The sequence below is a fragment of the Lepidochelys olivacea genome, assembly GCF_965140295.1.
Source record: "Lepidochelys olivacea isolate rLepOli2 genome assembly, chromosome: 2".
Classification (NCBI taxonomy): Eukaryota; Metazoa; Chordata; order Testudines; family Cheloniidae; genus Lepidochelys; species Lepidochelys olivacea.
This window is the reverse complement of record NC_140412.1, coordinates 48,565,317-48,637,405: the sequence shown is the minus strand read 5'-3', so window position 1 is coordinate 48,637,405 and position 72,089 is coordinate 48,565,317.

Sequence of the window (72,089 nt, the reverse complement as noted above, 5' to 3'; positions counted from 1 at the left end):
GGAGGTGCAAGTGTTGGGAGGATTGTTCATTGTTCTTAAGATCCAAGGGTCTGGGTCTGTAGTCACCTAGGCAAATTGGTGAGGCTTTTTACCAAACCTTGTCCAGGAAGTGGGGTGCAAGGTTTTGGGAAGTATTTTGGGGGGAAGGACGCATCCAAACAGCTCTTCCCCAGTAACCAGTATTAGTTTGGTGGTGGTAGCGGTTAGTCCAAGGATAACGGGTGTAATATTTTGTACCTTGGGGCAGTTTTGACCTAAGCTGGTAAAGATAAGCTTAGGAGGTTTTTCATGCAGGTCCCCACATCTGTACCCTAGAGTTCAGAGTGGGGGAGGAACCTTGACAGGGCCTCTAGATACATTATTTAAATTCTAAAGTAATTGTCTTTAGTCAGACAGGTTGCATAAATAGAGGATCGATTGACAATATATTGAACAAGTTAGCTCTTTCCCCTACCTGAATACCTGGTTCTCACAGAATGGTTTGTGGGATAAGCACATTCGGGTAACAAAAGACAAGGCCTCAGATTCTGTGCAAGCTGTGTTACGTTTTATTTCAACTCATGGGAGCAACTTAATTGCATCATCCTATAGTGTTTGAGGCTCAGACTCAAATCTTGTTTGGTGCAGAAATTTGGGGATGGAATGAACCCATGGAATTCAAAATGATTCAAAACAAATTTCTTAGGAAGATTCTTGGTCTCCCAATAATACTCCAATTGCTCTTCTTAAAGCAAAGACAGGAATTAATTCTGTTTTGTCCAAAGTGCAATATTGCAATATTTTTGGCTTCGTATTACTGGTATGTACCCACAGCATTTGCCAAGGCTATGCTTAGAGCAGTGGTTCCCAAACTTGTTCCGCCGCTTGTGCAGGGAAAGTCCCTGGCAGGCCACTGCCCCAGGCCACTGGGAGCTGCGCTCGGCTGAACCTGTGGACACAGCAGGTAAACAAACCGGCGCGGCCCGCCAGTGGCTTTCCCCGCACAAGCAGCGGAACAAGTTTGGGAACCACTGGCTTAGAGGAACAGCTCAGTGGGAATGTCTCACATAAATTTCCTTGGTTAGAGTATTCAAATTCTTTGCATTCGCTATGTTTCTCAAAAATGAAAATTATTAGATTTAAATTTAAAAATATGAAATCCCTAATTAAGTTGAGGGCAGGGGATATTAATAAGCAATTGGATATGGCAGTTGTTTCTATTACAAAGATATCACCTTGTTTCCTCCTTGTTAAAAAGATTCATGGATATGCCAGATATTTAGACAGTTTGTACAATAATACATTCAGGAGGGCCTTGACAGGGCTCAGCTTTCAATCCATGCAGACAGGTTATTCAGAATGCTGATATATTGGCATGAACAAATGTAACTATGAGTGTCCATGTGGCTCCAGGCAGGTGAAAAACCTAACCCATTATTTAATATATTGTGATCTGCATTCACTGATAAGCTGCCAAAATCTTAACAACCTGTTCCCTCCTCACCCCATGAGGGGTTTGTAGCCTCCCCTCAGGACTCCTGCCCCATCCACCCCTGTCCTCTGACTGCCCCCAGAACTGGGCAGGAGGGTCTCGTGGGCCACCATAGTGGGTGTCCACTCTGCCCCACCCCTAAGAGCCAGAGGGACCTGCCAGGGGGGCGAAGTGGAGAGTCCCGGTGGTGCTTACCTGGGGCGGCTCCCGGGAAGCATCTTGGCAGGTCCCTCTGGCTTCTAGGAACAGGGTAGCAAAACTAGGGGTTTCCCCCTGTTCCCGCCACTGATCACATCAAAAGTGGCGCCTTAGGCACCGATTCCATGGAACACCAGCCCCGGAGCACCCATGGGAAAATTTGGTGGGTGCAGAGCACCCACCGGCAGCTCCCAGCCCTAGCTCACCTCCGCTCTGCCTCCACCTCTGCCCCTGAATGCATCGCCCCGCTCTGCAAATCAGCTGTTCGTGCGGGAAGCCTGGGAGGGCTGAGAAACAAGCGGCTGCTTCATGCTCAGGCCCAGGAAGGAGGAGGCGAGCTGGGGCAGGAAACGGTTCCCCTGTGCACTCCCCCGGGTTACATGCTGTGGGGGGGGGCGGCCCTCCTCACACCTCCCCACCCCAGCTCACCTCCGCTCTGCCTCCTTGGGCCTAAGCACAAAGCCGCTGCTTGCTTCTCAGCCCCTGCTCCCCCCCCGACCCGGCTTTCCGCATGAACAGCTGATTCTCAGGAAGCCGGGGGGGCGGAGAAGCAGAGCGGGGCTGAGTATAACTCAGAGGCAGAGCAGAGGTGAGTCAGGGAGGGGAGAGCACCCACAGATTTTCCCTGTGGGTGTCCCTCATGGGACAACTGGTTCTAAAAGGGCTTCTAAGTTTAACAACCGGTTCTTGCAAACCGGCTCCAGCTCACCACTGTCTGTATTGCCATTTGAGGTAAAAGTGGCTTTCTGTGGTTTTGGTTTTTTTGTCCTTGTCATAAATATAAAGGGAAGGGTAAACCCCTTTGAAATCCCTTCTGGCCAGGGGAAAGCTCCTCTCACCTGTAAAGGGTTAAGAAGCTAAAGGTAACCTCGCTGGCACCTGACCAAAATGACCAATGAGGAGACAAGATACTTTCAAAAGCTGGGAGGAGGGAGAGAAACAAAGGGTCTGTGTCTGTCTGTATGCTGCTCTTGCCAGGGACAGAACAGGAATGGAGTCTTAGAACTTTTAGTAAGTAATCTAGCTAGGTATGTGTTAGATTATGATTTCTTTAAATGGCTGAGAAAAGAATTGTGCTGAATAGAATAACTATTTCTGTCTGTGTATCTTTTTTGTAACTTAAGGTTTTGCCTAGAGGGGTTCTCTGTTTTTGAATCTAATTACCCTGTAAGATATCTACCATCCTGATTTTACAGGGGGGATTTCTTTATTTCTATTTACTTCTATTTTTATTAAAAGTCTTCTTGTAAGAAAACTGAATGCCTTTTCATTGTTCTCAGATCCAAGGGTTTGGGTCTGTGGTCACCTATGCAAATTGGTGAGGCTTTTATTCCAACATTTCCCAGGAAAGGGGAGGTGCAAGTGTTGGGAGGATTGTTCATTGTTCTTAAGATCCAAGGGTCTGGGTCTGTAGTCACCTAGGCAAATTGGTGAGGCTTTTTACCAAACCTTGTCCAGGAAGTGAGGTGCAAGGTTTTGGGAAGTATTTTGGGGGGAAAGACGCGTCCAAACAGCTCTTCCCCAGTAACCAGTATTTGTTTGGTGGTGGTAGCGGCCAGTCCAAGGACAACGGGTGTAATATTTTGTACCTAGGGGAAGTTTTGACCTAAGCTGGTAAAGATAAGCTTAGGAGGTTTTTTCATGCAGGTCCCCACATCTGTACCCTAGAGTTCAGAGTGGGGGAGGAACCTTGACAGTCCTTGATGCCTTTTTCTGTGACCTCTCAGAAAATAATTCCTAAGTAATATTTTGACAATGTATCTGTGATCCAAGCAGTTTCCCTATATGCATGGTCAGCCACTAAAGCAAGGAAAAGGCAAGTGGCCTGGTGATGTCTGGTATAATGGTTTATGTCCCTTTTTACTTTTTATTTATAAAATACTGAAATGTATATAACTTTGGATTTAGTTTAAAGTTCTGTTGCAATACTTTCTTGTGCCTTGGCCTATGGCTAAGTTGCTATTAATACATTCTTATTACTATTTAAACCCTCCAATAAAATGAGTCTCTACCATTAAAGACTGTGGGTGAATTCTTGCTCACCTTACTCACATGAGCAGGCCTACTGAAGTCATTGGGGCTGTCACATGTGCAAGGTGAGTAGGATTTGGCTCTTGTGAATAAATAAATGTTTTGACTCTTCAAAGTAACATGCAGTCATGTTCACATCTGTGCAAAGAGAAACCTTCATAAGTGTTTGCAGCGTTGTTGAACAAGAGTAATCAGGAACCTTTGGAGCAGGTTTTCCCTCCAAATCTGGATTGGAGAGAGAACATTGTCTCTATACTGAGGCAAAACCATTTGTCTTACTCAGATGGGTCATTCAGGTCAGTGGGTTTGAATGTGTGAGTTAGGCAAACAGGAAGTTATGCCCTCTTTAAGAGTCTAATCAAAAACCCTGTGAAGTGAATAGAAAGATTCCCATTGGCTTCGGATTAGCCCCTAACTAGTAACACCATTCACTGTAGCTATAATCAATTAAGAATATTTCACCCACTCACTCTTCTGCTTCTGTCGTTTGTATTAACTTTTAAAATTGAGTAATTTCTTTTTTTGTGTGTTAGGTTTGGATATGGTGATTCAAATGCTTCTCCTCCAAACAGCTGAGCCAACATTTGATAATATCATGCAAGTAAGTTTAAAAGCTCAAGGTGTGATATGTTTAGAATGAAGGGGCAGATCCGCAGTTCAAGTCAATAGAGCTATGACAGTTTACATCAGTTGATGTCCCGGACTGTTCAAAAGGAATCACCTGAACAAGACTGTGATGAAAGAAGTAGTAATTTTTCCCCTTGGCTCACTGCATGCTAGCAAGTTAACTAGGACTACCAGGTATGATACGAATGTCTGTAGGAATCAGCATTTTTACATTTGTCTGGGGGAAAAAAAATGCAAAGTGAAGCAAAAAGTGAGTGAAAGCTGTTGTCAGTTCATCCACCAGCTAATGTATGTTGCTTTCAGCTGTATTTTGTGACAGCACAAGAATTTACAATAGTCTCCCAGTCACAACTAAGAGTTTAGGTTGAATTTAGCAGCATTAGATTGATTTAACCCTGCACCTATCCACATGATGAAGCCATTTTTGTCGACTTAAAGGGCTCTTAAAATAGATTTCTGTAATCCTCCCCAAGGAGGGGATTTGCACTGAAATCAACATTGCTGGGTCGAATTTGGGGTAGTGTGGACACAATTTGACAGTATTGGCCTCCGGGAGCTATCCCAGAGTGCTCCATTATGACTGCTCTGGACGGCACTTTGAACTCCGATGCACTAGCCAGGTACACAGGAAAAGCCCAGGGAACTTTTGAATTTCATTTCCTATTTGGCCAGCGTGGCAAGCTCATTAGCACAGGTGACGATGTAGTCCCAGAATCGCAAAAGAACTCCTGCATGGACCGAACAGGAGGTACTGGATCTGATCGCTGTATGGGGAACGAATCCGTGCTATCAGATCTCCATTCCAAAAGACAAAATGCCAAAATATTTGCAAAACTCTCCAAGGGCATGATGGACAGAGGCTACAACAGGGACCCGCAGCAGTGCCACATGGAAAATTAAGGAGCTCAGGCAAGCCTACCAAAGAGGCAAATGGCCACTCTGGGTCAGAGCCCCAGACATGCCACTTCTATGATAAGGTGCATGGAATTCTAGGGGGGGCCCTACCACTACCCCACCCCTCTCCGTGGACACCTACAAGGGGGGAGTCTCATGCAACAGGGAAGAGAATTCTGGGGACGAGGAGGAGGAGGAGGATAGCGCACAGCAGGCAAGCGGAGAAACCGTTCTCCCCGACAGCCAGGAATTGTTTATCACCCTGGAGCCAATACCCTCCCAAGGGCAGGCTCCTGGACCATGAAGCCAGAAAAGGCACCTCTGGTGAGTGTACCTTTATAAATATAATACATGCTTTAAAAGCAAGCGTGTTTAATGATTGATTTGCCCTGAAGTCTTGGGATGCATTCGTGGCCAGTACAGCTACTGGAAAAGTCTGTTAACGTGGCTGGAGATGGAGCAGAAATCCTCCAGAGACATCTCCATGAAGCTCTCCTTGAGGTACTCCCAAAGCCTTTGCCAAAGGTTTCTGGGGAGGGCAGCTTCTTCCGTCCTCCATGGTAAGACACTTTACCATGCCAGGCCAGTAGCATGTAGTCTGGAATCATTGCATGACCAAGCATGGCAGCGTATGGTCCCAGTGTTTGCTGGCATTCAAGCAACATCTGTTTTTTATCACTCTGTTATCCTCAAGAGAGTGATCATCCCAGATAATTTGGGGGCGGTGGCGGGTTTAGTTGGGTTTGTGCTGCATGTTAACCCAAAAACCACAGCCCCTCCTTTTTAAATGGCCAACCCAACGGGTGCTTGGTATGGGAAATGAGGGTGCTGCTGTTTGAAACCATTCCCACATGTTATGAAGGTTGAAGAAGCCGAAAGACTCTGGCTTACCATGGCTGCCCGCAAGCTGAATTCTGTTGCCCGGTCCTGCATGTGTGATCTCTCTCACCAAATCGGCAGGCCCTCAATATAAGAGGCAAAATGTGACCTTGTACTGAAAGCACATGTACTATGTAATGTTAACAGCTTGGTTCACCATGAAAGAGTCTACCCATTGTTCTCTAAAATGTGTCTTTTAAAATACTAGTCTCCCTTTTTATCCTCCTGCAGCTGCAAATGTTTCAACGCTCGCACTAGCCTCTCCGTCCCAGAGGCCAGCGCAGATAAGAAGGCAAAAAAAAAAAACACACTTGAGATGAAAAGTTCTCTGAGCTCATGCAGTCCTCCTGCACTGAAAGAGCTCAGCAGAATGAGTGGAGGCAAACAATGGCAGAGTCCAGGAAAGCAGAAAATGAACACAAAGACAGGAGGGATGAGTGAAATGACAGGTGGTGGGAGCAAGATGAGAGGAGGCAGGATGCAATGCTGAGGCTACTGGGGGATCAAACTGATATGCTCCAGCATCTGGTGGAGCCGCAGGAAAGCCAACAAGAGCACAGACCCCCGCTGCAGCCCCTGGGTAACCGCCCGCCCTCCTCCCCAAGTTCCATAGCCTCTTCACACAGACACCCAAGAACGCAGGGCCAGGGGACTCCGGGCACCCATCCACTCCACCCCAGAGGACTGCCTGAGGAACAGAAGGCTGGCATTCAATAAGTTTTGAAGTGCAGTGTGGCCTTGTCCTTCCCTCATCCATCACCCCACCCAGTGTTTCCCTCCTCCCCCACACCTCTGAGGCTACCTTGACAGTTATCCCCCTATTTGTACGATGAATTAATAAAGAATGCATGATTTTGAAACAACAATGACTTTATTGCCTCTGCAAGCGGTGATCGAAAACAGGAGGGTGGTTGGCTTACAGGGAACTAGGTGGGTTTTCATCAAGGAGAAACAAATAGAACTGTCACACCATAGCCTGGCCAGTCATGAAACTGGTTTTCAAAGCTTCTCTGATGTGCAGCAGGCCCTGCTGTCTGGTTGCGCGTGGCCAGGTGATTTGCCTCAACCTTCCACCCCGCCAAGGGTGACCAGATGACAAAAACAAAATATCAGGACACATGGGGGGTGGGGGGGAAGCCACAGGCTCATCCCCCTGATCAGGGCCGGCTCTAGGTTTTTTCCCACCCCAAGGGGGGGGGGGGAACCAGAGTGCCACCAAAGCAAAATATCGGGACAAATGGTGTCCCGACCATACATCATTCGGGACGTGTGACAAAAAAACATATCGGGACAGTCATAGAATCATAGAATATCAGTGTTGGAAGGGACCCCAGAAGGTCATCTAGTCCAACCCCCTGCTCGAAGCAGGACCAATTCCCAGTTAAATCATCCCAGCCAGGGCTTTGTCGAGCCTGACCTTAAAAACCTCTAAGGAAGGAGATTCTACCACCTCCCTAGGCAACGCATTCCAGTGTTTCACCACCCTCTTAGTGAAAAAGTTTTTCCTAATATCCAATCTAAACCTCCCCCACTGCAACTTGAGACCATTACTCCTCGTTCTGTCATCTGCTACCCTTGAGAACAGTCTACAGCCATCCTCTTTGGAACCCCCTTTCAGGTAGTTGAAAGCAGCTATCAAATCCCCCCTCATTCTTCTCTTCTGCAGGCTAAACAATCCCAGCTCCCTCAGCCTCTCCTCATAAGTCATGTGTTCCAGACCCCTAATCATTTTTGTTGCCCTTCGCTGGACTCTCTCCAATTTATCCACATAAATTTTATGTCCAGATTTTATCGGGATGTCTGGTCACCCTAACCCCGCCATAAACATCTCCCCCTTACTCTCTCAGATATTGTGGTGCACACAACAAGCAGCAATAGCAGTGGGAACATTGTTTTTTCTGAGGTCTATAACTGAGTCAGTAAACTGCGCCAGCGCACTTTTAAACATCCAAATGCACATACTACCACCATTCTGCACTTGCTCGGCCTATAGTTGAACAGCTCCTGACTACTGTCCAGGATGCCTGTGTATGGCTTCATGAGCCATGGCATTAAGGGGTAGGCTGGGTCCCCAGGGATAACTGTAGGTATCTCAACATCCCCAACAGTTATTTTCTGGTCTGGGAAGAAAGTTCCTTCCTGCAGCTGTTCAGAGACCAGAGTTCCTGAAGATGTGAGCGTCATGTACCTTTCCCGGCCATCCCACGCTGATGTTGGTGAAACATCCCTTGTGATCCACCAGTGCTTGCAGCACCATTGAAAAGTACCCCTTGCGGTTTACGTACTGGCTGCCAAGGTGGTCCAGTCCCAAGATAGGGATATGCGTTCCGTCTATCGCCCTCCCACAGTTAGGAAATCTCATTGCAGCAAAGCCATCCACTATGACCTGCACGTTTCTCAGTCACTACCCTTGATAGCAGCAGCTCAGTGATTGCCTTGGCTACTTAGATCACAGCAGCCCCCACAGTAGATTTGCCCACACCAAATTGATTCCCGACTGACTGGTAGCTGTCTGGCGTTGCAAGCTTCTAGGGGGCTATCGCCACTCGCTTGTGAAGTGTGAGGGCTGCTCTCATCTTGGTAGTCTTGTGCTTCAGGGCAGGGGAAAGCAAGTCACAATGTTCCAGGAAAATGCCTTTATCCATGCGAAAGTTTCGCAGCCACTGTGAATCATCCCAGACCCGCAACACTATGAAGCCCCACCAGTCTGTGCTTGTTTCCAGGGCCCAGAATCGGTATTCCATGGCATGAGCCTGCCCCATTGCCACCAGGATGTCCAAATTGCTGGGGCCCATGCTTTGAGAGAAGTCTGTGTCCATGTTCTCATCACCGCGCTGCCGTCGCCTCCTCACCTGCTTTTGCAGATTCTGGTTCTGCACATACTGCAGGATAATGCTCATAACTGCTGCGGTGATCTGAGTGAGCTCCATGCTTGCCATGGTATGGCATCTTCAGGAGAGCAGCGTGGCAGCAGAAGTGGTGGCTGACAGGGACCACGAGAATAGATATTTATGGAAAACGACGAGAGGACCTGCGAGGTGGATTAATGAGAGCGGGAGAGCAGAGTTGCAGCAGAAGCAGTGGAGGATGACTGTTAGCACGGCGCACGTTTCCCTGAGGAAGAACACACGTACCTGGGAGCTCATGACAGAGAAATTGGAGAAATTCGCTATTGAGACAATAGCAGCAGAGCAGAGCTGCAGCGGCAGCAGTGTATGACGACAATTAGCAGTTCTACTGCACTGTCTGCTGCCAGCAGCACCCAGGACACAACAGCGGCGGTGTCGCTGAGCTGAGCAGGCTGCACGCTTGGCGTGATATGGCGTCTGCATGGAAAAATGGCTTGAAACGATTGTCTGCCATTGCTTTCACAGAGGGAAGTGTGACTGACAACATGTACCCAAAACCAGCTGCAACAATGTTTTTGCCCCATCAGGCATTGGGCGCTTAACCCAGAATTCCAATGGGCAGCAGAGACTGCAGGAACTGTGGGATAGCTACCCACAGTGCACCGCTCCGTAAATTGGTGCTAGCCACGGTAGTGAGGACGCAGTCCTCTGACTTAACGCGCTTAGTGTGGACATACGCAATCGACTGTATAAAATCGATTTCTAAAAATCGACTTCTAGAATATCGACCTAATTTCATAGTATAGACATAGCCAAAGATACTTGCTTTCACTTTTTATGGCATGCAAACACATTGTTAGAAGAGGCCTGTTTAAAAAGCTGCACAGAGTCCTTTTAAAATACATTTTCCTGAATCGCTCAGACAGTATACATGCTCTTTTTTTAGCGTCATGGAGATCTGCGTAGGCTGCATATAAGGGGCCAAATTCTATGCTGCAACTTTCAGGAGTTACAGCTCAGAAGACACTGCCCAGGCAGAGTGAGGTCTAAGGCGACTTTAAGCTCCATTTGTGGCATTCAGATTCTGGGTTGTACTAGGGACCAATGCACTCTTGTCTACTTTCAAATAGGCTGTTCCACAATCTGTAACAGCCAGAGAGCAGTCTTTATTCCTCCAGCCATGGCCCAAGCATGCCTCTATACTGGGGCTGAAAGCAAATTGGACTCCAAGCTTAACTTTGCTTCTGTCCTGGGGGAATACCCCAGAGAGACATTATGGACCATTTACACCAGTCTTGTGGTGTAAATGAGCTACAGGAGGGGTTAGTATCTGGCACTAGATACTGTTGGAGTTCAAGCAGGATTTAAAATAAAGCTTGGACAAAGCGAAATATTTCAGCAAATGAATAAATCAGTTGGGCTTACCTCCCTGGAAATTAATGCTGTATTCAATATAAAGCCCTAAAAGGAATTTGATTATTTGTCTTGCCAATGAACAACAGCGGTGTGTGTGTGTGTGTGTGTGAGGCACACACAGAACCAAAGCCAATACTGTGATATCATAGCAGAGCAGATCTTCAGTTGATGAATATACACCTCTTAAGCCAGTGATGTATGCACATCTCAGAAGGGAGCAAGTGTTATTAACAGTAAAATGGCAGGAAGCTTGACCCTGGCCAAACTTTGCTTAGCAAAAAAGAGAGAACTTAACATTCAAGTTCTGATTATCTATTAGTCTGCACAGGAACAATGATTTGTTCAGCAAACCTAAAATAAAATTGCTACAAGTAATCTTGGTGTGTATAGAGGGGGAAGCAGACATACTAGGAGGAATTATTTCCTATTTTCTTGTCTCCAAACATGCAACTGACTCAGTGCAGTGATGCTGTATTTATACTAGCTTCACAGAGAACAGGATCTAGCTCGTTCTTTTAAAATTGAATCAATTACAACACAAGGGCTCTGATTCAGCGAGGTTTTTCAGCCTGGAGTGGCTAGAGGCATTCTATACGCACTGTCACACCAAATCCTCAGCATAAAGTCGTCTAACATTGTGCAAAACGTCACCATCTCACAAAGATCTGGCCTTCCTTTAGTCGCTCATTATACTCAAAAGGGGCATTGTATGCTTTACAGCCATGTCGCCAGGATGGACAAAAATGCCCCAGCCTACCAACCTCTCAAATTCTCCATCAATAAGCAAAAGGGAGTACATGGTACCCCATCTGGAATGGTCTCTGGGGCTGCCCCAGAAATTTATGGATTTTCGGGACTGAGCCAGATTTGAGAACTTTACTACACGATTCATGGAGCTATCAACTGTGGTCACTTTGGGTAGAGCAATTGTCCTCATTAGACTGTGCATATTTTTAAAGCCCTTAAGTCAGTATTTCTCAAACTGGCGGTCGCAAGGATATTGCGCGGGGGTAGGGGGTATTGCCAACCTTACTTTGGCACTGCCTTCACGGTTGGCTGGCTGGAGAGTGGTGGCTGCTGGCCAGGTGCCCAGTTCTGAAGGCAGTGCCCCTGCCAGAAGCAGCATAGAAGTAAGGGTGGGGAAAGACCAGATTTGATTCCATGACACGTATTTCATGGCTCTGAATTTGGTAGGGCCCTAAAGATAACCTAACAGCTAAAACTAGAATTGTGTGCTTGAAAGTGAGAACCATGTGGGGCACTGGGAAACTGAGTCAAGTAGAGAGAAAAATGGCTCAGCTTAATATTCATATCCTTAGAGTGAGCAAAATGAGATGGACTGGATGTGGAAGATTTCATTCAGACAGTATAACAGTATTTTATTCAGGAAGACAAGATGATACTCACTCAGAGGGAGCTGGACTACACCTTAACAAAAAGGCAACACGAGTGCTACAGGAATGGAAACCAGTTGACTCACAAAATTATAAGAGCACATTTTGTTACAAATCATGCTAAAATAACTGTTAACCAGTGTTACACACCTAACCAGATCATGATAAATAGGTAAAAGACAATTTCCACAATAAGTTGAAAGATGTACTAAACCAGGTTCATGCTTATATCATTCTGGTTATGGGTGATATGAAAGTCCAAGTTGGTAATGATAACCCTAGATGTGAACGTTGCATGGGTAATCATAAAACTGATGGATAAATAGTCAATGGTGATAGATTCATTAAGCTGTGCAGTATGTATAACCTGTGTATTGGGGGTGGGGGAAACTCCTCAGTATTAGGAATCAAAAACTAATATGGGAGTCAAATGATGGTATTACTGAGGAACAATTGGATCACAGACCGAAAAGAGCAGGACAAGAGATAACATAAGAAAACCATTGAGAAAGATGTTGCTGTCATGGAAACAGACTATAACAGAGCAAGAACAGGCATTTGACAGCTGGAGGTTGGAAGACTTAGGTTCCCAAGTGTCACAAAACACAAGAACATCTAATAATAATAAAAGTGAAGCACATTCTTGATTACCTTGCTGGGTCGGGGGTCATAAACCCTAAATCTGCTAATGAGTTGAACTTCAAGACCCTTTTTTCCCATTAGTGTGAAATACCCATTTCCCACAGATAGTAAACAACATTTGGGGAGAGCTCCCTCCCCAATGTACACTGTGAAAGGTTCCCCCTGGGGTGCCACCTGGAAGTGAGGTACCACTGAGCCCTCTGATGCACCAGCCTGGGCTCCCTCTCAGCACTGTGCTGCTGTGATAAGTTATAGACTGCTCCTGGACCAACACTTCCACCAGAATTCACACAGGCAGGGACACACCCAGCTGCAGTTACATGCAGGTTTTGGCCAGCCACTGCATGAACTAACAATAGAGAGGCTACAGCCAAAATATCCCCCAATCCAGGTCCTAAGAGCTGAACCATCCTGCCCTGATCGAAACCCCGACCACTATGAATGTATTACCCAGTTCACCTCTCCTTCAGTGTGGAGAGGAATATGCACAATACGCATGTGTTAAACCAAGCTGAGATTTTACCCAGACACTTCAGTCAAAGGCACACTGGTTTAGATTAAAACATAAAACAGGTTTATTAACTAAAACAAGATAGATTTTAAGTGATTTATAAGTGAAAGCAAACAGATCAAAGCAGATTACCTAGCAAACAAACAAAAAACTGCAAACTAAGCCTAAAATATTAGATATGAATTAGCAAGCTGTCACCCTGGCTGATGATACAAGCAGTTCATCAGGTTTCTGTACATAGGCTAGAAATCCTCTTAGCCTGGGACCAACCCTTTTCCAAGTCCAGTCTTTGTTCCCCAGGTGTTTTCAGGAGTTCTCATGCCTGAGCAGTGAGGCCCCTTGATGATGCCACACCCCACCTTATACAGCTTTAACATATGGCAGGAACCCCTTGTTTCAAAATCAGTTCCCAGCACAGTTTGTGGAAAAATACAGGTACCCAAAATGGAGATCAGTGTTATGTGATCTGGTCACATGCCCTTGCATATCCTGCTGAGTCATAGCAGTCATTACTCATAGGCTGTCTGGAGCGTTCTCAGAAAGGCTCACCTGGTGGGGGATAAGCTTTTCCTAAGGCCTGTTGTTTTTCCTAATGGTCCATTACCCTGAATAGGCCCTTCACAACCAGCTGTCTAGGCTGGAAGCATTTTGCCTAGTGGGTGTCACCCAAGTGTAACCACATATGAAATACAGATACATCATCAATATTTATAACTTCAGATACAAAAATGATACATGCATACAAATAGGATAAGCATATTAATCAAATGATAACTTTTCCAATGACACCTTACATGACTCATCTTGTACAAATTCCATCCTAACTATGTCATAATTATATCATAATCAGACAACCATAAGGAATATGGGGTGCAGTCTCACAATGAAACCTAAATCTGCGTATGAGTTGAACTTCAAGACCCTTTTTCCCATTAGTGTGAAATACCCATTTCCCACAGACAGTTAAAAAAATGGGGGCACCCGCACCCCACTGTACACAATTTAAAAAGTTATTTAAGATGAAATCACAAAGTAGTTCCTACTCAGATAGTAAAAACAGTTTCAATCAATTTTAGACTGATTACACAACTGTCATGCCATCAAATATTCATAGTACATTTTATAATTCAGCCTGGTTAATATGTAATATTTAAGTAACCACATTTGTTTTACTCTAATAAATATCGTTCAACCTTAGCTTTACTAACAAAAACAGTAGTTCTACTCTAACATTTTATCCTTTTCTAAAGTCACTTTATTTGGTCCTCACGGTCCATAGAGGGGAATACTCTGGGGTCAGTGAACTCAACTTCTGGGATAGGGAAGCATTTTCTCTTTGGTTGCTCCATTGGCACTGGTAGTGGGTTGAGGGAGTGCACTCATGTCCAACGTGTTGGATATCTATTGGGTCATGTGGTTATAGCACTACACCACAATTGAGGATATCTGAGTTGTGTCCCTTGCTCTGCCGCAGACTGGTAGGGTGACTTTTGGCAAACTATTTAACTTTTTTGTGCCTCAGTTTCCTCACCTGTAAATTAGGGATAATAATACAATCCATATGAACCTCACAGAGGTGTTGTGAGTCTTAATCAAGTAAGGCTAGATTATTATGAGCTCTAATACTGCCACAAAGGGCAGTTGAGGGGCATAAGGCCCACCCTCAGCAGCCCATGCTATCTGGAATGTCGTTCAGGGATCCCTGCTACTGCTTCCTTCTGTGGCACAGAGAGGGACAGGGCATGAACACAGCTATTGCTCTGCTCATCCAACACACCAGCCAATGAAGCTGGATGGGTGCAAAGGAAGAAGTAAACTATGCTCTTGTAATGATTGCAGTCCACTTTTTTCTGCCATCAGAGCAAGAGGGGAACAGAAAAGGAATTGTGAATAAGTCACAATTGCATTCTTGGTGCTCCTTCTGCAGCAATGCAGCTGTACACCTCAACATATTTAGGGCAGAGCCTAAAGGCTCAGTCTGGTCTTTTGTTCATGAAGGGCTTTAACATTCACGGATGAAAAAAGCTAGATGAGGACTACATTGTGCAATCTTTATGCTGGGTGAGCACTTACTTACTCCAATGGTTCAGTTGACTTCAACAGGACTGCTTATGTGAGTAAGCGTGCCCACTAATGTCAGTAAAGGTTGCACAATCAAGCCCTATGTAATAAGTGCTTTCCTCTCTCTATTCATCCTAGGCCCGATTCTAAAATTCTTTCTCAAACTGAGTAGTTCCTTACTGCACTGACTTCAGTGAAATACTCATGAAGTAAATTACTACTCAACATAAATAAGAGTGGTGGAACATTGCCATCTGTTAGCTGCAGGGGCTGGGACTAGAGAAGTCAGCTTAGTCAGCTGCTAGAGGAAGGGAGTGTTTCCTATTCTTATTTCCCAATGCAGGAGCCAGAAGTGGGAGGTGGAAGGGAGGAAAAATGTGTCATTCAGATAACTCACCCTCCCAACTGGCACTCTGAAGTGCTGACAGGGACCTATATCAAGATCTCCCTGGATAAAGAGGGGTACTACAGTGTGTGTGTCCTTCATACTGTAGTCATGCCCCCAGGAATATTGTTCCTTAAAAATATAATTTTCTCTTAGTAAACACTAAAACTTCTGTCTGTAGTATTAGAGCATTTGCTTAAAAATATTAAGAATTCATCCTCTGAACTTGGAGTGTAATACTGCCAGTTGGCTTTCATTTTCCCTGATGTTTTATATTAGTGTTGATGAGGCAAACTCACTGTGGGAAAATAATATCACGTCTTTGTTTTCCATTTGAAACTTTGGAAGTACTACAGCAATCTGATATTATTTTGACTACTGCAATGCCAACACTGAAAAAATATGATTGTTGTTGATCCATACATTTTACTCCTTGCTTGGTCTAAAACTTGTAGTGTTACTTTCCAGTAACAAATTTGTAGAGGGCAGGAATTTAACAGAGTTGAAGGAGAATTTTCAGGGACATAAAAGGGAAAATGTCTCATTAAAAGGCATCATGGTCTAGTGGTTTAAGCTATTGGGAGTGGGGAGACCTGATTCCTAGCTCAGATTGTGTGGCCTCAAGAGAGTCACTTCATCTTTGCCTTGGTTTCCCTATTTATAAAGCAAGGCCCTTACATTCCCTCCCTTCATCACCAGGATGTTGTGAGGATCAGTTAGTTAATGTTTACAAAGCACTTGGAGCAGGAAGGCACTATTTCAGTGACCAGAATTATTAATGAAAGGTGGAGGGGACTGATGGTAGGATTCTGTCTCGGTGTGAAGGAAGTTGGAAGGGTGCTGATGGGTAATGTGATGATATGTGAAAATTGCCAGCGAGGTAATATAGGTAAGAGGATGAGATTTTGCCTTGCATTTGTGTATGTGCTCACCTGCTCGGCAAATCAGACTGTATGAGAGTTTTTGGATGAGGAAATGGAACAGAGCCCTGGTGACTGTGGGTACAGTGGGACATAAAGTGCGTTAATGATTGCTGGCAGATGGGGGTGAGGGGAGATGGGGGTGAGGGAAGAGGAGGTTGACGTGTGTATGCTTGTAGGGAGGGGCAAATGGTTAATTTAAATACTGGAAAGAATAAAAACTAAAAAATGCATACTAAAGGCTTTTTAAAAGAAGTCTTATTAATGCTCAAATGATACATGACAGTACATAACTCAGCTACTCATTTTCACATTTCAGAAGTTTTGCCACACCTGCTTCTGGCTTTGCAAAAATGAAACCTGCTCATGAGGCTTTACAAAACCGAAATCAATCCCTTTGCACCATGGAGTAACAGAATATCAACAATGCTGTCTTATAATATTGGGTAATGCAAAATCTTATAATGCAAACTGGTGAAAGAGAAACCTATGCCATGTTTGTCCCTGGAATCAATTAGGTTGTCCCACAGCTGAAGTTACTCCATATTTTTTCTATATTAATCTTTCCAAGTATATAATATTGTGTCTTTTTAGTCAAGGCATTTAGTATTGTCTTGTTTTGGAAAATAGGGTGAATATTTTACTGGGCATAATGAGAGAGCATTTGTGGAGACATAAAGCATAGAATATGGTGCATGGTTTGGTAGAATGGAGAAGAAAAGGTCTTCATTTGTTTTTGCCCAGTGGAAATGTACAATCCTGTTTTTCAGTTTCCCCCCTACTATGCCAACTCACCCATACTTAATGATACTTTGGCTGATGAAGGTGAATGATAATTGTTGCTGCATTTACAGCAATATAATAAGACTAATAAATCCACTTGTCAGCTAAATATTGAAATACAGTGCACTCCACTTAATTGGGATATATTCATTTGGATATCTGCTTGTCAAGGTTCCTTCCCCACTCTGAACTCTAGGGTACAGATGTGGGGACCCTACACCCCCTTTCCTGGGGAAGGCTTGATAAAAATCCTCACCAATTTGCATAGGTGAACACAGACCCAAACCCTTGGATCTTAAGAACAATGAAAAAGCAATCAGGTTCTTAAAAGAACAATTTTAATAGAAGAAAAAAGAAAAGAATCACCTCTGTAAAATCAGGATGGTAAATACCTTACAGGGTAATCAGATTCAAAACACAGAGAATCCCTCTAGGCAAAACCTTAAATTACAAAAAGACACAAAAACAGGAATATACATTCCATTCAGCACAGCTATTTTATCAGCCATTTAAACAAAACAGAATCTAACGCATATCTAGCTAGATTACTTAGTAAATTCTAAGACTCCATTCCTGTTCTGTTCCCAGCAAAAGCATCACACAGACAGACAGAGCCTTTGTTTCTCCCTCCTCCAGCTTTGAAAGTATCTTGTCTCCTCATTGGCCATTTTGGTCAGGTGCCAGCGAGGTTATCCTAGCTTCTTAACCCTTTACAGCTGAAAGGGTTTTTCCTCTGGCCAGGAGGGATTTTAAAGGTATTTAGCCTTCCCTTTATATTTATGACACTGCTTAACTGGGATATTTCCCAGGGATGACTGCTCCTTAATTAGGATAGTAATTCTCCTTCTTGTGAATTCTTTTGGGTAGAGAAAGTGGTGCTAATTTATTATGGCCTAGATTCCATCACACATGCTGAATAGTTCCTCGCTCTGCAAGTAGCCATGCTGAAACCATTGGGACTACTTGTAGACTGTGGTACCACTCAACATGAGTAATATTGGCAGGATCCAGCCCTACATGAGATACCTGACTCTGGATGAAGCACAGGATTTCAACTGTGCAAAACAAAATTCTGTCAGGTGATCTGAACTCCCAGACACAGATGGCCCCCACATTTTTCCTACCAAAAATAAGGGACCCTTACTGAAGCTGTCTGACGGAGATAAGTGATCCAAGAAGAACCTCCATGAGGGCTTGCTCTGTGATATAACTTGTCTCAGCTTGCTCCTTCCTTATTCTACTTCCATTTACTTTTTAATTCCTGCCTTTTCTTTGCAAGAATTTTCTGCTATGTGTCCTCAGAACGGAGTGTTAAATTTGGAACCCTACCACAGTATAAATAGGAGGTGCGAAAGAGTATTTCAGTTAAGTTTGGTTTAAAAACAAAACCTTTTAACTTGGTTGGCTACTTAATCCAGAACATTCATCAAAGTGTGCCCCAGTTAAGAAGATTCTATTGTATTGTTTAAAGTATTTAAATAGTACTATCTTAGGCTTGATTAATGGTACATTCCAACCATGATAATCAAAAACTGTATTCCCCATATAGTATAAGCCAATGCTTATGCAGAATAGAGTACCAAATGGTAACTCATTACAGTTCTTAGAATAACATAGGTCTACATTAAAATAAGAAATTTCAGAGCTTCCCCCCCCCCGCAACTCTTCTGTAATGAAATATCTTCTCAAAAATTCCAATCCTGTGGAAGATAATAAAATAAAAAAGATTTGTACTACTTCAATAGTTAATCATACAAAAAAGATTCCGAGTGCTACAAATTAGTAGCATTGATTGCTTTTGTCTAATAGCAATAATATGTTTTGAGGATGAATAGACATTAATGGAGGATTTCAGTACAATTATAGTTTGACTGCTCCCTGCACTGAAAAGTAATAGAAGACAGGACAACTGCTCAGAGCTATAGCCATGCACTTAGTAAGGACTGTTGACATTGGCTTCCTGTCAGAAGAAAACTTTGTGTGTGGGGAGTGTGTTTGTGTGGGCAGGTGGAAGGGGGTTTGGGTTTGTGTGAATTTAGAGGTCATGGAAGATACTTGGTTGACGGCGCTAGGCACTGAAGTCTACAGATGGATGAGCTCACTTAAACATTATTGGTTTTGTGCTCTACTTATGAGAAAGTGTGAAAAAAGAGCAGAGAGGTGGAAATATTAAAGTGAAATCAAATATATATATCTGTATATATATCTATATATATCAATCACAGAGAGAGAGAGAGAGACTCAGCTCCTGCACTACTCTCGAGATTTAAATAGTCCTCTTGGAACACCCCTGTCATGAGAAGAGAGGTACTCCAATTGATATAGATTGGGTGTGATGGTTCTATGTCAGTTCCCTTCCCTGCTCTCAGGAGAAGGGATGTGTTGGATATGTCCGGGGGCAGGACGGGATGTGACTGGAGCACACTGCACTCTATAGCTCTTCTCTGGTGGCATAATGGCGGGTAGAGGGATGGAAGAAGCTGATATAATTAGAATCGTTCAGGGACTGAACGGAATATATTCATCGATTACAAGGCCAGAAGGGACCGTTGTGATCATGTAGTCTGACCTGCATAACACAGGCAAAAGGACTTCCCTGAATTAACTCTTGTTTGAACCAAAGCATATCTTTTTAGAAAGACAGACAATCTTGATTTAGTGGTGGAAAAACCAGCACAACCCTTACTAGGTTGTTTTAACAGTTAATTTCCCTCACAATTAAACAATTGCGCCTTTAAATAGATTTATTTTAATATGATAAATCTAATTAAGCTAAATTGATTTTAGCCACTCTTAACTGTTGTAAGAGTGTCTGTAGAGATTGGTACTGATTTAACTAGATCAATTTTGAAACCAGCTCAGTCAAATCACTGTAATTTCTGTGTGTAGACCAGCCCATGAGGCAGAGGGGGTAGGCTACTTTTAAAGTGTTGATACTGGTATTTGAATGTAAGACATTTTTAAGAGTTACACTGCAGCCACCCTATAGGAACTGCTGTTATACAGGCACTTACTGTATTTAAAAAGGAAAGCATTTTGTCCTGTGTGGATGGTTGAGGTCTTTACTTGCCCTTTGACCCCAGAGCTTTTAGTAGCTTCATGTTTCCTACATAATAATCTTGATTAGGAGTTTTAAACACTCAAACTGACTTAGGGATTTTCTTCAAATGTCTTCAGGATAATGTGACATGATGCCAAGAGCTGCAAAATGTGAGCCTGGTCTTGTAACCCAATCCACTAACAAGCACCCGATCCCCTTCTACAGAGAAGCGCCAATGATTTCCCCACGGGGGGGCCTTAACAGGAGAAATCACTTTTTTCAGTTTGGGCAACAACCAGTTCCTCTATGAACTGAAAACTCCAGTTGATATATATTTTATATTGGAAAAAATTGAAGTCTTGAGGGGTCAGCTGTTCCCATTCCCACACACATTACAATGGTGATGAGTGGTAATAATTTTACTATCTTGTAGAAACAAAATTCGGTAACAATGGATTTAGAAATGTGCTGTGGGGAGAGGGGGCTTATCATAATACTGCTGTGGTGAAATCTAGCCTTAAAACACATTGGAAATCAACAGTAAAAGGGATCCATACACCACTCTAATTAGAAATTTACTTCCAATAATTGTTGCTTCTTTGGGACTTTTGCATCGCAAATCATCAAACATTTTTAAACTAAAAGAACAAACAGTTGTAAGATGCTTTAATTCAATCTCTTTCCAAGCTTTATCTGTTTTGAATATATTTGTCTTGATTTTAACTTGAGCCTTCATATTAAAAATGTACTTTGTGGACATTTTGAGAGTGTAATTTAATTGATTCAGCCTGGGCTTCCTGTCATACACACATCCTGGTTTGGTCTGGAACTTATCAGGTTTTGTTATTTAGTGTCTGCTGACAGTTCTGTAAGAACCCTTCAAAGACGTAGGCAAAAAGAAAACAATGCCGATACTGTATTTTCTATATTGGATTTCATCCTTTTTCCCTTTCTGTCTAGAAAAAGTCTCTAGAAAACCACTGTAACCATCTGTGATCAGCTTTGCACGATGCTATCCAATAAAATCAAGTTTCCTTTTCAAGACCCCAATCCTGGCAAGAGATTGATATGGGAAGAGTTTACCCCTATGTAGTGTCCAATTAAAGTCAGTGGGACTCCATGCAGTTGTGAAAGTCCACACTTCTAGATCCCTTTAAGGATCAGGGCCCAAGAATACAAATTTAATTGTGGCATGGCAACACTTTGATCTTTTAAATTATTAAATTCTATGTCCTTGATACAAAACTTCCATTCTTTTACTTGGCAACTAAATATAGTATTGTGAGCATAGTCCAGTGCTTTACTGTATTGTATGAAAATGTTAATATTTTCCCAAATAGCTATGTACATTCATAAAAATAAACTTTATTAGTGTTACATATAGTTCTAGTAACTTTCATAAGTGTGGAATCAATATTTTGCAGTCTTCCAATGTTAATCTGAAAAATCTTTAATAAAGGTTAGAAAAAGAATGTTAGTGCTTGTTGAATTCAACATTTTGGGAGAAAAAACTTAGAAGAAATATAAAATAAAATATTGTACTGTAACTGGAAAGCAGTAAACATTTACTGTTCCCATTTAACAATTCAGAATAAATCTTTCGAAACTCTAGAAACAACAATGGTACCAAATACTGTATTGTTTCCATGGGATGGGGGTTTGAACACTTCTTGTCTTTAGAATAATGACAACGCTTGTGGGAATTTCAAGTTAGAGGAATAAGTTCATATCTGTCCCACGCCACAGCTAATTATGATGATGTTCTACTGAGCCAAGTTATATTTTCCCTCATCTGTGAAGCTGTAGAAAATTGACTCATTAATGCTTCTTTGTCTCAGTGATTTCACTTCTTGTTCTTTTCCACATTAAGAATAATTACTTTCCCACAAACCTGGCCTGTTTTGATGGAGACTACTGTTTTCCAAATGTAAATGGTCATTGATCTGCCAAAAATGGCCTTATTTATAAGTTGAAGATCGTTGCACAGCTGGGAACAAATTGTGAAAAATTACCAATTTGGCAGTCATAAATCTAAAGCAAGGATTGACTTCTAAATGTTTTTTCATCCATATTTAAGTTTTTTACAATATTATTTATTTCGTCTCAATTGCCAGCTAAAAACCATGTAAAATCTACAGCATAGATAAATAAGTATAACAATAATAACCATCCCTGGTAACGTCCCATATTCATCATTAGCCATCGTGCTCATTTGAACGATCATTTGGAACTCCTGCAACTTGAGAATGACTGTCTCTGTGGTGAATGATGTGAGTTTGCTGTGGTGGTAGCTAGATGATAGTAAGTGTCACTATACTCACATGTTCGTAGCTTATTTTACTTTGGACCAGATTCTGATATGTCTGTTCATGTTGAATATCACCTTACTGAACTAGTGTTGTCATTAATTTCATTAAAACTGCTCGTGGAGTAAGGTGCTACTCAACACAAGAAAGGAGAACACAAAAAAGGATGTCCCTTTATTTCTTGAGACTGTTATTTCCTGATTTTGTAACTCTTATGTTGAATAATACCTTATACTGTTAAGGATCCGTTGCATCCGACGAAGTGGGTATTCACCCATGAAAGCTTATGCTCCGATACATCTGTTCGTCTAGAAGGTGTCACAGGACTCTTTGCCACTTTTACAGATCCAGACTAACATGGCTACCCTTCTAGTACTTTACACTGTTAAGTATCCCAATAGATTGCAACATGGCTGTTTGGTGAACAAGACACTATACAATATGAATAAGTGTCAGAATTGGGCCTATACAATGTTAGAAAAGGCTATATTGCTGGTCAAAATTTCCTAAGTAACACTGCTAGTTCTATGGTGTTCATACTCTCTCTGACTATAGTATATAATGGTCACGTTTTACCAACTGTTGTAACTGAGATTGCATCTGAAGAAGTGAGGTTTTTACCCACTAAAGCTTATACTCAAATAAATCTGTTAGTCTTTAAGGTGCCATCAGACTCCTTGTTGTTTTTGCTGATACAGACTAACAAGGCTACCCCCTGATACTTGAGATTGCTACAGTTATTTTTTAAAAGCTAATGATAGCAGTTAATGATGACAGTGTATAACATTTAGGTGATGAAGCAGGACATTGTGGGCAAAAATTTCAAAAGCATCTAAGTGATTTAGGAGGCTAAATCTGATTTTAAAAAGTGACTTAGGCCCCTAGGGAGACAAGTGGGTGAGGTAATAACTTTTATTGGCCCAACTTCTGTTGGTGAGAGAGACAAACTTTCATGCTTACACAAGAGCTTAGAGCTCTTCTTTAGGTCTAAGAAAGGTATTGAAAGCCTCACAGCTAAACACAAGATTGAACAGATAGTTTAGCATAGGGGTTCTCAAACTGGGGGGTCGGGACTCCTCAGGGGGTCGCAAGGTCATTACATGGGGGGGTTGTGAGCTGTCAATCTCCACCCCAAATCCCGCTTTGCCTCCAGCATTAATAATGGTGTTATATATATAAAAAAGTGTTTTTAATTTATAAGGGGGTTGCACTCAGAGGCTTGCTATGTGAAAGGGGTCACCAGTACAAAAGTTTGAGAGCCACTGGGCATAAGTAGTTAGCACATATTCAAAGGGACCATTAAAAGCCAAAATGCCCCATTAAGACCCCTACAGTCATAGGACAAAAGTGCAGGGGGGGGCTACTGAGTTACAGATTATTGTTATAATCCACAAATATGGTGTCTTTATTAGAACCATGATGTTTAGTGTCTAGCAAAGTTGTGAATCTAAGCTCCCAGGCTTGTCTTTTGATGGTGTTGTGCAGGTTTCCTTTGAGGATGAGAATTGAGAGACCAGATATAGTGATCAATTTGTGAAAAGTGTTCACACATGGGTGATATGGTGTTTTTGTCTTTTGTCATTTTCTGTGAGAGTTCATTCGAGATTTTAGGGATTGTCTAGTTTCACCCACATAGTTGTTATTGAGACATGTAATTGCTGTGATAGGCATGTGTAGGACTTATGGATCTTGAAAAGAGGGTTCTGGGGGGTGTTGATCATTGTAGTAGTGGAGATATGTCCGCAGGTTTTGCTTCTGTTCTGTCAGGGTCTGGTGCCACTTTCAGTTGGGGGGTCCTGGTCTGTGAGGAGCTTGCTTCCGATGATGAAGTTAGGGGGTTGTTTGAAGGCCAGAAGAGAGGGTTTGGGAAGGATTTCTTTCAGGATGTGGTCTCCATCAAGTATGGGTTGTAATTGTTTAAAGATATCCTGGATGGGTTCCAGTGTAGGGTGGTAAGTGACAAATACAGGTGTGCAGTCAGAGGGTTATTTTTCTGTATTGAAGCAGGTTCTTTTGGGGTATTTGGGTGGCCCATTCAATGGTGCAATTTACTTCTCTGGTGGAGTGTCCTTGTTTGGTGAAGGCGGTTTTAAGCATTGTAAGGTGTATATCCTGGACTTTCTCCTTGGAGCATATTTTGTAGTATCTGAGGGCCTGGCTGTAGATAAGAAATGTCTTGGTTTGTTTGGGGTATAAAGGTATGTGTGGTCGTGATGTTATCTGCTTAAAATATGACCATATAGATCATTGTTGCAACCACTGATATATTTGCAGCAAATATTGTACAAAGGTTGTCAAGTAAGATGTCTATGAAAAGGTTATGATTTGCTGGTTATGATTATGCTATCTGTATTCATGTATCATTTTTGTATTTAAAGTTATAAGTATTGGTGCTATACCTGGTATTCAAATGTTTGCTCCTGGGTAACACCCACAAAGTGATCAGCCAGATATGCCATGTAAGATATCTGCAATAATGTCATAATTTTTCAGATATGATCTGGTTGATATGTTTGTATCACCTTTGTATTATGAGTTATAGAAATGTATGTCTGTATTTCAAACTTGTGCTGTGCTTCTGGATGACACCCCCAGACATTTTGGCATCAGCACTGCCTAGCCTGCTTGATGGCCCATTAAGGACCATCAGGTATACAATTGACCATTGAGAGAAGGCAGATACACCTTATGACTCAGCAAGACATGCAGGGAAGTGCCTATGGAAAAAACTCTAAGGCTTCGAAGCCATGTGCTGGGCAGCTTGTGTTGAGATTAATCTCAAGTGTTTCAATGGTTTCATGGTACATTTGTCCAGAAATTCTTCCTCAAGGTGGCCCATGAAGAAGTTGGATAATGGGGAGCCACCCTATACCCACGGCTGTTCCCATGGTGTGGGCAAAGTATTTGGTTTTGAGTGTAAAATTGTTATAGGTGAGGAGGAAATGGATGAGTATGGCAATGTTTGGGTTGGATATGTTTGTGTTGTCCATTGTCTTGTGATGTTTGAGACAGGCAGTAATGCTGTCATTATAAGGGGTGTTGGTGTATAGGGAGGTGATATCTATGGCAGCAAAGCCCTCAGAGATAGATTTTCAAAGGTATTTAGTCACCTAAATACCTTTAGAATCTGGTCTTTAGGAACCTAATGCCTACAAAGTCAATGGGACTTAAGAGCCTAAGTTACTTAGGCAGTTCTAAACATTTCACCATATATCTCTTATACATCCTTCTGCATTTCTTCCTTAGGGTGGTGAACTTGTGCTACCCTTTAAACATTAGTTAGATATGCTTGAAATCTATACTCTTAATAGTAATGGGGATGTGCAGGACGCCTGCTTTGCTAAGACTGTATGGATATTGAAGGCAACATACATATTTTATGCTTTTTTCCTTCTTAATAACTGGGTATGCAATTGTGGTTTCAGCTTTAACCAACTTATGGTGAAAGTACGAGTGGTAGTAGACACATCCTCATTTCTCCAGTGTACTTAGATATATACTAATACGTTTAGGGAACTTATATGTAAAGTGTTATGTCCAGTGATCTAATACACCTTCAGATGGAAAGGAAACAGGCATGCCGTGCGTATAGAAATGATTTCTTCTGCCATCAGAACTAACTTTACAGAAAGCTGAGCTTCTTGCTGATCAAATGGAGTATGTTTATGGCAGTGGCTGGAATAATTGCACTAGGGATTATAGACCATGTTCAAACATTTAATTAATTAGTTGTGCAATCACTAGACAAGCATGTCAGACAACATAGTGGTAAATGGAACATAGTTCTTACATCTAGGAAGATTCATGCATCTCAGCATTGCCCATTACTTTGAAAAAAAGTCATGTCTTCATTCTGGATCTTTGGCTGTATGCAGCCAACTACAGAGGCTACCCTACAAAAGGGGTCCGATTTTGCCCTCATTGACTTGTATGGGAGTTGTACTATTGACTTCAGTGGTATAGAATCTGGCCTAGGATACACAATGTGGACATTTAGGGAAGGTAGATCATGTAAGTAATATATTCCACTACTGTTATTCCATAAGACAGGAATATTAAGTTACTGTCCTTAATGTAGATAATTGCAGTTCAGCTAAACTTGTTCATATAAACTTTTTTGCCATATGGATATTTCCACCCATGGAGGAAAGCTACACTTCAGTGAGCAGATGATATATTAATTCAGCTGTGTCAGTTCTGGCTGAATCTACTGGCCTCCAGTGTTTTCAGTGCTCGGCTCACAGATCCTAAACTAAGTCTGGTAACTTACTTGAGGAAACCAAGCCCTGTGCTTGGTTGCCTTAATGCACTGATGACACATAACACTGGTAATATAATTGTGGAGTTCTGTATTGTAAAATATCAGCCCAGTTCTTGGAATAGACCTTTTACTACTTTAAACTTACAATGTGTAAATGGATGCATTTCTTCCACACCTTCACAGAATGACCTTGCTTGTTAAGCCTCTGTCTCCATGGTGACAGACTACACTGAGTGATACACTGAACAGTGCAGTTACATTTGCATGCAAAGTAAAACTGAGAAGAGCTGTTGCCTCGTAAAACGAAAATTCAGACATTTGCTTTTGTCTGTGAGGCAACTGCGTCCAAGGAACTGTAAAAGAGAGTGTATAAAAGCAGCATGAAAAGAATGGTGAGACCCTTCAGAAAGGATGCCTTCAGCTGATGTTTCAAAGAGAAAGCTGGTGTTTTTTGTACATTTGTGGATCAAGATGAGCCTTCTAAGGAAGCTGTGAATGACAGCAACACATGAGCACATGCTGAGGAAGTCTACTTGGAGCCATGAAGCAATAAGCTATTCACTACCTTTGATTTTCAGGGCACACATCATCAGGTATAAAATTAAAGCTACGAATCTGTCACAGAAGTCACGGATTCCATGATTTTATGAGTCCTCCATGACTTCCTGAAAAGCCCAGTAATTCAGCCCTGGACAGCAGGTCTCAGACTTCTCAGTAAATCCATGATTTATTGTTTATTGCCCATGTCCTGTTCATGACCTTTAATTAAAATACCCATGGCAAAATCATAACCTTTGGTATAATACTAAAATAGCCACTATCTTTCAAGCTGCATAACCTACGGGGGGGTCTCTTTGGTTTTGCTGCATGTCTTCTAGACTTGTATTATCACCGAATGCTTTCCAGAATGTGATGTCACTGATTTTGCAAGGCTGGTTTGGATTTACACTCTAGTGTAGTGAAGGACACCAGCATATAATGAAAAATATTCAGAGCTCTGTTTGAATATTAAGTTAAATATAGTTTGAAATTGAATCTTTCCATGTGCTATATTAATCAGATACATTGTTTTCTTCTCTGGTCATATGATCTCAGAGAGGCATAAAATCTTGATCTGCAGCAATCTCTAGCAGATTTTTTTTCTGAGATTTACATCATGATGTTACAATTTATTCAAGAATTGTGGATCTCATATAGATATATGTGGTATTTTTTTCCATCTAAGCATGCCCAGGGGTACTTTGCTGTGCCAACATGAGCTGGAAAAACTAGCTAGGAGAGGTGCCTGACAGGATTACATGGAAGGATCTTCACAAGAGGATCCTTACTTAGATTTTTATCCCCCATCTTCCAAGTTGTTCCACCGAGAGGATGAATTGGGCCTCTAATCTCACTGGAATAAATCAAAAACAACTTGACTGAAGTCAATGAAGTTATACCAGTGTAAATCTTATCTAAGTGAGGTCAGAATTAGGCCAGTTCTATGATTGTTCCTTTAAATTCCAGCTCAGGTTTACTCAAATTGTTCATGAAACTCATCATAGATTTATTCAAGTCAAATCAAAGCTTACAGGTCTCTGTTGGTGGCCAAGAACGGACTCACAAATTGAGTGGTCTAAAATCATGTTACTTCCCAGGGACCTGATGTAATTGGCCATTGAAAGTCATTGGAGTTTTCCACTGACTTCAACATGCTTCAGGTCAGGCACTGTATTTATATTAAAATAGCTTTAACACACACAGTGCTGTCACAGCCAGTTCCCTCACCTGATTCTTAATGGCAAAAGATTGTATTGATACAGTAAGGCATTTTGAAACAACAGCAGCCAAAACTGCTATGCTGATCTATTTACTTATTATTTCTGCAACTAGCCAGAATTAGCCTTAATGTTACTTTCACAACAGGAATGAAGTTCCTGTTAACAACCTTCAGTCTTAATGAAATCTGAAATAACTAGTCACTGACAATGGACCTCAGTTTGCTTGCATGTAATATGAAGAATTTCTATAGGAGAGAAGTATTAAGTACAGATGTTCTTCCATTTATTATCCTTAGGCCAGTGGGGAAATAAAGCATTTTAATTGAATTTGAAAGACTGTTTGCGAACTGCTGACCTAGAAGAAAAGCCCTGGAAATCATTTGTTATCCGGTTTCTTACAGAACTACTAAGCAAACTGTCATGCAACAGCCCAGTTCTATCCCTCAAAACATAGGTGGAGTTTACAGACCAAGTTAAATGTTAATATTCTCCAAAAGGTTTAAATCTGACAAAAAGGTATAATAGAGTGTACAAGACATAGTTGGATGCTAGAAAAATAAAATAAATTGTACATTGTTACATTCTGTAACATTACTATCCAGACTTCCAGTCAGCTTCCATTGTATGAGGCATGTTTAAAAAAACAAAACAACCCCTCTCCTATGTTGCCTGAGGTACTTAAGAGCATGGAATAGAAATAGAAATGCACATATAATTAATTATATGGAAAAGTACTGGCTGCTGTTCCTCCCACACTTACATCAGGATTAGGAAATCCGTGTTTCTGATTCTCTTGATGGACAGATTTAACTCTTAAGTTTGTTTTACACCTTAAGGAATTCCCCTGCAAATTAAGGAGTGCCAAGTTGTTATGGACCTGAAGGGTGCCTTTCTGGACCAAAGGTTCTGTTATGTGACAAGAGACAAAGTGCATGTGGACTTTGTAATGGCTTTATTGCATTCATGGTGTTTGTTGTAGTATGATGATTAAATATAAGAAACTGCTCTGTTGAATATTTACAACTATACTTACAACTTTGACACCTGTAAACAATATAATGGGTTTACAGATGTTCTTTTAACAGAAGTATGGTATGTATTTCACAGAGGGCAGACTATCATATGTGAAGATGTTAATTATATTGGGAGTTAACTAGATTGAGCTAAAACATACTTAACTGTTGGTTTTTTTACTATGTATTGTAGTAAAATGACTGGAGTACAACCCTTGCTGTTGGTTAGAATTTCTTTGAAGAAGGACAGTATTAGCTGTAGGTGGTATTGATCTCTCATAATTACAGCACATAACATTCTCTTTACTAGTGCAGTATGGTATGTCAGATGAGGAAAAATGAAGATCATCTTTCAGATTACTTTGCCCCATAGTGCATACATTATTATACAGGCACTGGAGTATCAGACTTAGCAGCTAATTAATATTTACTTATTGTTGTATTTCTTGGGGGTAATACTTTTGTCTACACTACTGAAAGTAGAAGTACTATTTTCTCAACATCACATAAAGGGAAAAGTAAAATGTCAGTTGTTAACATTTATAGGACTAAACTGTGCTCAGATCCACACTGTGTATTTCCAGATTTTGTGGAAAGGGATTAATGGTCTGGCAGGAGCCTGCGCACATAAATAAATCTTCTGTAATTCTGCCATCCCCTAAAACGCATGGATTTTCTGATCAAACTGTCTTCCATGATCATGATTCTGGATCCCCTTAAAGAAGTGGGCTGAATTAGGAAAACACTGAATTCCATGTATGCCTCTCTCCTTAGATGGACTTGGATCCAGTTCAGCGTGTGTCTATTACCAATGACAATGGAAGAAATAATGTACATGTCTGAACCTTTTCAGATGTGTAGCCAATTGGAATCTCTCTGGCTAGGGATCTGTACAATATTTTGAAAGTCTTTCTACCTTTAATCCTGGAGAGGGGAAATTGATTATCAAGCTGTGGAATAAGTGAATGTCATGGATTTGTTTATGACTGGGTTATGTTTATTTTGGGCGCCAAATGGTCACCAGTATGATAAGGAAAAATATAAGAAGTTTTCTAGAATATCAGATAGTTCCTGGAGAGAGAGATGTTGGGTCAAAAGAGTTTCTTGGGAAATGTAGGTCAAATGAACATTTATATTTGGCTGTATTTGAATAAAAATCAGCTGTTTCATTCTGACCTGAGAAGCTCAGCTTCAGCTCCCCAGTGAAGTCAATCGAAGGGCAGGATTGTATACTAAATCTTTTGAATTTCATTCGTCTACTATTATTATTGGTATTTCAGTAGCTCCGGGAGGCCCTAGTCCGAACTGAGATCCCATTGTACTATGTGCTGTATAAACCTTTAGCAAAACATAATCCTTGACCCAAATATCTTTCAATCCAATTGTAACAAAAGGAGGAAAAGGAAGAAGGGAGGACATGGGTAACACTGACAGGGGTCTGTCATTTATTTTAAAATGAAGTATAAATAAGGAAATATTATGTGCCAGCAATTGCTACTGACCAAATAACTATCGACATATTGGCTAATTGACAATTGTTAAGTGGGAGGATATTGTCTCATCTGTAATCAGTCAATTTACTAATGATGGACAGCTTGAACTAAAGAATAATCCTTTATGATTTAGTGGGATTGCAGATGTAAATGGCACTTTGCAGCTGGTGTCAGAGCATAAAATTAACAGAGTGAAATAGAATGCTTGCCCCAAAGAACTTCAACTCTGAAGTTCTAGATCCTGGCAATTCAATCTAATAGTGAACCCTAAACCACATTCATTGATTTTAAAAAGCTCCTTACACAATAGTTATACTAAATCTGTCATGATTTAAAGCAGATAAAGCTTATGGAAATCTTATCTCTGGCTTCTTAATAAGGGGCACACTGCCTTGAGTTCTCTCTGGCATCAATAACACTGGCCTTAATGTGGGGAAGAGGCTTTGAAAGTTGGGTGGGAAGTGTCAGGAGAGGATGGGGGTTATATTGTGGGACGTGTCAAGGAAAGTGGGGAAACTATGTCAGGCAGGGATTGCCAATGGAAAAGGGTTAAAACAACTAATCAACATAGATTGGAAGGAGGAATGTGTGGGAAACATGGGATGGAATGAGGATGAGTTTAAAAAATACTGTTAGTGGAAAAATCAAAGGATAAAGTAGAGTATCTGAGGTAAGGCTGGCATAGATTAAATAAGCAGAAGGAAAATAGGCTTTGTGTTTTGGACCACAGAAAGAAATATCTGATGGTGAAAAAAGTAATACAAACAATATTATGCTGCTTCCTTCCACCCTTCCCATGTCTTTCTGTTCTCAGTCCTACAAACAAATGTACTGATGACACTTGTACCCCCACGTAGAGTCCCACTGAAGGCAAAGGGATTCAGCATAGGTATAAGGGTCCGTATTTGCACAAAGAAAAGGAGTACTTGTGGCACCTTAGAGACTAACCAATTTATTTGAGCATGAGCTTTCGTGAGCTATAGCTCACTTCATCGGATGCATGCCGTGGAAACTGCAGCAGACTTTATTTATACACAGAGAATATGAAAAAATACCTCCTCTGTCCAGCAGGACAGTGGGGTGGGAGGAGGTATTTTTTCATATTCTCTGTGTATAAATAAAGTCTGCTGCAGTTTCCACGGCATGCATCCGATGAAGTGAGCTGTAGCTCACGAAAGCTCATGGTCAAATAAATTGGTTAGTCTCTAAGGTGCCACAAGTACTCCTTTTCTTTTTGCGAATACAGACTAACACGGCTGTTACTCTGAAACCCGTATTTGCACAGTTGTGGTAAGGTAAAGGCCTTAGATCGTAAGCACTATGGGTTAGGGATCTATCTTATCCTATGGGCCTGATTCTCATAGAGAACATAAATCAGTGGAGTTACACCATCATAAATGCTATGAAACATTGTGGAGAAAGAGCCAGTCTTTCCGTAAAGATTCTAGCAGGTTTTTGAGCACTTCTTAATATTAGTGATAATAATGTCCCAGCTCTTAGTTACTTTCTTCAAAACAGGTTGATGTCTCCTGAGACACTATCCCCCAGTACTTTTACCATATTTGTCTGTTGAAGATTTGTTGTTCTTTTCTTAATAACTACATATTGATATCCTTATTTATTCCACTGTTTTACACTGTATTGGATTAGTCTAAATGCTGTAGAATTACTCGATTAAACCCTTTTACCCTTCCTGTTGACTGACACAAGACTTTTTTTCTTCCTGTCTGCTGTCACCTCCCCTGTTTTTCTTAATTTTAAGAAATGACTGCTAGTGGCACTTCTATTTTCTCTGGTAGTTCCCTTAGGAACGTTGGTGATTAATACTGCAGATATTTAATTGATCCAAGCACTCTTTCATTTTTCTCTTAACAGTACTTTTAGTGGAAATTAATATTTTTACTTCAATTTAATATTCCCCTCCCTACATTCCCCACTCATCATTTTTTTTTATTAATGCCAGAGGAAAGGTAGTGTTGAATAATCATGGACAATTTTAGTTTAGGTAGCAACATATGTGGAGATGGAATCTCATCCATAGTCAGATCTGCCACTGTAGATCTTCTGAAATGCAAGGGCAGGAATATTCTGCTTTGTGCACCTTATAATGTGGCGACACTGATAATAATTTTAGGCAAAGGGCAACAGGTTATATAGCCATCAGTCCAAGTGCAAAACTCTTGTTCTTGTAAAGGTTAGAACCAGGTCCTGAATGGTTTTAAAATGATTCTAAATTGCATATAGAGCCTGATCCAAAGCCTACTGAAGTCAATGGGAATCTTTTCATTGACTTCAGTGTGTTCTCAGTCTGGCCCTTCATGAATTAGAGTGAATAGATAGCCGAGCTAGTCTCAAGGCTCTGTTGTCTTTCATAAGCCATTCAGCCTTTCCTCTTAAATTTTATAATTTCAGCAAACCCCTCATGTGAGTTACTTCCACATATTCACACTTAACTGCATACTAAAAACAGCTTAACTCTAGAATAAGAGATAGTGGATTGTGTATAGGGCCTGGAGCCAGGAACTCCAGAATTCTAATCCTAACTTTCACACTCACTTTCCCTGTAGCCTTTGGCAAGATCCTTGGGCTCTATTTGTGTGTTTCTCAATTTTGGAGTCTAGGAGGATCTAAGGTGCTGGGCAGGCCAACCTTACCATTTTTGCCAGGACTGCAAAACATTTCATCCCCGCTGCCCAAGGACCATCCTCCCCATCACGGACTCTTATCTCTTCATCTCCTCACACTGTCTCTTACCCACTATGATCATCACCCTATTCTGCATTAATATGAGCAACACAAGCTCAGTTTTTAATAAGTAAACAAGGTAAACATGTCTGCTTGTTAACCAGGAATGCTCCCCCTTTTCAGGGTCTGATAGTTTTACAGAAAACTGCCTTGTCCTTGTTTTTGTAAACCTCACTGGCTACCTGAAGGAGCCACTGGACATATGAGCCAGTGAAACTCACAGCAGGTTTGTGAGATGTATGCACCTCAGAGATCATTCCCAAGTCTATTTTACAGTAATGTTACTCGCCTATCTCCTCCATAAAGCCGCTCAGGGAACTTCCCCTCAGGTCATGTGCACTTGAGATTCTGGCATTGCTGCAAGTGGTGAGCTCCTTTGTCAGTTCCTACTCATCAAAGTCAGACTGTTTATTTTTTTTGTCTGCTAGTATTTCTTTCAGGGCTCCAGAGCAGAGCCAACCTCCATATTGTATTGTGGGCATGCATGCATGCAATAGATAAATAAAAAGTGCCCCAAATCTATCAGGATGTCATCACTATGCACAAGAATTTGGTGGCAAGTTAGCAATATGACTGTTTGGCCTAACCCCAAACTTAAATGACTCATTTTGTGTGTAGAGGGGACTTTTAGGTTCTGTCCCCTCCTAGATTTCTGCAGTAAGAAAAGAGAATTCCAGCTGCTTGAACTGGGTTCTGTGTATAATTACCAGCGTTTAAAAAATAAATAAATTGGGGACGGGGCGGGGAATTGTCCTAATGAGCAGGGGTTCTTGAATCAGCCTCTCTCTCCCTGTGAGAAGAACATTCTTATTCTTGTTAGAGAACAGTTATTCAATACTCCTGTTTCTGTAACTAAGAATATTTATTTTCATATTGTTTGCACTGATGTATTCTGTGTAGGAGTATATAAATTCAATCGTATAGTCTTGAAGGGATTATAAAATTAGGTAGTTATTGAAATTAGGCCACAAAAGACTAAATAATTGAAAAAACATTGACTTAACTAATCAGCATTGTTCTGTTTTCATGCAGGATGAGATCAACTTTCAATATATAAATAAAGAGAAACAAAAAGAATGGCAGAGGGTCAAGGTACTACAATATATAAACTATAACATTGGAGAGCTCTTACTTAGCACCTTTCCATGGATGTGAAATGGCCTGTATAATGAGTAGTTTCATGAAGCCTTAGAAAAATCCATTTTAATATAATTAAAATATTAATAGAAACTGTAAGAACTAAAGAATTTCAGATGCATCTTTTTACAGTTGTGGTGGAATGAAAGGGGCGCTGTCTTGCTTAGATGAAAATTTGAGCTATTTTAAAATGAATATCATTTGGGGAGAAATATGCTTCATATTTAAAAAATAAATTTCTTTTTAAAATGCACCAATTCATTGCCAAGTAATAATAAAAAAAATCATGTTCTTCTAATTGTGAACTGATATGTAGATGTGGTTTAGGTAGTTATAGAAATAAGATAAAGAATCTCCAATTTTGTTTATGCAGCAATTAGTCAGCCGCTTAATCAGTGAAATTTACATGGATCCTTATTATACTGTAGTTTGTGGTTGCCAAAATGCAGTCACCCCTGTCCTACAACCCTCTCCAACTTGCAGATGAACATCAGATCTCATTACTTTTCACCTCACTAAGATGCTTTTGCTTTCCTCCAGTCCTGTCCCTAAATGATTTGTTTTCTGATAAAAGGTGCAGCTAAATGAGAGAAGATAAATGAAATTTCAGTAGAGTAAAACATACTATTGAAACAACACTACATAATGTGTTTAGTCTGTTAGCAGGTGTTATCACTGCTCTGCGTTAAAGTATTCAGATGTCCCTATGTGATCAAGACAGTGCTAGATTTTTAATAGATGTCCTGCTGGTGATTGTAAGACATTTTTGAGATACCGAAAATGCTATATTTTGCTCTGGTTTTTTGGGTTTTTTTTGGGGGGGGTGGTTTTTCAAAAAAATCTGTTGACTCTTACCTGCTTGTTAGCAATCAATCCTACAAAGTTTTTCCTGCATGTAAGGTGAAGATCAAATGCAGATGCATTATAAAAAACTAAATTAGTTTAATAGTAAAAAGTGAGAAAGGTTAGATAGCATAGTCTTTAGATAGCATAGCAATAGGTGCTGTAGAAATACCAATAATTCATAAATAGATTGAATTATTGAACTGGGAGAAAAAAGGCTATCACACTTCCACAATATTCTATGTTTTAGCTGCCTGCCACAAGATTCAGAAAGAAAGGACACAACTCACTGTGGTTCATTATTCACCAAATTTCAGAGTTTCACTTCTAATCAGAATGTACAGTACATACCATATAAATTATTTAACATTCTGATTAAACACCGATTCAATAACAGCACACAAACTTCAATCTGTTTAGCAGAATATTGATATTTCTGCCTTTGTCCCATATGGAAATATCTCTTAGAGATGTTTTTGTTAATTAAATGGAAAAAATCTGTTTTCTAGTTCTTTGTAAATAGCAACAAACCATAAACATGGCTCCAAACTCCCCAAACTTACAGGGAGAATTCAGGTCTGGATCTGATCTTCACAGCTGGGTCCCAAAGCTTGGCCTTCAGCCTGAGCCCAAACATCTACACAGCAGTTTTACAGCTCGGAAGCTCGAGCCCTGCTAGCCTAAATCAGCTGAACCGGACCAGCCACAGATGTGTAATTGTGTAGATGTACTCTTTGTGATCTCTCATACAGACCTGGAGATTCTGGACCAGATTCCCTACTCAGTTACATCTACACAGCCTCACTGAAATCAGATAAAAGTCCCAGGGGCTCCACTCACATTCACTGGCTTTAAACCTGTGTATCTCTAATCTAATTGCCTTCTGTGAAGAGACAACAGGCTCTGTGGATGAGGGGAAAGCAGTGGATGTGTTATTCACTTTAGCAAAGCTTTTGACACGGTCTCCCACAGTATCCTTGCCAGCAAGTTAAAGAAGTATGGGCTGGATGAATGGACTGTAAGGTGGATAGAAAGCTGGCTAGATTGTCGGGCTCAACGGGTAGTGATCAGTGGCTCCATGTCTAGTTGGCAGCCGGTATCAAGCGGAGTGCCCCAAGGGTTGGTCCTGGGGCCAGTTTTGTTCAATATCTTCATTAATGATCTGGAGGATGGCATGGATTGCACCCTCAGCAAGTTTGCAGATGACACCAAACTGGGAGGAGTGGTAGATACGCTGGAGGGTAGGCATAGGATAAAGAGGGACCTAGACAAATTAGAGGATTGGGCCAAAAGAAATCTGATGAGGTTCAACAACGACAAGTGCAGAGTCCTGGACTTAGGACGGAAGAATCACATGCACTGCTACAGACTAGGGACCGAATGGCTAGGCAGCAGTTCTGCAGAAAAGGACCTAGGGGTTACAGTGGACGAGAAGCTGGATATGAGGCAACAGTGCGCCCTTGTTGCCAAGAAGGCTAATAGCATTTTGTGTTGTATAAATAGGAGCATTGCCAGCAGATCAAGGGACTGATCATTTCCCTCTATTCAACATTGGTGAGGCCTCATCTGGAGTACTGTGTCCAGTTTTGGGGCCCACGCTACAAGAAGGATGTGGAAAAATTGGAAAGTGTCCAGCGGAGGGCAACAAAAAGGATTAGGGGACTTGAACACATGCCTTATGAGGAGAGGCTGAGGGAACTGGGATTGTTTAGTCTGCAGAAGAGAAGAATGAGGGGGGATTTGATAGCTGTTTTCAACTACCTGAAAGGGGGTTCCAAAGAGGATGGATCTAGACTGTTCTCAGTGGTAGCAGATGACAGAACGAGGAGTAATGGTCTCAAGTTGCAGTGGGGGAGGTTTAGGTTGGATATTAGGAAAAACTTCTTCACTAGGAGGGTGTAAAACACTGGAATGCGTTACCCAGGGAGGTGGTGGAATCTTCTTCCTTTGAAGTTTTTAAGATCAGGCTGGACAAAGCCCTGGCTGGGATGATTTAATTGGGGATTGCTCCTGCTTTGAGCAGGGGGTTGGGCTAGATGACCTCCCGAGGTCCCTTCCAACCTTGATATTCTATGATTCTATGAAATCATTGGGGAAAGGAAGTAATATCCCTATTTTACAGATGTGGAAACTAAGGCACAGAGCGATTACATGATCTCGATCCGTTTCAGTAGGGTTACGGCCAATTTGTACCAGAGCAAGTGAAAGGAGAATCAGGCCATCAGGCTTCATAAACACTGAAGTTAATGACAGGTTTCAGAGTAACAGCCGTGTTAGGCTGTATTCGCAAAAAGAAAAGGAGTACTTGTGGCACCTTAGAGACAAACCAATTTATTTGAGCATGAGCTTTCGTGAGCAAACCCCCCTTATCGGATGCATACTGTGGAAACTGCAGCAGACTTTATATACACACAGAGATCATAAAACAATACCTCCTCCCACCCCACTGTCCTGCTGGTAATAGCTTATCTAAAGTGATCATCAAGTTGGGCCATTTCCAGCACAAATCCAGGTTTTCTCACTCCCCCACCCCCATACACACACAAACTCACTGTCCTGCTGGTAATAGCTCATCCAAAGTGACCACTCTCCCTACAATGTGCATGGTAATCAAAGTGGGCCATGTCCAGCACAAATCCAGGCTCTCTCACCCCACCCCCCCCTTTTTCTTTTTTTTCCCGGGGACACACACACACACACACACACAAACTCACTCTCCTGCTGGCAATAGTTTATCCAAACTGACCACTCTCCAAGTTTAAATCCAAGTTTAACCAGAACGTCTGGGGGGGGGGGGTAGGAAAAAACAAGGGGAAATAGCCACTCCCAGTCTCTATTTAAGCCTAAATTAATAGTATCCAATTTGCAAATGAATTCCAATTCAGCAGTTTCTCGCTGGAGTCTGGATTTGAAAAGTTTTTTTGTTTTAAGATAGCGACCTTCATGTCTGTGATTGCGTGACCAGAGAGATTGAAGTGTTCTCCGACTGGTTTATGAATGTTATAATTCTTGACATCTGATTTGTGTCCATTTATTCTTCATTCACATTCACCAACAACCACATACCACACATATATGCCATCATCTGCCAGCAATGCCCCTCTGCCATTTACATTGGTCAAACTGGACAGTCTCTACGTAAAAGAATAAATGGACACAAATCAGATGTCAAGAATTATAACATTCATAAACCAGTCGGAGAACACTTCAATCTCTCTGGTCACGCAATCACAGACATGAAGGTCGCTATCTTAAAACAAAAAAACTTCAAATCCAGACTCCAGCGAGAAACTGCTGATTTGGAATTCATTTGCAAATTGGATACTATTAATTTAGGCTTAAATAGAGACTGGGAGTGGCTAAGTCATTATGCAAGGTAGCCTATTTCCCCTTGTTTTTTCCTCCCCCCCCCAGACGTTCTGGTTAAACTTGGATTTAAACTTGGAGAGTGGTCAGTTTGGATAAACTATTGCCAGCAGGAGAGTGAGTTTGTGTGTGTGTGTGTGTGTGTGTGTCCCCGGGAAAAAAAAGAAAAAGGGGGGGTGGGGTGAGAGAGCCTGGATTTGTGCTGGACATGGCCCACCTTGATTACCATGCACATTGTAGGGAGAGTGGTCACTTTGGATGAGCTATTACCAGGAGAAGAGTGAGTTTGTGTGTGTGTGTTTTGGAGAGGGGGTGAGAGAACCTGGATTTGTGCAGGAAATGGCCCACCTTGATTATCATGCACATTGTGTAGAGAGTTGTCACTTTGGATGGGCTATTACCAGCAGGAGAGTGAGTTTGTGTGTGGGGGGGTGGAGGGTGTGAAAACCTGGATTTGTGCTGGAAATGGCCCAACTTGATGATCACTTTAGATAAGCTATTACCAGCAGGACAGTGCGGTGGGAGGAGGTATTGTTTTATGATCTCTGTGTGTATATAAAGTCTGCTGCAGTTTCCACGGTATGCATCTGATGAACTGAGCTGTAGCTCACGAAAGCTCATGCTCAAATAAATTGGTTAGTCTCTAAGGTGCCACAAGTACTCCTTTTCTTTTTACTGAAGTTAATGAGGTTAATTGGTTGTAATGGAGATCAGAATTTCTCTGTGTTGAGGCCACATATTAAATGGTATTCCCTCTTTTAAGTTTGTGTTTAGTTACTTTTCCATTCTCTTTAATACATTATTTTTCTCTTGTCAGAACAAGGTGGTACAGGATATATTGTTTCACAATGGAATTATCCCTGGTTTGGGGAAATGGACACATGAGTGGAGTCATCCGGTCAAGAGGGGGCAAAAATCGACGGAACAAGCATCGTTGAGTTGCTGTCTGAGTGATAGCAATGTAGGAGAGCCTGGGGACTTCAATGTAAGCCAACAGTCATTTCATCAATCCTCTCTCTCTCTGAGCTCTTCCAGCAGCCTTCCTAGATTAAATCCTTCACCCACCCTGTTTGTTTCTGTAGACCAGCAAGCAGCTGGTAATTATTTTGGCTTGGCAACCCTTCCTTCTCCCTACCCGCCTGTTTCCTGCACTATGACCCATTTAAGCTTTTTGGGATGGAAGAAATAAAAGCAAGCAAGTACATCTTTTTCTTAACATTGAGTTACCCTGAGGACAGTTTTAACAGGTTATTAAAAACTCCAGGAAAAAGAGGATTCTGGCTTCCTAACAAAGCACATTTAATTAGCCTAGTTTTTCCTTATTGAAAACAATAGTAAAGAAAAAGGGTATGGTTCTCTGTGTAGTAGAATGTATTTGTACATAGCTGTACAGATACTGCATTGTGCTATTTGTAGCTCTTTTGGAGCCTGAGTATCACAGACTTTTGTGTGATATTCTAAGCAGAAGGTATTTTTGTCCATCCACAACTTCCCTGCATTCTCACCTTACTTCTTCCAATGCCTTCTATGCCTCTATCCTCCTGAGACTTCCATTTCCGGCAGTTTCTCCCTGCAATCCTAGTGAAGAACTCAATTTTGTTCTGTCAAACACCTGAACATCCCATGAGGAGCAACTCAGTGTAGTGTGTATACAATATTTGAAGAGACTTGTGCCAGTACCCAGCGCAGACGTAGAAATATGCCTGTGAAGAGACATTTCTGCCCACCAGGGGATCCCGAGATAGGAAAACTTCATCAGAAAGCACACAGGATAGGAAAAAGAGCCATCAACCTCAAGAAAGGTGATGAAAGGGATGGGAAGTTGAGAACCAACCTATTGCTTGGCCAGTCCTGCAACACAAACATAAACCCCTACCCTTGAAGTCCCAAAAGATGTTAATTCTACCCTTACTTTTGCCTCAGTCATTAACTGTTCCACACTGTCAAGGTTCCTTCCCCACTCTGAACTCTAGGGTACAGATGTGGGGATCTGCATGAAAACCTCCTGAGCTTACTTTTACCAGCTTAGGTTAAAACTTCCCCAAGTTACAAACTATTTTACCCTTGGACTTCCACTGCCACCACCAAACTTTATCTGGGTACCTGAGAAAACATAGTTTGGACATGTCTTTTCCCCCAAAAATCATCCTAACCCTTGCACCCCACTCCCTGGGGAAGGTTTGGTAAAAATACTCACCAATTTGCATAGGTGAGCACAGACCCAAACCCTTGGATCTTAGAACAATGAAAAAGCATTCAGTTTCCTTACAAGAAGACTTTTAATAGAAGTAAAAAAAAGAATCACCTCTGCAAAATCAGGATGGTGAATATCTTACAGGGTAATTAGATTCAAAACAGAGAATCCCTCTAGGCAAAACCTTAAGTTACAAAAAAGACACACAGACAGGAATATTCATTCTATTCAGCACAGCTATTTTCTCAGCCATTTAAAGAAATCATAATCTAACACATACCTAGCTAGATTACTTACTAAATTCTAAGACTCCATTCCTGTTCTGTCCCCGGCAAAAGCATCATACAAACAGACAGACACAGAACCCTTTGTTTTTCTCCCTCCTCCCAGCTTTTGAAAGTATCTTGTCTCCCCATTGGTCATTTTGGTCAGGGGCCAGCGAGGTTACCTTTAGCTTCTTAATCCTTTACAGGTGAGAGGAGTTTTCCTCTGGCCAGGAGGGATTTTAAAGGTGTTTGCCCTTCCCTTTATATTTATGACACACACCCTTCCCTCACTACTTTATAAATGAAGATTCACGTATGGCTCTTTTGAATCTTTATGCCAAAAGAATAATTTATGTTCAGTGGATTGTGAACAACTCGCAGCACAAGTGAGGGTTTTTCCCTAGCCTTTGTAGTATAGCTGTAATCAAAAACTGGAATTTGATTATTCGCTGGGTCGGTGAGTAGCTATTATCTTTATTAATAGTTTGAAAGTAGCATTCCCACCTCTGTGGTAGTTCTGTATGCTGACAGCATGGGGATGCTAGAATGGATAGTGCCTGTTCATCTGGAATCTACAACTGCAGAGTTTGAAATGATGGCAAAGGGGATACAATAATGCCCTCCCCTCCCAACGATTTTCATTTGCCATATGCTTACTAGAGGTACAACGAAAACGAATGCAGAGGGGCTGCATTATTGCTGTGGCTCCCAGAAGGAATTCTGGTTGGGTTAGCCAGGGTTCCTTCTGGCCATTCCCAGGGTTTGAATGCTGGAGTGGTGGATTTCACATCCCTAATGAGGGTACACCTGACTGGGTGATTGCCTGCAACTGCCTCGGCACCTACATTGGTGATAGCAAGTATCAAGAACTGCTGTCCCCAGCGGGAGTCTTGCCAGCCCCTGTGCAGGGGCATACAAGTGCATGCCATCCCTCTTGCCTGTGCAGCCAGAATCTGGCCCATGGAGAGCGAGACTGTGAGCTGAATGGCTTTTCAGTAGAGCAGTTGTTCAGTATGGGAATTACAGTAATCAAGGTCTCAGAGGTCAGTACAGTAATCAAGGTCTTTAAAATTAGCTTTCAGAAAAAAATAATCTAAGAAATGGAGTTCCCCTGCTTATAGTTTGCATGACTTTTTACCTGATTCAGTTTATATTTGGAAAAATCTTTGATGCACTTGGGTCCTTCATAGATGTTCAGTTTGGGAAAAATTGCTGCTAATGATTATGTTGCCTGTAAGAAGTTTTGCTTGAATAAGAAATTTGTTAGGATCTCAGATTTTTTTACCCACTGGGCCTGATTTTAAAAGGTCTCCCGGCCCATCCTCTGATAGTAGGCTATAATTCCCTGCCTCAATAAATGTCTGCAACTTTGCACTTGCATTTGATTGAAAGTGTAGTTCATACTATTTAGATGTTTATTAGGTTTCTCCTCAAAATAAGGTGATTAGACTTCTAAATTCTGTTAAGTGAGTCTATAATTAAATGCAACTGCAAAATTATAGACACAGCTGGAAGCAGCCTCTCAAACCCAGGCCCTATATGCACTTTTATTCCACTGTATGTAATGGGAGTTGTGCCTGAATAACAGATTTGGAGATTGGTACAAAAATATTCTTATTTGGCTTATAAATTAAGGTTTTGTGAGCGGGTGATAGTGTGCACAATCATAAAAGCCTATTTTAAGAGTACAATTTAGATGTAAGATTTGAAAATTTGAGTATTACAGTAACACCACCATTTCTAGTATAACCACACAGTTTTCAACCTTTTGTCCACCTTCCTACCCTAGCTCACGAAAGCTTATGCTCAAAAAAATTAGTTAGTCTCTAAGGTGCCACAAGTACTCCTTTTCTTTTTGAGAAAATATCAGCAGACATGATTTCATTTTGGAGTCTATTGAAACGTTAACTCCATAACTGCTGGTTGGAAAGAACCTCCTCTTTTTGAGCCTACTCTGCCTTCTCTACAGCAAAGACATTTTTTAAAAAAGTATTAATCTGCCAAATTTAAATATGCTTTCATTGAAAAAGTTATTGAAAACATTTAAACACTTTTACTCATTACAAAATGTAACAGGATATAACACATAGATTGATGCTGCTAGACAGACAGTGAAGCTAAAAATGGCATCAAATATGTTAATATTGATCCATTTTTATAACAAACAGTGATATGAATGTAAATAACATGCTTACAATCTATGCAGGTTACAAACCTCATTTATTTTCCACTATGATGTAAAGAACACAAAATGTAGAGAACGTATTTGACAGTCTTCTGGAGTACATAATATAGTCAGATTTGCAATAGAATAATACAGTTCACAAGTTATCATACCTATTAACTGTCCGTCATTTTGAGATACATCACTTAGTTCAGTCCCAAAGTTACCAACATTCCACACACAATTGGTGGCCCCTCATTTTCATCTTTGAAAATTATTTACATCTGAAAGAAAGAACCGTGAAACTGTTGTTTATAGAAAGGCGAGAATCACACTCTGTTATAAGACTACTGCATGCCTTTTGTGTGTGTGTGTCCCTCATTTGGGGATCTTTGTAACATGTTGCTTCCAACATGACGTGGGTCTTCGCTGGTAGAGAGACATGCCTGCTACTATTTTTATTAAATGTAAAAAGATGTAGTTAAACAGGTCTGGGGGTCTCACTGTGTTTCTTGGCTAGCAGTGTAGCTTTTCATTTTATCTTCTTTCTCAGATGCCAGGTTGAACCATAGCAGGAGGCTATGAAACCATTGCAGTAGACTTGACAGCGTTTCTGTTTCTTTTATTCTAGATCTATTCATGTTTTGCTTAATGTACCTGCATGCAGGAACAGAAATCTGTATACAGATTATTAATTATTATTATTATTAATTTAGGTTGCAGAAATTTCAGTTTTTACTTTATCCCTACAGGGGGCTAAGATTTGATCTTTAGGAATTTGGCAACCCAGTGAAGTGAGATACAATCAAAGTCACAATGTTAGATTAGAAAGTTTGTATGACTTGATAATGACACATAAACTAATCTAATTCCTTCATGATCACATTAACACAAATATAATGCTCTGGTTTATACTTCATTATGAACAACGGAAATGATGTGAGAAACATTCACTGAAACAGATTATATTGTATTTCAGAGATGAGCACAGTGTAACATCCAATGTAATGAAACCCAGCAAGACTTCCATTTTGTAATAGGTATGGCACTAGCGAGATCGAATGCCCAATTTCCACAAAGGTATTTGTTCCAAGAGGAGATTTATTGTACATGTCTATAAATACCAGACCATCCCAAATTGTTAAATACAGAGAAATCCAAGTAATGTTTTATGGAGCCTCGGAACATAAGACCTTCCAACAGACTTAAATTAATCACGTATTTCTTTGTATGAAAGCCAGGCTGAAGAAGTGAATTTGAAGGGGAAAATAACCCCCCTGTAATATCAGAAGGCATAGGCATGATGCCTCTGATCTCTTTTGCTCATGTTGTTCAGGAAGTGAGATTGACTCCTGTCATAAATATACAGGGAAGGGTAAACCAGAGGAAAAATCGTCTCACCTGTAAAAGGGTTAAGAAGCTAAAGGTAACCTTGCTGTCACCTGACCAAAATGACCAATGAGGAGACAAGATACTTTCAAAAGCTGGGAGGAGGGAGAGAAACAAAAGGTCTGTGTCTGTCTATATGTTGCTTTTGCCGGGGATAGACCAGGAATGGAGTCTTAGAACTTTTAGTAAATAATCTAGCTTGGTAGGTGTTAGATTATGATTTCTTTAAATGGCTGAGAAAAGAATTGTGCTGAATAGAATGACTATTTCTGTCTGTGTGTCTTTTTTGTAACTTAAGGTTTTGCCTAGAGGGATTCTCTATGTTTTGAATCTAATTACCCTGTAAGGTATCTACCATCCTGATTTTACAGAGGTGATTCCTTTACCTCTATTTACTTCTATTTCTATTAAAAGTCTTCTTGTAAAGAAAACTGAATGCTTTTTCATTGTTCTCAGATCCAAGGGTTTGGGTCTGTGGTCACCTATGCAAATTGGTGAGGATTTTTACCAAACCTTTCCCAGGAAGTGGGGTGCAAGGTTTGGGAGGATTTTGGGGGGAAAGACATGTCCAAACTATGTTTCCCAGTAAACCCAGTTAGAGTTTGGTGGTGGCAATGGATATTCCAAGGACAAAAGATAAAATTAATTTGTACCTTGGGGAAGTTTTAACGTAAGCTGGTAAAAGTAAGCTTAGGAGGTTTTCATGCAGGTCCCCACATCTGTACCCTAGAGTTCAGAGTGGGGGAGGAACCTTGACAACTCCTATGGAAAAAAAATCTGTTTCAAACAGGAAAGGCTAAAGGAGTGTATCAGTGCTCCATCATTCTTACTATAACATTCAGTCAAGACTTTTTAATTTAACTTTTTTTTTCAGATCATAACTTGAAGGATGGAGGGCTCCTAAGCCTTAATGTCGGACCCTCTAACGTCTCAAGGCCAGATACATGCACACACAGGGGCAAAAGGGGAACTAAAACTCTCCCTCCACCCCTGCACTGACTGTCTGGATCTTGGGTCTGAATGTGGAGGAGTAACTAAGTGCTGTCTGCCTGCTACATCCACCACCCGTGCAGTTGGGTGGCAAAGAGGCAGTGAGTTCATAGAATATCAGGGTTGGAAGGGACCTCAGAAGGTCATCTAATCCAAGTTGATAGAGCCTTGGTTTTAATCTCCTAGCACAGTGGACAGTGCAGCAAACTGGCAGTGGGTAAAGTCATGGTAAAATGCCATCCCAAAGTATCAGTTTGTAAACCTGTATTAATTATATCTAGAGCTGGTCCAAACTTTTTTGACAAAATGGAATTTCAAGGCAAAATGCTGTTTTGTTGAAACCAAGGTGTTTATCGTAGATGCATCAGCTTCAAGGATGGTTCTAGGGGATCGTATGCGAGGTCTTCTGCTTTCTGGACATTTCTGGAGGGAGGGAGGGAGAGAGAGAGAGAGAGACTCAAATCAAAAACTTTAGCTTATTGATCCAAAACCACCCATTTAGACACAATTTCTGCAAAATGGATTTGTTGTCCATCACACAGATCTAGTTATGTCTAAGATGAGGGTTGGAGATCTTCCACTGAAGACACACAAAGGCTAAAGCCAGTAGCTTTGCAAATGGTGTAATTTTTTGCAGCCTGCCTGCTTTAACACCTTAAGACATCTAACTCCAGGTGGAAGGGCTTGAATCATACTCCCAAGAGCTGTATCCTCTGCATATCCCTGGTAACTCTAGAGAGTTGGTGTATCATGAGAATTCTTGGCCATCATTCTCTAACAATCCTTTGTTCATTTCCCTCTCAAAGTTCACATTACTCACTACATGTCTATGTATTTTATTCATTTTTGCAGGGGTTCACATATCAGTTAAGTCAAGATTCAGGAGAGAGGTGAAAAAGGAAACCATTCCTTCTTGTTCGCATATTTTATGAACTGTATAAGCAAGGCAGCTTCATAAATAAAACATGAAGTCCAACTCTTATCCAACAAAATCTATTGAGCACAAGTTTCTGACATTGGTCCTGAAGTCCAATCTAACTATTAATATAACATAAAACATTTACTTACAGTTGATCTGGAAAAAGAACACAAGCAAGGTCATCTTTTTACTAAAATAACATTTTTGGTTAAAAGTATCCTATTTGGCACATGAGTTTATCCCAGTGTTTTAGGAGCTTAAGAACAGTTGCTGTTTCCTGATAGCTATCATGCTTTGAAGGTCAGTTGTGTCTTAGTACATAATACATCAACTTGAAGAAAACATTGTGTCTTCTAATTGCTTATTTTAAAACCCACTGTGAAAAAAACACAGGTTAAACACATTGTCAGAGAGGAGGAAATTGATGTGTTGCTTGACAAACCAGGATAGCTACAGCCTGAGTGTAAAATCTCCCACAGGGTATGTCATTTAACATCCCTGATAAGTCATTTATCTCATTTGCCAACAGATACCATGATGTGCTGCAATGGAATGTCAGGGAGTTTGATATTTAATTTGAAGGAACTGTTATTTTAAAAGGAAAGTTTTTGTTAATGATTCATCACTGGTGTTATTAGCATAGGGGTTTATAAACTATATAGTAAATAATAAGAACCTTGATAATTGGTCCACAACTTAATGCATCAGCTGAAAACTTTTTTTTTGGTCCACATATTCTAGATCAAAGTCATAATGCAAGCCAATTTTTTGCCAATGGAAGCCTCATATTTTAAATCAAAATTATGATGGAAGTATTATTCATAATTTTTCATAAGGATCTGTCTCTGGCTTTCTGAGAATATAACTAAGTGGGTTGTTTTCTGTCCAAGCAATGAATCTATAGCTCTTTTACCAATGTCTTTGGCTTTTTGAATTCAAATGGCCTGTTTTCAAAGCAAACATTTAGTAACTATTGAGTAACAGTACATCGAGCATATCAAATGTGCATTTGAATTAATACTAGAAGATGAGTGTGTATTTACTTTCCCCCTGCAGTCTCTGATAGAATTGCCCCAACCTACTTACTAATACAGTCAAAGACAGACTGAATGACTTTTTAAAACCAACAAGTGCTGGAATGGCTTATGGGATATCATATTCCTTTACCAGCTATGGCTACAGAGCTTGATTCTGAACAGGATATACACCAGATGTGTTCATCATAAGATCCTTTAATGCTCTCCCAGATATGGCTGAAGTTAGCTTAAATAAGGTATTTTACATCCAGTGCCACTATTCTGCTGTCATGGAAATTCAGTACATATCAGTCTATTAGGTGTCTCTGAATTGTTCTGGTTTTCTAATTACGTGACCTGAATGCATAATAACTTGGTCATCTGGCTGTCCATTAGTTGCAACAACTAACTGTGGTTGGCCCAGAATCCTTGAGTCATTCTTGTTCTGCATCCGCCATTTGTAGAGTTTTCTCTTTTGATTGTTTTTTTCTGAGGAATAAACAGTAACTGTTGACTTTCTGCTGAGCTCTTCACTGTCGGTCTCAATCATATATGATCTGGTAATGTAGGGTGCTAGTAGTATGATCAAAATAATATTTCATTTAGAATTACTTAAATTCTGCTGCGGTAATTGTGGCCCATTGTCCGTCACTAGTTGTTCTGGAATACCAAAATGAACGAAAGTGCACTTCAGTCTCTCAGTAACACTGCAACATGTTAAGTCTTTCAAATACATTATTTCAATATACCCAGTAAAATCGACACCAGGAATATAGTTTAACTAGGCCTCAACTTTATCAAGTAGTATATTTGGGAACTACCTAACAATAACGCATCCAGTGCAGCTCATCCACTGTGATCTGTTCCACCTGGTGGAGTGCAGCTATCAGCCCCTTACCTCTCTGTATGCCATCTGATGGAGGGCTGCAATCCCTATCCATTGACCTGATCCCAGATGTATGGCTGGGACCTCATTACCTTCGCCTTGTATGAGTTTAAGGGTATGGGAAAGAGAAGATTGTTTCCAGGCTGCACAAGACATTAAGAACCACAAACCCATTTCCCATCTTTTTAAGGAGATGTTTTCTCCTAATCCACTTTCAGGGAGCCAGACCTCTTAACTATCCTAGGCAAACCACTACTTCCGAGGCTGGATGGGAGGGGGCATTGGGGGTGCTGTCTGCCATGGCTGTGGGGGCTGGAGGGGGACACTGAAAGTGAGTCCCTCTGTGGCTACATCTGCTCTATGAGCTGGGTGGGTGGGTGATTTCCCCTTGTTGTGTACACCTACTTGTGCTAGCTTGAAAGAGCAGAGTGGTCATGGGAGCACAGCTAGCAGCAGTGAAGGCACGGCTGGGCCGAGTACCTACCCACTGGTTTCTGGTGGGTTTGTACTTGACACAGCTCAGCTGCACCTCCGCTGCCACTGCCGGTGATACCGCAGTGACACTGCTGTTTGCACTCACGCTAGCTTGAGGAGAACTAGCATGAGTACACGCACAGCGGAATCATACCTTACCAGGTATTGTAGACTTGGCCTATGCTACTAGTTGAGTTCACAGGCTTGGAAGTTCAGATACTGCCAGATCATTGCTTTCCATTTCATTATTTGACCCTGTCTTGCAGATTGGGTGGGGGAGAATGAAGAGACTGTGTGACTTTGAATTTTTTTTCCATTTCATTTATTCCCCCTGATATGTTTTTGAACGGAAAGAGAGCATATGGGGAAAGCTGATTCAATATTAGCACAGACCAATAAAATGTTCTCTAAATTCAAAATGAGTGGTTGACAAAATCCTATTCAGTTGTGTCAGATGCATCCAACTGTGACCCTGCTGTATTACTGACTTATGGTTTTATACTGACTGTTCTTGTGGGCATATTCTGTCTCAGCTGCATGAAACTTTGGCCATCGTCACTTCTGTTACTCTAGTTAAAAATATATATGTGCTTACAAATGAATTTTAGATCTAAATTTGGAAATGGAAAATGCATTTGCCTTACAGCGCTGAGTTAAATACATCTCAGCAAGAGAAAAATTTAGCGTCAAAGTTGGCATACAGCATATTGTGGATCCCTGATCCTCACAATGATAGGTTTGGAAATGGTGACAAGAAAACTCCTGGCTTTCATTTTTCAGAAAATGTTAATGCCTTGCCTTAGTCCTTGCAAAAATAGGCTTGAAAAAATAACTGCTCACTAGGTTTGAAAGTTTGTCACTCTGATTGTTCCTAAAGGTCAGGGGTTATTTTTGTGATGCACTATGACCAACCAAACACTGGCCCTGGGGCCGTGATTTTGCAGAAAACCAAAAATAAATTTGTGGTTGAGGGGTGGGGGAAATAACAGATTTATGCTGATGAGGCTGGCTCTTGCAAATTCCCTTCCAGCTGGCTGTCTACAGCTGAGCCAACTTCTTTGCTGAGCAACCAATAAAACCTCTGGCCACAAGTGAGTAGAGCACCTCTGTAATGCAAGACACAGCCTGGCTTAGTGGACTACACTCAGGAATGAGACCAAAGGACTCCTGCTCTGGAATCTTGGTCCTAATACTGACTCCTCAGTTACCTTAACGTAATCACTTGGGCCAAGATTTGTAAAAGACATATAGGCATTGTTTTGCTCAGCGTTGCAACACCTAACTGACTTACGAGACTAAGGCTCCTTTTCAAAAGTGACTTAGTCCCAGATCCTCAAAGTTATTGAGACATCTAACTCCAATTGAATTCAAGGATTGCAATGGGCATTTACTGCCTGAATACTTTGGAGGATCTGGTCCAAATGCCTCAGTCATGTTTGAAAGAGACATAAGCTTGTGTAAGCGTGGAAATGGCCCCACTATTTTGGGGAACTTTCCTGGATTATACACTACCCCAGTGAAGTGGGCTAGTGAAATGATCTGAGTCCTCACTCCCACTTCCTTTACCAGGAGGCCTGACTGACCTCTGTGGCAGTCCTCATAACCCCAACAAGGCTGGGCCTAGGATTCCTGGAAGGCTCGACCTACAATCGTGGTCACTTAGGGCAGGGGCTAGGGTTTCCCCACTCCGGGGAACTCTCTCTGCACTGGATGCTACCCTGACCCACTGATCATTACATACAGTTCAAAGCAAATACAATGTATTAAACAGCAATCAATTTTAAAAAAAGGAGAAAATGGGAAAGGTTAAAGGAAAACACGTCACCCCACTCTGTGGCACGGGGACATCACAACCAGCCCTGGCTAGAATGTCAGGGAAATTCAGTCTGTTCCTCACAAGTCCCAGGCCTCCTTCTCAGGCCCTGGCTGTGCTGCAGGGATGCTGCGGGTCGGACACTTGCTCTGGCGGTGGCTACAGGCCCTCAGGCTCTAGGTGGCAGGACCCTTCTTCCCAGCATCGCCGCCGCCCCGTCAGGGTTACGACCCCCCTCCAAGTCTGGCCTGCAAGTCATCTTGGCTGGGGGCGTCTCCCTGTGCTGGGCCCGCTGCCCAGGGTCCCCCTCGCTCTCCACAGCTGCTCACCGCACCCAGCTCCGGACTGCTCCAGCTCCACTCTGCTACCTCAGCTCCAGCTCCGCCACTCTGCCTCAGCACGGCTGCTGCTACAGCTCTGGGCTGGTTCTCTGGCCCCTCTGGCTCTGGTTGCTGCAGCTCTGCTCCCAGCACAGGTCTGCTCTCCGGGCTGCTTCTGTGACTCTGCTCCCAGCATTGACCTGCTTCTTGGGTTGTTTTTCTGGCTTCTCTGGGTGGCCCAGCTCGGCTCCCCAGCTCAGCTTTGGCCCCTGCTTTCTCCTTAGCTCGGCCCCACTCTGTCTGACCCCTGCAATTCCAGCTCACAGGGAGGACAGGATCCCCTGGCCTCCTGACTCCCTGATTAGCCTGTCCGCCCTGTCAATCAGGCTGACCTGGAGCATTGGCCTCTCCCCATTGTTCCTGGGGACTGTCAGTCTCAGGGTCCTGATTTCCCATCAACCCTTCCCCTTTCTTTTGGTACGGGGAGCTAACCAACCAAAACACCCACACTGAGTTTTAGTAGGGGGAGAATAGTTCCCTTACACTTGCAACCCTGAATTGAACATTACCTAAATATCTTTAAAAATCTGAGCCCTAATCATTTTTCAAAACAGGACGTAGACTCCTAAGTCATTTAGGTGCTTCTGAAAATTATAGCCTTAATCTTCCCCTGTTCATTTCATGAAATGGAATAAGACCCACAAGAAGGAAGTTTTCCATGGCTGCAGAAATGGTCAATATTCAGAGGGATAATTAAATACTTAATGTTGGAGAGCACCTCACAAGTGTTCAGAGTTCACAACCGCACAATAACCTTCTAGACACCCCCACCCCCATTACCCCTTGTAAATCTTGTTTAAAGTGATAGCATCTGTGCACAGCCGAACCCAACCCAAGCAACCTATTTCTCTTCCAGCAATGAGCTGATAGTTGCTTCGAGTTGACCTCCTCCACCCTTCCTTTTATACAGAATGAGCACTTAAGTCCAAAAGAGTCCCACAGATCACAACAGACAGGAGTCACATATGTTTAGCAGGTCACCAGAAATTTTGCAGGAACTCAACTAACATGGTGATAGTGAAACCATAAACAGAAAGATAGATCCACCCCAGGGTTCCAAGGCAGGGTCTATCAAACATGTACTCAGTGCAGTGTGCTGGATCCAGGTTCAGTCATGCATCAACTTAACAAGTCTGTAGCCTGTACCAAAAGTAATGGGTTTACCTGGAGGATTCCTCTCCCCCACAATGCAATTGAATTGCTGAGTTTCAGTTTGTTCTTTCAAGCAATCCAAGTAACATGTCCTAGTATAGAATACTGACCATCCACTTGAAGGAAAAATAGTTTTTCTTCATTGCCAGGTCAATCCTCTCTATTCAGATAGCGAATGCAAGAGTTCAGTTACTTTTGTGAATTTGTTCAGTAACATTCCTTTGCTAAGAGTCTTTTATTAGCAATAATGTTACTTACTTAGTTAACATACACCCATACATTATTGATGAATCTCACGTCTACCTCTAACTTCTCTCTGTCTTATTCTAGGCTCACATCTCTCTCTGTTTTCCCAGTATCTCTTCCTAGATGCCCTGCCATCTCATCATGTTAAACATAGCTAAAGATGAGCTCCTTACATTTCCTACAAAACACACTGTGCTTTTCTGTTGATGATGGTAATACCATAACCATCCCTGTCACTGCACAGGCGTGGATTCATTTTGGCTTTTCCATTTCTCCTCCTTACACATCCAGGCTGTCCTCAAATCCTGCTGCATATAAAAAGTCTGCTCATTTCTCCCTATGCCTTCAATTAAAGTATTTGTCCGAGCTTTGGTTATCACTCATTTTCATGACTGTGCCCTCCTCACTCTGTGGCCTCCCTGTTTCTCATTTCCATCCAGTCCACTCACCATATATATATATATGCCACCAGAGTGTCCCAAACCACTGAGGCAAGACAGTTAGTTTCCTGTTACATACTCATCCCTAGATTTGGGCACCCTCCTTGCAGTAAGAAGCAATGTTTTATTAATTCCACTAATACATTTGCCTGAGAGTTTGCAGTAGCACCATTAACAGTATCTTAGGAGCATCTCCAGGAAATGCCTGAACTAAAGGAAAATCTCTATTATCTGTTAACAGTATAAGTTCTATTGCAGGGATCAGCAACCTTTGGCACACAGCCTGCCAGGGTAAACCCCCTGGTGGGCTGGGCCAGTTTGTTTACCTGCCGCGTCCGCAGGTTTGGCCAATCACAGCTCCCGCTGGCCGCGGTTTGCTGCTCCAGGCCAATGGAGGCTGCGGGAAGTGGCGCGGATTGAGGGATGTGCTGGCCGCTGCTTCCCGCAGCCCCCATTGGCCTGGAGCAGCAAACTGTGGCCAGTGGGAGTTGTGATCAGCCAAACCTGCGAACAATGCAGGTAAACAAACCGGCCCGGCCCGCTAGGGGGCTTACCCCGGTGGATTACTTGCCAAAGGTTGCCTATCCCTGTTTTATTGCATTCAATTAACCCGTTCTTTCTGATTTCATTCAGCAGAGATCAGTGATGCATGTATACCATAGCTACTTCATTACAGAGTTAGTTTTCCCTCTAAAAATCAAGGTTTTGATAACTGTTGTTTGATTTTATTTGTTTAGGGTACAGAGAGGGAGGGAAAAGTATAATGTAATCATAGATTAGATTTAAATCAGCTCTTTGTTTATATGTATATAAAATTTGTACGTGTGTGTGTATGTAAAATCAGTTTTAAGACAATGAGCTGTGTCATTGAGCAACCATGGCAGTGTTATATATAAAACCCATCTTTATTCCAAAAAAGATTTTAAAAGAGATGTTTAGCAAAATATATTAAAATACAAATTGCCGCAGCTGAAATTAATAAATTCTCTATTATCTGAATTATAAACGAGCAGAAATGCTTATAATCCAAAATCTTAGCCAGGCTTCTGCCTGCTTCAATAGTTCCTCCAGCTGTACCATATTTCTATTCCTGTTCAATACAGACCATTTTCTATGCAAAGGTTATGCAAAGTTCCTCACCCAAAAGAGTTAAAGCTGCTTCCTCATTCATAAAGGAAAACAATCAAACAATTAACCTCATACCAAACCATAACAAAGCATTTACTGATATGTGATACAGCTCGAGTAGAAAACCCTTCTATTCACTTGTATGAATAAAAGTAATTCTTAAGACACATTTTTTCATCTAAGCAACTACAAAGAAAAACTAAATAGCCACTTGACTTCTGACCTGCATTTCCTAGAAAACAGCAGGCCAGGGTTCACATACCATTCCCAGCTACAAAAGCTCCAGTGGCTGAGAACGGCAGCTATTATTGGGAGCGTCCACTGCAAGGAAAATAGCCAGCTTGGTCAATGGTGTTTTCTCTCTCACTGGCATTCCTGTGACACAATCAAACATGTAATCAGCTTCAATGTGAGTACACTCAGGTACCTTTATGATATTCTCAATATGTTGTTTGGATTACCCAGTACAATAAATATTATTCACTTAAATACTTGCTTTTCCTGGATGATCCCATAAATAACTGCGCTGATAATTAAACTCCTCCCCATAGGAATACAGAACGTTCTGAGTGTTCCACTTTCACAAGTATACTTTTGGGTTCAGGTTAAATCATACCAGAGGTCAGGATTACCCCAGATCACACAAAAAGGTTGCTGTTATCTATGTTACAGTAGCACCAGGAGTGTCCTACTGTGCTGTGCACTGTATAAATGAAGAGGGAGAGAGACTTCATGGCCCAAAGAGCTTATAGCACACAAGCCAGACACAAAAGTAGAGTGGAAGCAGAGGGACTGAGAGAGGAAGTGCTGGAACTAAGGTCATAGAGCAGGTCAGTAGCAGAGCCAGAGACAGAACTGAGTTCTGCCCATCCCAGTGTTCTATCCACTGAACCATGCTGGCTGCCACAGGGCAAAAATAGTGGTGGGGAAGAATAAAACAATAGAAACCCATTCATACACATACATCCAGTACTAGTAATAATCTGGTTCCTTTACCATTTATCTCTTCCACTTGATCTAAGATCCTATTGGACTCCATAACAACAGCAAGCCTTTCAAGCCCCCTGTGCTAGCTAACAAAATATTTCCATGCCTCTTACCAGTACATTAAATCCTTTACCTAAAACTAAAAATACGGGTCAAAGACAAGCTATGGAAACACTAAGTAGGATTTTAAAGCATTACCTGGGGTTTTAGCTGTTTGACTCCTTGTCGTGTTGAAGTCATGCAGCCTAAATCAACTGCAGCACTTTCAAAATGGATTGCTAATTGTCTGTTTTAATAGGAGAAAAGTTAGTAATGAGTTTGAACTCATCAGTATAGAACAAATTATGTCACAAGTGTGGGAATGTGACTGCGATGAATGACCCAGGAAAGAGGAGGAAGTTGGGTTCATGAACAAACACTTCTAGTTATGTGCAAATATTTTATAAGCAGTATGAAGGGGAAAGGAAATGGATTAAAGCACAGTTCCTAGCAGTTTTAATGAGGTCTTGGTAACTCTCTTTTTAAAAAAATGTTCTTGGTTGTTTACAGAGCTTTAAATAAGTCTACAGAGGTCATTTGGCTACCCACAATCACTTAAAAATGAAGAGCAAATAGAGACAGCATTAATGTTTGTAATAAACATTTACCAGTTAGTCAACTGGTGTTAACTAGACAGGTAATCCCGTCCAGGTAATGCTGACATTTTGAAAATTGCACTGTGTGTGATGAGGAACTTGCTGGGACATTTTGCATGTATACTGGAAACACTTCTGGACTGGAAATGCTTTCTTTTTCTTAGCTGGAGGGGTGGAGAAAGAAGGTGGAAACTGTCAGTTAGACAGTTAGTGGGTGCTCCATCTGGTACTGGGTATCTGTCTGAGCTTGAACCTGCTAGGTGCTGAGCGTGCTGGCCTAATCCAGAAAAGTACAGAAGCATGTGCTTTCAGCATGTGAGTGCTTCCACTGAGTCTATGGAAGTGGCTTGCATATTACATCAGCTGAAATTTGAACCAGGATACTTGTGCTCTGTAGGCAGCAGCTGTACAGGCAAGCCAGAAGTTGAGCCTTACAAGTCTCCAGGCTAGCTAGCAGGAACTATGCTAGCCCTTTTCTAAACTGGAGTACATTTTTCATATTACTTCTGTACTGTTCCTGTACCTTTCTTTTTTTCTCTGCAAGTACCAGGATCAGAAACGACTTCATTCAGTTTTTGCTCCCATCAGATGTGTGTTCATTTGGAGATGTAGCTTTCCTTGCGAGTTAACGGCTAGAACCACAAAGGGATTTACGTGCCTAAGTGCCACTTTGGGCACCTAAGTCCGTTCTCAAAATCCCTGTATGCTGGAGTTAGCATTGTAGTTACTTAAATTCCCTAGGTGCCTACATTCCCACCACTGAAGCTCCAAAATCACCTAACAGTCTGCTGCTAGGCACATGCACAGCTGCCTCAGTCATGCCATCCAGTGCCTAACTCATGCTGAAGCCCCAGCAGGACCCACAAACTAGGAGTTGACTTGCCTATCTACCCTGCGGGATCTGATCCAGTAGCTAGTCTCAGAGGCTGACTGATAGATCAGGCCCTGTACAAAACAGTAGTGGTTGCGGTGAAAGCAGGATCTTTATAACTTTTAGGCTACTGGCAACAGCACTTGCTTGCAAGGTGGGAGACCAAGGAATCAATTTCCCCCTCTACCTGATGTGGAGAAGGGTTTCAAACTATATTTTCTACCTCTCAGGAAAGAATAATTAAATAGTAAGACAGGAACTTGAACTTAGATCACCCAAGTCACACACAAATGTCCTAACCACTGGGCTCTAGAATCATCTTGCACTTTCTCTGGCCCAAAGACTATTTATTTATACACAGTGGAACAGCCTTCACAGATGAGATTGAGAAAGTGCCACACTAGACTATCCCATAGTTCAATGGTCAGGGCATTACTAGATGAGGTGGCAGATGTAGGTTTAAATCCCTGCTCCACATCCAGGAGGGAGGGGATGCCCCATCGTAAGTGAATGCTCTAATTCTGGGGCTAAATGTTATTCAGCGGAGGGGTGGCTCCTCCGACTCAACTTTTGTGATAAAGGCTTTGGCCTCTAACTCCAGGAGAGGGTCCAGGGCTGTGATTCCCAAGTGAAGTTAGGCACGTCCCACTAACCAGACTTGAGCACCTAAGTCCCTTTAAGTCCTACCCCTCTTGTCATTTCCTATTGGCTAGCTTGGGCAGATCCCTGTTCATGGAGCTGGCTTTTGTGGATACCATTCTTAGGTGCCTAATTTTTCCCTTCCATTGTATAGGGAGCTTGGGTGCTTAACTAAGGGCTATGGATTACACTGCATGACAAGGTGACTGAAAATTAGCCACCGTCCCCTTTGTGGATCTAGCCCTTGGTGTCTAATCTACCATTGGTGTTGACGAAGATCTACTTCAGAACTTTTAAATCTATGGAATTTTCCTGCCTATCTGCTGGGTGATGGAGAATGGAGATAGTGTGCTGGGAGGTAATTGAAGATGGAGGCGATTGTAGAATGAAAGGCTCAAACGCAGCACTCTCTGATGGAGACAGGTTGTTCTGTTGTTTGTTTGGGGAGAGGAGGGGGTTCCTCTCAAAAGCACACATTATCTCTGTGTGTGAGAAAACATGCCCATTCCTAATTCATAGAATCATAAAATATCAGGATTGGAAGGGACCTCAGGAGGTCATCTAGTCCAACCCCCTTCTCAAAGCAGGACCAGTCCCCAACTAAATCATCTCAGCCAGGGCTTTGTCCAGGCTGACCTTAAAAACCTCAAAGGAAGGAGATTCCACCACCTCCCTAGGTAACACCGCCCAGTGTTTCACCACCCTCCTAGTGAATTTTTTTTTCCTAATATCCAACCTAAACCTCCCCCACTACAACTTGAGACCATTACTCCTTGTTCTGTCATCTGCTACCACTGAGAACAGTCTAGAACCATCCTCTTTGGAATCCCCTTTCAGGTAGTTGAAAGCAGCTATCAAATCACCCCTCATTCTTCTCTTCTGCAGACTAAACAATCCCAGTTCCCTCAGCCTCTCCTCATAAGTCATGTGTTCCAGTCCCCTGATTCTTTTTGTTGCCATCCGCTGGACTCTTTCCAATTTTTCCACATCCTTTTTGTAGCGTGGGCCCCAAAACTGGACACAGTACTCCAGATGAGGCCTCACCAATGTTGAACAGAGGGGAATGATCACGTCCCTTGATCTGCTGGCAGTGCCCCTACTTATACATCCCAAAATGCCATTGGCCTTCTTGGCAACAAGGGCACACTGTTGCCTCATATCCAGCTTCTCGTCCACTGTAACCCCTAGGTCCTCTTTTGCAGAACTGCTGCCGAGCCATTCGGTCCCTAGTCTGTAGCGGTGCATGGGATTCTTCTGTCCTAAGTGCTGGACTCTGCACTTGTCCTTCTTGAACCTCATCAGATTTCTTTTGGCCCAATCCTCTAATTTGTCTAGGTCCCTCTATATTCTATGCCTATCCTCCAGCATATCTACCACTCCTCCCAGTTTAGTGTCTTCTGCAAACTTGCTTAGGGTGCAATCCACACCATCCTCCAGATCATTAAGGAAGATATTGAACAAAACCGGTCCCAGGACAGACCCTTGGGGCACTCCGCTTGATACCGTCTGCCAACTAGACATGGAGCCATTAATCACTTCCCATTGAGTCCGATGGTCTAGCCAGCTTTCTATCCACCTTATAGTCCATTCATCCAGCCCATACTTCTTTAACTTGCTGGCAAGAATACTGTTGGAGACGGTATCAAAAGCTTTGCTAAAGTCAAGGAGTAACACATCCACTGCTTTCCCCTCATCAACAGAGCCAGTTATATCGTCATAGAAGGCAATTAGATTAGTGAGGCATGACTTGCCCTTGGTGAATCCCTGCTGACTGTTCCTGATCACTTCCCTCTCCTCTAAGTGCTTCAGAATTGATTCCTTGAGGACCTGCTCCATGATTTTTCCAGGGACTGAGGTGAGGCTGACTGGCCTGTAGTTCCCCGGATCCTCCTCCTTCTCTTTTTAAAAGATGGGCACTACATTAGGTAATTACCTGGATCTCAGCGTGGCACCTATGGGGGTTTATAAGAATCTATTCATCTTTGGGATATTTTTTTCTACTCTGTGAAGAGACTCTCATCACTGCTAGGTGATGGACAGATAGCCATTTTCTGTTCTACAGATAGTCCTATTTTGCCTTGACCTAATCTCTAGTTTCCCTGCAAAAAAGATCAGAGATATGAGGCATCTTTATTATAACTGATTGCATAGAGTAAATATGTGCATCATGGTCTCTTAAGGGGTTGTATTCTTTTATTTATTTATGCCCATAGCTATTTTCCAGGGGAGTAGTTTTTCCTGTTTGTTTTTTGACTCTTTGCTTCACTGTCCTAATGCTTTTCTTTTGATTCTGTGTAATTTTCTAAGTAACACCTTTACATTCTAATTTGCTGATTATAAGATATTTTCTGTAATGTTATATGGAGACGAGAATGTTTGTTAAGTCCCATTTTCTTTCTTTCAATTTATATTTAAAAGTTCATTATAGTACTTTGCCTCGTAAATGCAAAAATAACGGGGGAGGGATGGGGAATAATTTCACTTAATGTAAAACAATGCATTTCTGATTAAATTTACGCACACTGGCTACTACATGTGGTTTCTATTCCAGGATGTGTTTGCTACACTGCTGTTTTCTGTAATGTATGCCGCATGCTGTCTGTTGCCTTGTATTTAGGAAAAGCATTTTATATACTATAGACTAGACAAAATAAAACCACATTATATTTACTTTTCAAAATTCCAGGAGCATCACTTCTGAGATGGGCACAAATCTTGGCATTGCTCATGTCAATGCCGATAGGAGGGTCAGTGAGTAGCTAAATATATGCATCTACTTGTGCACTTCTGAGCCACCTTGTATAGGTTGTAACGTACCTTGGGTTTGCCAGGACAGCTTATTTGTATCCCAGGGCTATTTGGACATATCTTTTCAAAGTTACAGAACTAATCACTTCCAGTCTTATAAGAGAAAAGCAACATGACTAAAACTGAGCTCTTGATCATAATAAGCACTTGTTTTCTCTCTCAAGGCCCTTCCTGGCTCATCCCCACCTTTCCCATCACCTCTCATCCACTATTGAGATGTGGACTTTTGCATGCCCCATAGAATCATAGAAGATTAGGGTTGGAAGAGACCTCAGGAGGTCATCTAGTCCAACCCCCTGCTCAAACCGGGACCAACACCAACTAAATCATCCCATGATGCCAGTCTTCATTGCCCACTTGTTACATTTTCAAATAAGCAACTTTGTGCTTTCTCCAGTGCTGCCCCTCATGCTTGGGAGGAGCTCCCCATAAAACTCTACAAACCTACCTCATTATCCACCTTAAAAACCCTCTTCAAAACTCTCCTTTGCTCTGATGACTGGAAAACACTTGACAACAGTTAGGCTGCTGAGGTGTGAGACCACTGCCTATCATGCTGACCAACATTGTCCCACTGTTTCCTTGTTCTCTCCCATCTGTCTGCATCTGACTTTTGCCTCTTGATTTATGCTTACATGGTAAGCTTTTGGGGCATTGGCTGACCTTTTTATCTGTGTTTGCACAGTGCCTAGCATGATAGAAATGGCATAATAGTGCACTCTGAGGCACTACAGTAATACTAACAATAAAACATCATAATTGATCTTTCTCTCTTCTCTTCGTCACCATGGATACCACCACCAGTCACTAGGCTTGTAATCTGGTCATCATCTTGACTCTGCTTCACTCGTGATCTATACATTCAAACTATGTCCATGTCTGGCAATTTCTATCTACATAACATCAAAAAGATTCAGTCTTTTCTGAAATACTAAGGGTCTTGTTCTGTCCTTCTGCTTCTACTACTGTCACTTCCTTCTCTCTGGCCTTGACGCCTACCATGTTGTCCCCCTCAAGTCCATTTTAAGTGCTGCTGCTAGGATTGTCTTCCTGGCTACATCACCCCTAGTCTTGAATCCATCCACTGTTTCCCTCATCACCCTTTTGTCCTTTCCTACCTATCAGATTAACTAACTTATTGGGCCATTAACTCTTGCCTTTTGCACTGCCAAAAATGACAGCTTTAATTGCCTATCTATCTGCTTCTCATTTAAACATCTCTGTGCTTTCATCTGTGCCACCCCTCATGTGTGGGGGAAAAATCCCCATCAATGTCTGGAAAGCTACTATTTTATCCTCTTAAAACCTACCTGTGCCATGATGCCTACAAAGCTGGTATTGGTTAGGCAAGTGGAGAGCAGACACCTCTTCTTTTCTGCTATAAATCTGTTCTATTGTGACCTCATCCTTCCAAGCTACTCTCACCCTGTTTGTCTTCTTTGTCCATTTGTTGTGTTTAGTCTGATTTGCAGATAGTTTGCAACCTGGGGCAGGGCCTGTCTTCTTTGTCTGTACAGTGCCTAGTACAACAGGATGTTGATCCTTAGCTAGTGTCCTTAGGAAGTACTGTAAAATAAAGAAGATCAATCTGAGGTAAATTCTACCTTACCTAGGAGTGGGTTGAAATATGGAGTAGAAAAACTGGGTATGATATCTTCCTTAAAGTTTTCTTAAGAATCAAATTTTGCACTTCATACACAGGCAATTATTTGTTCCTGAATTTCATTTCCCCCCTCATTGTTGTTCATTTTCTTTCATTGTGTTTTATTATGCTGGGTATTTATGTGTTGTTATTATTATATTAAATTATTTTAAATGTGTTGGCAGTAGGAAAGGGGACTCTGAGGGAGACAGACACCCCAGTCAGTAGTCACAAATAGATTCATAGATTCATAGATTCATAGATATTTAGGTCAGAAGGGACCATTATGATCATCTAGTCTGACCTCCTGCACAATGCAGGCCACAGAATTTCACCCACCACTCCTAAAAAAGACCTCACACCTATATCAGTGCTATTGAAGTCCTCAAATTATAGTTTGAGGACCTCAAGGAGCAGAGAATCCTCCAGCAAGTGACCCGTGCCCCATGCTACAGAGGAAGGCGAAAAACCTCCAGGGCCTTCCAATCTGCCCTGGAGGAAAATTCCTTCCCGACCCCAAATATGGCGATCAGCTAAACCCTGAGCATATGGGCAAGATTCATCAGCCAGATACTACAGAAAATTCTTTCCCGGGTAACTTGGATCTTACCCCATCTAAAAACCCATCACAGGCCATTGGGCCTATTTACCATGAATATTTAATTACCAAAACCATGTTATCCCATCATACCATCTCCTCCATAAACTTATCGAGTTTAATCTTAAAGCAAGATAGATCTTTTGCCCCCACTACTTCCCTCGGAAGGCTATTCCAAAACTTCACTCCTCTGATGGTTAGAAACCTTCGTCTAATTTCTAATCTAAATTTCCTAGTGGCCAGTTTATATCCATTTGTTCTTGTGTCCACATTGGTACTGAGTTTAAATAATTCCTCTCCCTCTCTGGTATTTATCCCTCTGATATATTTATAGAGAGCAATCATATCTCCCCTCAACCTTCTTTTAGTTAGGCTAAACAAGCCAAGCTCCCTGAGTCTCCTTTCATAAGACAAGTTTTCCATTCCTCGGATCATCCTAGTAGCCCTTCTCTGTACCTGTTCCAGTTTGAATTCATCCTTCTTAAACATGGGAGACCAGAACTGCACACAGTATTCCAGGTGAGGTCTCACCAGTGCCTTATATAACGGTACTAAAACCTCCTTATCCCTACTGGAAATACCTCTCCTGATGCATCCCAAGACGACATTAGCTTTTTTCACAGCCATATCACATTGGCAGCTCATAGTCATCCTATGATCAACCAATACTCCAAGGTCCTTTTCCTCCTCCGTTACTTCTAGTTGATGCGTCCCTAGCTTATAACTAAAATTCTTGTTATTAATCCCTAAATGCATGACCTTACACTTCTCACTATTAAATTTCATCCTATTCCTATTACTCCAGTTTACAAGGTCATCCAGATCCTCCTGTAGGGTATCCCTGTCCTTCTCTAAATTAGCAATACCTCCCAGCTTTGTATCATCTGCAAACTTTATTAGCACACTCCCACTTTTTGTGCCCAGATCAGTAATAAAAAGATTAAATAAGATTGGTCCCAAAACTGATCCTTGAGGAACTCCACTGGTAACCTCCCTCCAACTTGACAGTTCACCTTTCAGTAGGACCCGTTGTAGTCTCCCCTTTAACCAATTCCCTATCCACCTTTCAATTTTCCTATTGATGCCCATCTTATCCAATTTAACTAATAATTCCCCATGTGGCACAGTATCAAACGCCTTACTAAAATCTAAGTAAATTAGATCCACTGCATTTCCTTTATCTAAAAAATCTGTTACTCTCTCAAAGAAGGAGATCAGGTTGGTTTGGCACGATCTACCTTTTGTAAAACCATGTTGTATTTTGTCCCATTTACCATTGACTTCAATGTCCTTAACTACCTTCTCTTTCAAAATTTTTTCCAAGACCTTGCATACTACAGATGTCAAACTAACAGGCCTATAATTACTTGGATCACTTTTTTTCCCTTTCTTAAAAATAGGAACTATGTTAGCAATTCTCCAATCATATGGTACAACCCCTGAGTTTACAGATTCATTAAAAATTCTTGCTAATGGGCTTGCAATTTCTTGTGCCAATTCTTTTAATATTCTTGGATGAAGATTATCTGGGCCCCCCAATTTAGTCCCATTAAGCTGTTTGAGTTTCGCTTCTACCTCAGATATGGTGATGTCTACCTCCATATCCTCATTCCCATTTATCATGCTACCATTATCCCTAAGATCCTCTTTAGTCTTATTAAAGACTGAGGCAAAGTATTTGTTTAGATATTGGGCCATGCCTAGATTATCCTTGACCTCCACTCCATCCTCAGTTTTTAGCGGTCCCACTTCTTCTTTCTTTGTTTTCTTCCTATTTATATGACTATAGAACCTTTTACTATTGGTTTTAATTCCCTTTGCAAGGTCCAACTCTACTTGACTTTTAGCCTGTCTCACTTTATCCCTACATATTCTGACCTCAATAAGGTAGCTTTCCTTACTGATCCCTCCCTTCTTCCACTCCCTATATGCTTTCTGCTTTTTCTTAATTACCTCTCTAAGATGCTTGCTCATCCAGCTTGGTCTACAACTCCTGCCTATGGATTTTTTCCCCTTTCTTGGGATGCAGGCTTCCGATAGCTTCTGCAGCTTTAATTTAAAATAATCCCAGGCCTCCTCTACCTTTAAACCCATAAATTCTTCAGTCCAATCCACTTCCCTAACTAATTTCCTTAATTTTTGAAAGTCAGCCCTTTTGAAATCAAAAACCCTAGTTGCAGATTTATTTTTGTTAATCCTTCCATTCAATTTGAACTGAATTAGCTCATGATCACTTGAGCCAAGATTATCCCCTACAACCATTTCCTCTATGAGGTCCTCATTACTCACCAAGACCAAATCTAAAATGGCATCCCCTCTAGTCGGTTCAGCAACTACTTGCTGAAGGAATCCATCAGCTATCGCATCTAGGAAAATCTGAGCCCTATTATTATTACTAGCACTCGTCCTCCAGTCTATATCTGGGAAGTTAAAGTCTCCCATGATCACACAGTTTCCATTAGTATTTACTTTATTAAAAACATTAAAAAGGGCTCTATCCATATCCAAATTAGATCCCGGCGGTCTATAGCACACCCCAAGCACTATCCCAGGGGAGGCTCTAATAGTTTTCTTCCCCAATTTAATTATTGCCCAGACAGACTCAGTCATATCCATTTCATCGCTTCTTATTTCTTTACATTCTATCTCATCATTGATATAGAGTGCTACTCCACCACCTTTACCTTTATTTCGGTCTTTCCTAAACAGCACATACCCTTCAATACCTGTAGCCCAGTCATGACTACTATTCCACCAGGTCTCTGTTATACCTATAATATCTGGTTTCACTTCCTGCACCAGTAACTCTAGTTCCTCCATTTTGTTACCTAGGCTCCTTGCATTAGTGTACAAACATCTTAATTTTTGCTGTTTGGCCTCACTCACTAGACTTTCACTATGGTGCAAGCAAATACTTTTTTGTGTGTCTTTATTCTTAATTTATCATTAGTATTGTAGTATTGCCCTGTTGTGTTAGGTACTGTACACAGAACTAGAGCTGGTCAAAATGTGAAAATATTTCACAGTTCTTTTGTGAAAAAAAATCATCCTTTTTTTTTCAGATGAAAAATCAAAATTTTCCAAATTTCAACCAGCTCTCTCTATAATAAAAAGATGGTCCTTGTCCCAAAATCTTGTACTCTAGGTATACAAGAAGAGACAACAGGTTATGCAACAGAAAGGGATGACACAGAAATCTATAGTGGTGCACAGATGTAAATACAGGCAGAATACATTCCCAAAATGTTCTCACCCTATTTATCCACATTATATTGAGGGCTTGCTCATTTGTTATGGATTGGCCCAATAACATAGAGAATGGCTTTTCAAGAACTAGGATTTAAACTAGGACTTAGGTTTCTGTCTCCCCCCTCCAACAGTGTTTTTAAACACATGGAACACAGATGTTGTTGCCATCCCTACCATAACCTCTTTATGATTGTGTGCTTTCTGACATCAAATTGCCAGGGCAATCCAATCCCATAGAGCTAGCTAAGTGAATTGCTTCAAATGATACACTTTCATTTGCTTCTCATTTCCTTCCAATAATTACTTTCACATGTACTCCCTGAAGATGTTCCAGTGCCCACATTTTATATTCTCCTGAGTTGGAAACAGCTTCTTTATTTCACGGGTCTTTATGGAAAAGTCCTATAGAACTTAACAGGAATTAAATTAATTGGATTCTATAGAAATTACTGTAAAAACCTGTAGAATGTAATACAGAATTTTATTCCCTCTATAAGGTTTTGGACTATGCTATAGAATTCTTTAGCAGGGATGTAATTCTCTATTAAATTCTACAGGACAGTTCAAAATAGTATTTTCCCATGTGTTCTGTAGGATTTTTCCACATACAAACTCAAATGTGCATAATGAGACACTGAAAGAGGGTGAATTAAGGGACCAGCATGGTGTGTGTGGTGCAAAACTCAGCTTTGTACTACCCTGAGCCTGGGATGCCAGTGTGCAGGGCTGGTCCCTCCATAAAACTTAGAGCAGACAAGCTGCCATGCCTGCTGGAGGGATTGGTATAACGAGACTGTTCCTATCATGCCCTCTATGCTAGGAGCACAGAGGGGATGTCCTAGGAGTATTCCACTATTGATCTCAGTAATATTGTGTATGGAAGCAATAACACATCCTTATTTCTCTCTCTATTCTCCCGCTTGTGCATCCAAGGTTCTGGAGTAGCTATGTTACCTTCTACTTTAGATATTTTACCATATAATGTGTATCTAATATTTTGAACATAAGTATGGCCATATTGGGTCAGACCAATGAGCCATCTAGCCCAGTATCCTGTCTTCAGTCAGTGACCAGTGCCACATGCTTCAGAGAGAATGAACAGAGAACAGGGCAATTTTGAGTGATCTGTTGTCCAGTCCCAGCTAAAGGCAGTTAATTGGAGGTTTAGGGACACCTGAAACATGGTGTTACATCCTTGACCATCTTGTCAAATAGTCATTGATGGACCTATCTACTGTGAATTTACCAAATTCTTTTTTGAGTCCAGTTATACTTTTGTACTCTCTGCAAATTTTGTCACGTCACTATCCAGCCCCTTTTTCAGATCACTTATGAATATATTGAGCAGCACTGGCCCCAGATCAGATCCTTGCGGGACCCGGCTATTTACCTCTTTCCTTTGTGAAGACTGACCAATTATTCCTACTGTTTGCTTCCTATCTTTTAACCAATTACTGATCCATGAGAGGACGTTCCTTTTTTTCCCAGGACTGCTTAGGCACATTTAGTGAGGGATCTTGTCAAAGGCTTTCTGAAAGCCCAAGTACACTATATCCAGTGGATCGCCCTTGTTCACATGCTTGTGGACACCTTCAGAGAATTCTGATAGATAGGTGAGGCATGATTTCCCTTTACAAAGCCTTTTTGACTCTTCCCCCAACATATCATGGATATTTATATGTCTGATAATTTTGTTCTTGATTACAGTTCAACCAATTTTCCTGGTACTGAAGTTAGGTTTACGGGCCTGTAATTGCCAAGATAGCCTTTTTTAAAAAATTAGCATTATATTAGCTAGACTCCAGTCATCTGGCACAGAAGCTGATTTAAGTGATAGGTTACATACTACCATTAATAGTTCTGCAATTTCATATTTGAGTTCCTTCAGAGCTCTTCAGTGAATACTATCTGGTCTGGAAGAAAGCATAAGAATCCATGTCTATTCCTAGGCTCTCAAAGGTCTATAAATAATATATTCAGGAATTAGCTATTCTTTCAATTTAGTTTCAGGTGTTGTTCCTGATAAAAAACCTTTATCAGATTGTCTCTTGCCAATTTGGTCTGGGCACAGTTGAGTGTAAGGAGTTCCATAGCTGGGGCCCTGTTGCTGAGAACTCTGCTTCTGTAGAACCCTGTATTTATAATGACACGGGGGAGGGAGGGAAACCAGGAAAGCACTAAAAGATTGAATTGGTGGGTGGTATAACAGGGAGAAATACAATGACGTGCAGTGAGAATAAAGGACACATGAGCATCATAGATTAATCAAAGCTTTGTAAATCAGTATCTTATTGTGTATATAATTTGGTCTAAATAGAAAGGCTCTGAATTATCATTTTGGAGCCTGAAATACGTGTGTGCGCATGAGTACCATGCTGTGGAATAAGGAGAACAATGGAGTTACGCCCCCTTGAAAAACACTTTGATTATTTATGTGCTTTACACTGCCACCTATAGGATTTTGGTCAAAACTGAACTACTTGTTAATTCAAAACATGTCTTTTCTCCTCCAAGGGAAGAATAATGTTCATAGACAGTATATGGTACAGTTCTCTTGCATGAATAGTTTTACTTAGGCATATAATTTAGAGTGAGGTTTATCCACATGCTTTATTTAGATAATCATTTTATTTCCAAAGGTTTATTTCCCTGTTATTTTTTGCACAAGATGCCTTACCACAGTAACTTTGAGTAAATTGAAACCATTACCACAAAAACAACCAGAAACTTAACTCCCAAGATACTGAAAAGTCAAATCTATGTTATCTCATGGGAGTTGGAAAATTAACATACATCACCACTACAGGAATGATAAACCTGGCTATGAGAACAGGAATTTTATATCATTGCTTGGAATTCTGTTGCTTTGCTAAATATGGTGTTAAAAGCCTGCCGCAATCACATTCATCCAAATGTTAGTGTGTGCAAAACCTCCAACCCCTCCTATGCTGTACAGCCGTGAAACAAGGAGGGGCTGGAAGCGCATTCTAAGCAGTGGCATGCAAATGAGCACCCAAAACTGTCCACCCTCACTCCCCATATGCATTGTATACTTAAAGTGGAGCGGGATTTGTCTGTACAAACATTCAACCAGGGTCACTTGGCTTAGAACTCTGAGAATGACTATACTGGACCTGATGGTTTGAACTGAGAGACAAGAGCCATGTAAACTGAGTTCCTGTTTCTCAATTCTTCTTCCTTTCTGTAGAAGGAACACTACATCTCTACTATTCTCACACCTGTCCCTGAAAAATGAAGTATACCCTTCTCAAATTCCCAATCTTCCCTTGGTCCCCAAATACCGCAAAGACTCTGCTGAGTGGCAACTTGGTGTGATTTATTTACATTCCCATCACTGACACCAATGCAGTCCCATGTAGGAATTTGATTTATAGTGCTTCTCCACCGTTAGCTCTGTCTCACAGGGCCAGAGAAGAACAGAGGTCTCCTTTTCCTGAGCTCTCTACACACAGTGGCCTCAGCTAGACCTGGTACTGCCTTCTGTGTCCTTCTTGTGCCCCTCAGCTGACGGACTGATTGGCTTATCCAGCCTCCCAGCTTGATCAGCAAATTAGTTGCACATTCCCAATCAGCATTCTCCAGGGTAGCTGACTGATGCCTAAGTGATCAGAGGGCTGGCTCCCCTGCTAGCTTCCAGCAAGGATGCTGGACAAGGAGGTCTCTGCAACTGTGGGACCTATTTCCGTTCCTCCCTTCGATCATGCATCCGGGGAGATTTCCTCTGGGCCACATCTGCTGTTTGACTAGACACTTTTGAGGAGCAGTAGGCACCATCCTGGGACAGCTGTGTTTTGTTGTTGTTGTTGTTGTTGCTTTTTGTTTGTTTGTTTTTGTTTTGCAATGTAGACATTCCCAAAGGGTGTAAAATACACAGTAAGTTCAAAACAGTACAACATAAGGGCTGCACAATGGTGATTGGTCTTTATACTCACAATATGTCACCAAATACATTGGTGGCTGCAGCCTTCTGAAAGTGTGAGGACTGTTCTACCTGTGTTATGTCCTGACTGTTTGGGGGATGGGTCCTGCTTTGAGCAGGGGGTTGGACTAGATGACCTCCTGGGATCCCTTCCAACTGTGATATTCTATGACTGAAAGAAAGCCCAAAGACTGGAATAGGTGAATGAGACAGGGATAGATTAGGCAAGAAACAATGGCTCACCTGAGAGCTGAGAGTGGCTTGAAAATAAGGAGGAGAGCTTGAATTGTATGTGGAAAAAGAGAGAAGCCAATGGAAAGAATCCAGAAAGAAGAAACCTAATCATCATCTTGGCATCTCTATGTCTTTTGTTTCCTCCTGTTGTTATTCCTCTTATATTTAGCTCTTTGAGGTAGAGACCATCTTTGTTATTTTTGTACACCACCCAGCATGATGGAGCTGGGTCCTATACATGCTACAGCAATGCAAATTATTATTAATAATATGGTAAGCATTGAAAAGGAAAGACTATTTACAGCTACATTTTGGACTGAAGCGGAATCGAGAGAGATGGCAGCTGAGTAAGCCAAGATGGAAAGGTACAAAAATTAATGACTCAGCAACAAGGATGGAGAAGAAAAGGTGAACCTGGATATGTTTAAAAGAAAGAAGTGGCAGGTTTGGGAAAGGACCTTCAATTATTTATTAATGGAATTTTTCTCTTTATAAATTATTTTATCAGGTTAGCACAGATTATACGAATGGTTAAATATAATTTTTAAATTAGTTTATGTATTTTATAATATTGAGGGCTAAAAATACATATCTGTTAAAGACCACATAAAATAACCCACAAAAAATATGTACCATTATTACCTCTTCCCATCTCTCTCAAGGCACAAGTTACTTAAATAAATACTAGGATTCCTGGAGAAGATGAAACCAAATTAAAACAATTGTAAACATAGCAAAGTTAACAGGTTTTTTTCCCCCCAGCTCTGTGGGCTTAGTGAGAATTGGAGAGGGACAGAACTATATACGTAGAGCTTAATACTTTCGAGTAACCAAGGAGAGATGTCCAAACAGGAACCCTAGCTTTCTACATCCCAGAATTAGTAGAAAGTTTGGAACAAAGTTCATGTTGCAGACCCCCTTCAAAAAAAACCCATCTATAACTAGTACCACCATTCATATTTCTTAATGAAAACACTCATAACTTAATTTTTTTACACTATTTCTCAAATTCTGGCTAGATACTCCATATAAAAAATCAATTTACTGCAAAGGGACATCCAGCTATTTCACGTTTAGCTCTCATATATAATTGCTGATCCATCAATGAGTCAGTGGGCATGTCTACACTGTTCCCCAGTTTGAACTAACGGAGTGTGAATAGCACTCCCTGTGGGGATGCTGCTGTGCCAGTATGTGCCGCAGTGTCCACCTGGGGAGTTACAGCCTGGCACTTTGGTGCTCATCGCTCTTCACAGCCTGTTAGACCGGACTGTGGGGCAGTGTAGACGTGCCCTTTGACTCACTGATGGATCAGCAAGTCATATATGAGAGCTAAACGTGAAATAGCTGGATGTCCCTTTGCGGTAAATTGACTTTTTGCATGGAGTATCTAGTCAACATTTGAGAAATAGTGTAAAAATACTTCTCAGGGTCCTAGGGCTTTCGCTAATGCTGGCTGCATAAAAACGTCCGGTTGCTGGAGGAATTGGATATTGAAAGGATGTGGCCAGAGGTCCCTTTTAATTTTTGGAGACTTAGTCTAAACATGCTCCTGGCTACTTGTAATACAAGAAATACTAAGCTGCTTAGGCCTTTTATTTACATCAAAACAATTCGAAAGCTTCTGTTCCTTTGTAGAATCACAGGAGACATAGAAGAGCTAAGAGCCATCCAGTCCCTTTTCCTGTCCAGTCTGCTTTTAAAAGTCCAGTGTGATGAGGCTTCTTCAGTGATCTTTGTCAATTCTGGTTAAGAGCATTTTAGATAAATCCTGTTCTGTTCTATCCTCATTCTCCCACTGTCCATTGTAATCAGTCAGCCTAAAATGCCAGTAAATTACAGATGGCTGCAAACTCGAATATCAGAGATTCCTTCTGCACTCTGGGGAAATCGGCATTCAGACCCAGATTAATATCTGAGTTTAGTGACTCAGACCAGACTGAGCTTTCCTTGCTTTTTAATGTCATTTGCTTTTCTGAGTGACACTTTCTTCTCAGTCTTTGT